Raw genomic sequence first — 72,089 nt, forward strand, 5'->3', positions numbered from 1 at the left:
AAACTAGGGAAATGTGGTCTAGATGAAATTACCATAAGGTGGGTGCATAACTGGTTGAAAGACCATACTCAAACAGTAGTTGCCAATGGTTCACTGTCAAAGTGGGAAGGTGTATCTTGTGGGGCCCTTCGGGGTCAGTCCTGAATTAGGTATTATTCAATATTTTCATTAGTGACTTGGATAATAGAGTGAAGAGTATGCTTATAAGATTAGAGGATGATCCCAGGCTGTGAGGTATTGCTAGCACTTTGGAGGACAGAATTAGAATTAAAAGGACCTAGACAAATCAAAGTGGTCTTAAATTAACAAGATGAATTTCAATAAAGACAAATGCAAAGTACTTCACTTAAAAAGGAAAAATCAAATGCACAACTACAAAATGGGAAATAACTGTGTAGGTGTTAGTACTGATGAAAAAGATCTGGGGGTTGTAGTGGATCACAAATTAAATATGAGTCAACAATCTGATGCATTATGAAAAAGCCTAATATCATTCTGGGGTATATTAAAAGGACTGTTGTGTGCAAGACATGGGAGGTAATTGTCCTGCTCTAGTCTACACTGGTAAGGCTTAAGCTGGAGTTCTTTTTCCACTTCTAGGCACCACACTTCACAAAAGATGTGGATAAAATTGACAGAATCCAGAGGAGATCAACAAAAATAATAAAAGTTTTAGAGAACCTGACCTTTGAGGAAAGATTAAAAAAAACTGGACATGTTTAGATTTGAGAAAAAGAAGGCTGAGAGGGACCTGATAACAGTCTTCAAATATGCTAAGGGCTGTTATAAAAAGGACAGCAATCAATAGTTCTCCATGTCTACTGAAGGTAAAAAAAGAAGTAATGGGCTTAATCTGCAGCAAGGAAGATTTAGGATAGTAGAAAAAACTATAAGGGTAGTTAAATTCTGTAATAGGCTTCCAAGGGAGGTTGTGGAATCCCCATCATATGGAAGCTTTTAAGACCAGGTTGGACAAACACCTGACAGGGATGGTCTAGTTTTATTTGGTCTTGCCTCAACACAGGATGTTGGATTTGATGACCTCTTGAGGTCCTTTCTAGCCCTACATTGCTATGCAACTGGGCCACTGAAATCCATTTGAATATGAGTTATTCACAGTAGGAAAGGTTTGCAAGACCTGAAGTTGGGTCATGTTTACAAACAAGGGCCAAGGTCCAAAAGAACCTTGTCTGATTTCTGATAGATTTTTTTGTGGAGAACATGCAACAGTAAACTGTTTTACAGTTCTTCCCCTGAAACCAGGCCAAACTTGCTAGTTCTAGCAACTTTCTTTGAGTTTTGGGGTTCACATGAGCCTCCAAATTCAAAATAAGCTTAGGCGCTGCAGACCCACACAAACAAACTGTCTCGTCTCAGAAACAGAATGCAAAAGTTCACACAGATTCCAGCAAATTGAAATCAATCAGATTCAGACAGCCCTGAATTTGTTCTTATTGTCTCATTGTCAAAGGTCTTTGAGCCTGATTTTCCTCTCATGAACACTAGTGTAAACTGGGAGTAACTCCAAAAAAAACAATTAAATTATGCTGGAGTAAAATTATTGTGTAAGCAGGGTCTGAATGGGCACTCCCCTGCCAAGCTTCTGGGAGGGAGAGAGGGGAACAGGCTTCAGGGCCAGACCGTATTTGCATGAGTTCACCCACCCTGATTAGGTGCTCAGCATGATGGAACTGCTTTGCCCAAATGATCACTTTGTCTGGTGTTAGGTTACAAATCACTTTAGTGTTAACTGCAGGGATAATGAAATGTTGTTCTCCTTTGTGTATGAGTAAAGGGCAACAGAACTGTGCTTAGTCTTCTTCTGATTGAGGGGGTCATCCTCATCTGAACTGCACTTGGTAAGCAGGATGCAGACCACTGTGAAAGAGGGAGAGGTTGGGGACAGGCATCCTTGCTAGGAGGTGTGGGCTTTGCTTAAGAGCTCCAGATGTGGTTTGACCTGCCCCTCCTTAATGTTCGAAGATAGAGCTAATTAAGGCGCCATTAGGAATTCTTTTGTTTTGTTAAGTGCTCACTAGCGCTGAAATCACTTGCTGTAGGACAGCGTTACTGCTTCAGTAGCAAAGTTCCCCCCGTAAAAACTGAAAATCACTAAGAGCTGGCAGTGGAAGGGGATGGTATGCATTGGTACAGCTAGCAGAGCAACTTGAAGAGTGGCCAGCAGAACAGCAAGTGGCCAGCGCAGCGGACAGAGGAACAAGAAAGATGCCTTCTCTCTCACTCCCCCCAACCAGGGTATGAGGTGATCTCTGCAGCTTCACCTCAAACTCTGGGTCTGCCCTGACTAAGGACAAGGCCTATGAGTGGGGTGCTGTGAAGGGAGAGGCTTGTTAAAGGAATGGCTTGTTGCTGGACTAAGAACCTGAGGCAAAAGGAAACTGCCCAATGTACTCTGGGGTGGGTGTTTTGTTCATGGTTTTATGCACATGAATCCTGCTTGCGGCGTTTTCCCAAGTTAATGCCTGATTATTTTTCCCCTTTTTATTAAAAGTCTCTTTTCTACACTCTGGCCTTGTCTACACTGTAAAGTTTTGTTGACGCAAGTTACAATGATGATCAAAAAGCACTGTAATTACAATGCTTGTGCCTGTCCACACAGCACTCACTGTGTCACCGAAGCGCATCCACACTTGACGCTCTATCTGTGACAGTGAGAGCAGTGCACTGTGGGCAAGTATCCCACTGTGCAACTTGCCACCTTGTGCTGGTAGGGGTTGTGAGAGGGCAGAGAGGATCACAGTGCATCATGGGTGCAGGCTTAAAGTCCCATGATGCAGTGATTTCCGTCCCGTCATTCCATGGGTTTCCGACTGTGTTTCACAGCATTTTTCAGCAGCCTGTTTCCTGAGCGCCCGCCATCTCTATCTGAAAGAATGGATCCTGCACTGCTCTCCACTGCTGTTGTCAGTGTTCTAAACACATTGCAGCTGGTCATGCAGTATATCACGAGCTCACAATCTGAACTGAAATCCGAGGCGCATGACCTGCTGTATGCCATACAAACAAACAATGTTGGATTACTATTTGTATTCATGGAGCATCTGCATATGATGAACCGCCACTTTTGGGCGCATGAAACAAGCACTGAGTGTTGGGATTGCAAAGTTATGCAGGTCTGGGATGATGAACCGTGGCTGCAGAACTTTTGAATGCAGAAAGCCACTTTCATGAAACTCTGTGTGGAGTTTGCTCCTGACTTGTGGCACAAGGACATCAGAATGAGAGCTGCCCTCTTGTTGGAGAAGCACATGACAATCACCATGTGGCAGATGGCAACTCCAGACTGCTACTGGTCACTCACTTATCAGTTTGGAGTTGGGAAGTCCACCATTGGAGCTATGTTATCGCAAGTGTGCAGGGCCATTAATCACATTCTGCTACGAACGACTGTGAGTCTTGGAAATGTGCATGAAACAGTGGATGACTTCACAGAGATGGGATTCCCTAACTATAGCAGGGCAATAGATGGTACGCATATCCCAGTTTTGAACCCAGGCCACCTTGCAATGGAGTACATCAATAGAAAGGGGTACTTCTCTATGGTACTGCAGGCATTTGTGGATCACTGTGAATATTTCACTAACACCAGCATGAGTTGGTAAGGGAAGGTGCATGACACATGCATCTTCAGGAACACTGGCCTGTACAGAAAGCTGCAAGCAGGGACTTTCTTTGCAGACCAAAAGATTCCAATGGGGAATGTTGAAATGCCCATAGCGATCCTGGAAGACCCAGTCCACCCCTTACTGCTAGGGCCTATGAAGCCTTCTACAGGCAACCTGAATAGCAGCAAGGAGCGCTTCAATAACAGGTTGAGCAGGTGCTGAATGACCGTTGAATGTGCGTTTGTCAGATTAAAAGCTTGCTGGCGATGCCTTTATGTCCAGTTAGACAAAATGAGGACAATATTCCCATGGCTATAGCCACCTGCTGTGTGCTTTAGAATATTTGTGAAGTCAAGAATGAAAAGATTCCCCCAGTGTGGAGAAAAGGAGCGGATCACCTTGCGGCTGATTATGAACCACTAGATGTCAGGGCTATTAGAGGGGCACATCAAGGGGTCATTGGAATCAGGGAGGCCTTGAGGAACTATTTCGACAATGAACACCAACAAAGTGTCTTTGTAAATATCACTGTGCCATTTTATGACTGCTATCCAGCTTGCACTGTATAACAATGCGAGGTGCAACCACCATGTGCAAGAGACAAATAAAGATTGCTTATTCTTCACAGACTATGTCTTTATTAAATAATAATTATTCATAACACATGCAAAAAAGTGGGCCAGAGGGGAGAAAGCAGGGAGGGACATTGTGAGCTATGATAGCTGGATGTAAGTCCAGCCATTGTTCTGGAAGTTGTATGAAGGGATGGAGTATACGGGGTACTGAAATGGGCCAGGAGTTTGGTAGGAATGTGTGTGGGGCTTGAGGAGGGCATGGAAAACAGTTCTGTATTGGCTACAATGGGGGGCAAGCACACATGCATTCAGTCTGTAGCATTATGAGTGACTTTAGCAGCTCTGTTTGCTCCTCCATGGCTTTGATCATGCACTCGCGAAACTGCTATCAGTCGCTTCTGGTTTTCTCTCCTCTCTTGCCTATCAATTTTCTGATTTTTGGACACTGTGTCTCCATGTCCTTTTATCTTTATTTTTTTCCCGCTTCAGAGGACTGGAGGAATTCTTGGAACATCTTCTCTTTGCTCCTCCATGGTCATTTTCTTATCAGCCGCAGACGCTCAGCAGGAGTGGAGGTTTTTTCCATCAAGGGCACATCTGTAGAAGCACAATAAACAATGAACAGAAGCATTATTGTGAGTGCAATAACAGCACTGATGCATTACTGTAAAATACGCCTCTTTCTCACACAGCAAGCACACAACTCAACAATCAAACAGGGCATGGTGAGCTGTATCCGGGAGGAGGGGGAACTCAAGCTGGGGAAAAAGTTATGTATGGGTAGTTGTTTGGGGTATTGACACAGGTAGATGGGGACAAAATTTCAAATTGTGCCACCATTTTTCACAGGTGGGGGCCATAAAAGCCGATATCTCACTCCTGAGAATAAGCAGAGATGCTAGGGTGCATCTCCTCCATGTGAGCAGCTTCAAACTGGGACCTTGTGCTGCTCACCTGTGTGTTGCTTTGGTCCCTGCACAAGTGATTGCTATTTGTCATAGGAAAATTTCCTACGATAGGGAAAGAAACAAAGGAGCTTGGCCAAGGAATCTCTGGAAAAGGATTGGCAAGTACCTCCAGGAAAGTTTCCTAGAAATTTCTCTGGAGGATTCCTATGAAATCATGGTGAGCATTAACATACTTCGCCACCACACTGCCTAGCTGAACAGGGGAATGGGAAGCACATGCAAACACAGCTACTCTTGTGCATTTCTCTCTCTTCAACCAGCTGTATAATGTAACAATGCAAAAGACAGCTATACCTCATGTAACCGAGCAGAATCAGCTCAAAAAAGTCAAGCTTACCAGAGCTTCTCTCACCTGCATTCTGCATGCCAGAGCTGGAGGGCTGGAACTGGCTCAAACCCTGTAGGGTGGAGAAGTAGTCCTGCTTCCCCATGTCAGAAAACAACCCAGTTCCCTGCTCCGCAACATTCTCCAACTCAACCACCTCGTCCACGACTTCTTCGTCGGGGCTGAGTCCAGAGTCCGCTGCCTCTGGCCTGTGGAGGTATCCACAGGTCTCTTGGTGGTGAAGGTGGGTCACAGCTGAGGATAGCTTCCTGCTCCTTATAGAAGCAGCAGGTCTTTGGCTCTGTATCCCTGCCACAGCGCCTTGATTTTCATGTGGCACTGCAGTGTGTCCCATTCATAGCCCTTCTCTGCCATTAAATGAGAAATTTGAGCATACATATCGAAGTTCCTTCAGCTGGAATGAAGATGGGTCTGCACAGCCTCCTCTCTCCAAATGCCAATCAGATCCAGAAGCTCCGATGTGCTCCAAGTGGGAGAGCATTTGATGTGTGGAAGCGCCATGGTCAGCTTGGAAAATAAGATGTGAGCTCCCCGTGCTGATCAAGCAGGAAGTGGAATTTCAAAAATTCCCAGGACTTTAAAGTTTTTCCCATGGTTTTGGCGCAAAAAACTGACTTTTGGTTGACAAAAGTCTCTAGCGTAGACCAGGTCTCAGTCTGTGCTTGCAAGAGGGGAAGTATTGCCTCTAGAGATGCCTAAGGGGGGGATGTGTAATTATCCCAAGTGACTGGGTGGGAGCTCAAGCTGGTTTTGTGTTTTGTTGTTGAAAGGAACCCCTAGATATTGAACCAGGCCTTTGTGGCTGCCAACTCCACTGGCAGAAGGGTTACAATTGTAAATCAGGGTAATCAGATTCACCTTTATGTCTGGTAAGAGGTTGTATAGTCCAAATGTGATTTCTCTTGTAAAGTAGAGGAGGTCTACTGTTGAAAGATGGTCAATAGGATTCCCTTTCAGAACATTTCCAGAAATTGCATGTTTTGACAGAGACATAATTATTCAGCTCCTCACAAAATAAAAGTAGTGGCTGCTAAAAACACAGCACCAAATCGTGCCTTCAGTGGCCTGAATTGTCCTTTTTTAGAGATAGTGGTAGTGAGAAGCAGGGCAGGATCCGAATCTAGCACTCAAGGGGACATAGACTGCTGCTATTCTGGATATTCATGTTGCTTCTTTACAAAAGAGCATCAGGATGGCTCTGACTTTTCACTAATACAGAGCTGGTTCTGCTCGGCTCTTCTCCCTCCTTCCTTCCCCAGTGTGGTTCCTATGAGTAAGGGCAGGATTTTACCAAAGTCACAAAAATTGGTACTTTATCATCACAGTAATATGTGAGCAATCTTGTAAACCATGGTTCAGCAAAGTACTTAATCATGTGTCCTAATTTTAAACTTGTGCATAGTCCCATTGACTTCAGTGGGACATGGTCTTAAAGCTAGGCACATGCTTAAGTGACTTGCTGAATTGTGACCTCACTGCACAAGAGTCCACTTGCACAATAACCACAAAGTAACAGGTGATTTTTTTACACTAAAAAGAAATGGGGAGAAATCAGAAGCAGGAAGTTCTGCTAAACAATCAGTGGGGCCACTAGACGACAGTGGTGCTGACGGGGCACTGAAGAAAGACAAAGCCATTGCAGAAAAGCTAAATGAACTCTTTGCATCGGCATTCACTGCAGAGGATGTGAGGGAGATTCCCATACCTGAGCCATTCTTTTTAGGTCTGAGCAACTGTCCCAGACTGACGTGTCAGTATAGGAGGTTTTGGAACAAATGTATAAATTAAACAGTAATAAGTCACCAGGACCAGAAAGGATTCACCCAAGGTTCTGAAGGAACTCATATATGAAATTGCAGAACTACCAAAATGTGGTATGTGACCTGACACTCAAATGAGCCTCTGTACTAGATGACTGGAGGATAACTAATGTATCGCCAATTTTTTAATTATTTTTTTTAAGTCTCCAGAGGCAATCCTAGCAATTATAGGCCAGTAAGCCTAACTTCAGTACCAGGCAAATTAGTTGAAACTATAGTAAAGGACATATTTATCAAATACATAGATGAACACAATATGTTGGGAAAGAGTCAACATGGCTTATGTAAAGGGAAATCATGCCTTAGCAATCTATTCAAATTCTTTGAGGGTGTCAACAAGCATCTGGACATGGGTGATGCACTGGATATAGTGTATTTGGACTTTCAGAAAGCCTTTGACCATGTCCCTCTCCAAAAAAAATCTTAAGCAAAGTAAGCAGTCATGGAATAAGAGGGAAGTTCTTCTCATGGATCAGTAACTGGTTAAAAGATAAGAAACGATGGGGAGGAATAAATGGTCAGTTTTCACAGTGGTGACAAATAAATAGCAAGGTGACCCAAGGATCTATACAGGGACCTGTGCTGTTCAACATATTCATAAATGGTGTGGGATAAAGGAGTAAACAGTGATGTGGCAAAATTTGCAGATGACACAAAATTACTCAAGATGGTTAAGTCCAAAGCTACCTGTGAAGAATTACAAAGGGATCTCACAAAACTGGGTTACTGGCAACAAAATGGCAGATGAAATTCAATGTTGATAAGTGCAAAGTAATGCACACAGGAAAACATAATCCCAACTATATGTACAAAATGACGGGGTCTAAATCTGTTACCACTCAAGAAAGAGATCTCGGAGTCACTGTGAATAATTCTTTGAAAACATCTACTCAATGTGCAGCAGCAGTCAAAAAAACTAACAGAATATTAGGAACCATGAGGAAATAAGACAGAAAATATCATAATGCCACAATTATTCCATGGTATGCCCACACGTTGAATACTGTGTGCAATTCTGGTCACCCAATCTCAAAAAAGATATATTAGAATAGGAAAAAGTACAGAGAAGGACAACAAAAATAATTACGGGTAAGAACAGCTTCTATATGATGAGAGATTAAAAAGACTGGGACTGTTGAGATTAGAAAAGAGATAGTCTAGGGTGGATATGATAGAAATCTATAAAATCATGAATCATGTGGAGAAAGTGACTTAGGCTATGTCTACATTGACGGTGGCAAAGTCGCCGTCGTCAGATCGACTTATCTGGATCGACTGAGTGGTCAGTGAAGACCTGCTCAGTCGATCCAGAAGTTGACGCTATTAATCCACCCCCGCAAGTGGCGTAGTGCTGCATCGTCAGGAACGTGGTTCCCGTCGGTACAGTGCAGTGAAGACAATGCGCAGAAGAGAAGCACAGCAGTTGACGGGAGTTACGCAAGTTTTCTGCATAGTTTGCATAACACCTGTCGACTGCTGCCAAATCGCTGGGGTAAGTGTAGACCACTCCCAAGGAAGTATTATTTACCCCCTCACATAACATAAGAACCAGGGGTCACCCAATGAAGATAATAGACTGCAGGTTTAAAAAAAGATAAGGAAGTACTTCTTCACACAATGCATAGTCAACCTGGGGAATTTGTTGCCAGAGGATGGCCAAAAGTATGAATGGGTTAAAAAAAAGAATTAGATAAGTTCATGAAGGATAGATCTATCAATGACTATTAGATAAGATGGTCAGGGATGCAGTCCCATGCTATGGGTGTCCCTAAGTCTCCAATTGCCAGAAGCGAGGACTAGACAACCAGGGATGTATCACTCGATAATTGTCCTGTTCATTTCATTCCCTCTAAAGCACCTGGCACAGGCCACTGTGAGAAGACAGGATGCTGAGCTAGATATTGGTCTGACCCAATACGGCCATTCTTATGTTCTTAAATAGAGTCAAGCCTGTTTTTTTAACGTACTTGATAATCAACATGTACATAAATGCAATGTCCTGTGAGGTTCAGATTTACAGATGTTGACAAGTCTCAGCTAAAAATATATGTAAAATAGTTTTCCTTTTATTAGTGCTTAATTATTGAAGCTCATACGAAAGCATAACATTGTAACAGGTTCTAACTAACACACACATATACATGCATATCTTTATTTTCTAGAATTTATCCAATGTCATATTTCAGCAATAATGGAAAGGCACTGCTGTTTAGTTATGAAAATTGAGGAATCTGACACTGATTAACTGCGTGACACTAGTCAATACACAAGCTTATTCCATTTCAATCAGTGCAAAACTCCCATTTACTACAATTGCGGTAGAACTGGGTCCTTAACTTTATCTGATTTTGTCCATCTGTAAAATGGGCATAATAATTTCCTGCCTCAGAGAGCTGCTATGACAACTAATCATTTATATGCCAGTTCTGCACTCCTTATTTGTGTGAAGGCCCAGTTCTGTGCACCCTCCACTTCCAACCAGTATTAAGGACTGGGTCTTTAATATTTAATTAAGGTAATGAATGTTTAAAGCACTTAAAGATAATCTGTTGAAAGGCAATGAGTGACTGCAATGTATTGTTATCATTAGTCCCAATAATTACACCATTGTTAAAAAGTGAATGTTGATTTTTAAAATCGTTCTTCAGTGATTCCTATAAATGAAAGTTTTCACTATATTTATGCTCTGTACATACGAAGTACATTATATTTGTTTTGACATTTGTGGGCATAACCTTTTGCTAGATCTATGGATTGATAGGGCAGATCCGCAGCTGGTGTAAAGAACCGTAGGTCCACTGACATCAGTGAAGCTACATTGATTTACCCCAGCTGAAGATCGTAGATTTTAAGGCCAGAAGGGACCGCTATGTTAATCTAGTCTGACCTCTGGCCATAGAATTTCACCCAGTAATTCCTGCAGTGAAGAGATTTCTTCCCCCCTACTTTGTAAGTAAACACTGTCAAACCCAATAGTTTCAGTATCAGTAGAATAACATTTATCCTGCAGCCTACCTATATGTACAGGATGCTTACAATAAATTAGGCTGACCCCAATTATCTTTGAAAATTCAAGTATGACAAAATATAGCAACAAATAAAAGCATTCATATCTCACCACACATGGGTGGGAGATGGTGCAGTGCAACATGTGGTGCCAGTATTAGGGTTTCTCATGTCATACAGCAAATCAATTTCTAAATTAAAAAAAAAAAAAAAAAAAAAAAAAGTAATGTCAGGTTTTAAAAAATCTGATAAGAATTCTCCATCTGCCATGTGCCACAGTTGACAGCTGCTTCCTTTTACATAGCTAAGATCAACCTGACCTTAGCCAATCAGTCTGTGTGGGATGTATGTTGATTGTTGAACATAGTAGAGAAGTATTTAAGCTTGGCAGAATTTTCTGTTCTGTTCCTTCTGTCTTTTGCACTGATTAATACCTATCCCCTCTATACTGTTCCTGTCTGTCTCATATTTCTTCCCCATGGTAGATGCCTTTTAAATGTAGCTTGATTCTGGCTGTAGTTGACCTTTTATGGGGTAGTGCTGATTCACATCAAGCTTTTATAGGCCTGTTAGTTTCTGCACATGTGCAGACCAGGACTACTCTCTGACCTACAGAGGAGTTTTTCTGAAACAACAGTATTTTTTTTTTAAATCCATGTTTAGGAAAAGAGAAAATGTTATGCAAATCCAAGCATGGCAAATAAATGTTTATACTTACATTTTGTCATTTGTATTAGGAGTGTTTGTTGAAAAGAATCTAAACAGACAAATGCTTTCTGTTGGAAGGGAAATGGGAAAACTTTTGCTGTCTTGTGAAAAAAAAAAAGAAAGAAAGAAAGGGAGAAAAAAAAAAAAAAAGAAAATCAGATTTGGCACAGCCTCATATGCCAAACCTAAACATAAACACTATCTCCCATTCCCTGCCCTTCTCTCCCTCTTTAATCCCTTGATCTCTCCTCATCTCTCCTCTCTCCATTCCTTATTCTGTCATCCCCATTCCTTTATTTCACCCCTCACCATCTGTTTCTTTCTTTCTTTCTTCCCCTTGGCACTGGGATCAGTTTGTTAAGATCTTAGTTCACCTCTTCGCCTCTCTGGTTCTACTTATTCCACTCCACCCCTTCCTCTCTTGTTTTTCCTGCTTCATTTCATCCTTTTTCCTTTCCTAGTTCCACTTTCTTAAACTCTTATTTTCTATACCATTTTACTTCTCCATGCACACAAGCTTCTTCCCACCACACTTTACACACATAGATGTGGTCTTCTGATCATTACCACCTTTCTGCCCAGGCCTCTATTCAATTAGGCTCTCCCAACTACAGTGGGGATGAGACATATCTTATGCTTGGCCACATCAGCAGCCCCTTTGCTGATTCTACTTCTCCATTGTCTAGAACTAAATTTGGGACACATGCTGTGGGGATTGTCTTCATTTACCATTTGGGACATATTTGCCTGAGTTTGCCATCACAGTGCTAGCACAAATGTACTGATCAAGCTTATGAAACACGTCTTTTCTTTTTGTGCCACTCTGTAGACCAGCAGTTCTTCTTGTTATGGGGATAACAATTCACTCTGGATAACATACAATGCACTATGAAATCAGTTCCAAAAAGAAAGATAGTTAAATTAGCACATTGACCCAAATCTGCAATTCAGACATATGATAAATTATCTTATTAACATACAAACAGAATATAGTTATACAGCTTCCTGATATGCAAAACAATATAATCCCATAAAATAGTTCATGCATAAAGTTTCTTCAGAGAAGGAGTTCACCCTGTAAATGTTTGTTGATATGGGAAAACAGAAGCTGTATGCAATTGGAATTGATAAATCACAATATATGTATGCAAATTACCATACATGTACAAATGTACATCACATACAGACAGAGAACAAATGATGATAGGCAGCTTAAGATCTTGCTGCACTTATCTATGATACCTTTATTTCCATGAGGTGGGGCTGAGCACAGAATTCAGAGCAGCACAAAGAAACATAGCCACAAGTGGCTCTACTAATGGTTATACACTCCACATTAACGTTATAAATGTGCAACATATGTATCAGCTGTATCTATTGCACTAATGTACATTCTCTTTTTATATATATACGCCTCTGTATAGAACACAATATGGTGATATGATATACCTTCCATCTTCATAAGTAAGGGATGGCATACGTCCCACTAGTGGGGAAAAATGCTAAGCCATAAGTATGTTGTGCATGGCTATTTCTAATGTATGATTTATGATTTATTGAAGGATTTTATTTGCCGCTGTTTAGAACAGAGACCACAGAATGGTGGACAGTACATAAAACTACACTTTTTATTTTCATGAATCAGAGATGGTTGCATGAGGAGCCATTGTTCATCCCTGATCATAAAGAAAACATGTTGATTACACGTCTTACTCTCAGGATTCTTCTTTACCTCTTCATTTTGTGTTTAGCTACTATAACAAGTGTATGTTTTCCATATGTTCAGGTTAAAAGCTTGTAATGCGGGCATTATGCAATTTTGTCTTCTCTTCAGAATATAATAAATTTATGTTATGCTGGTGTGTGTGTGTATATATATATATATATATATATATATATATATATATATACATACACACACACACCCTCTCGTGTGCAATATTTGTGTAGGTTAGACACAAACAAGCTTTAACTGTTCCAACTCCAAACCTTATCTCCCTTAAGATTCTCACTAACACTTATTTGGTCACTGATTTTGCAAGATTTATGTTTCAAGCTGTAAGTCAACGGTAGCCAATTTAAAGGGGCAACATTTTATGATTTTTATACATATTTTTATTGCATGAACTCAACTAATTATTTTAACCTGTCTGTCTAACCTGTGTGTGGATAAATGTGTGTGTGTTTGAAATAGGTAAATCAAATAATTGAATAAGATTTAGAAGGCTAGAGGTGCTAATTTTATTTTAATTTTTATGCAATATAGTCTACCTATAAAAGGACCAAATCCCAGTGGCATATGCTATGTAAGGTTTAAGGCAATATAACAGATCAACACCTGTCAATCAAAGTTCCCATAGCCAATTATCAAACTATTTTTCTTGATTCATATACAGATATATTCCTTTACTTATTATGTCTTTTCTGCCTTTTTATTTCCCTAGTTTTAAAACGTATTAAGGAAAGACAACCAACACATGGAATAGGAGAATGATCATTTCGAACACAAAACTGAGAGTGCTGCTTTCAATAGTATGATTTTAGGGAAGATTTTGGAAGCTCCAAAAATCGGTGTCTAATTGCTTAAAGTAGAAGTATCATTTGATTAACTAAAGAAGCGCTTTGCAACGTAACTGGCATACATATGAATGAAACAGTTTATACTCTTAAAAATACACTTTCCAGTTTGGTAAAATCAGAAACTACCTCGCGTTTCCATCAGAAAAGTCTCTTATGTGGGATGTGGAAATGATAAGTATTAATAAGGTAAAACATTTAGCTTTTAAATTCCCACCCCTGTAAGTTATGGCTCATTGTCTAAGAACTAAGATATTTTCCTATCAGCTTCACCCCTGATCTTCTGTGCACTCTCCTTAAAGCACCCCAACTCTCTCCCTCCCCACCACGTTCCCCATATACATGGCTGTGCAGTGACTTATTCCACACCACGCTGGACAAAGTATACACCCATGTTCCAAGTTGCAATATGCTGTTAACTTGGCAGGGCTTCTTAAATCTGGCTTTCCCGAGCCTATGATCATGCTTGTTTCTCAGAAAGCAGGGATCATTATTTAGCAAATATATAAAGACGTGTTTATATAGTACGTGTTTACCTTTAAAATGTAAAGATTATATTTTACCTTAAAAGAACGAGTTACTTTTCTTTTATTAATTGACTGATTTAAGGCCGCTTTTTGAACGTTGTTTCGCTCCTTGCCTATTCGTTGTCGACAAAGATCCCAATTAGCAGGAAGACCTTTCCATCAAAACAAACTTCTTTGGCCATCTACTCAGCGACAGTGGGTCGGGATCTCGAATTCAACTTTTGCACCCAAGCCATTCTCAAGTGCATGAGTCTTCGCTGTTTTCAAGGTAGGAGAGAGATGGCTCATGTACTTGAAAAAGTGACCATTTTATAAACAGCACTTAGCAAGGCAATGGGCGTGGGGCTGTTATGATGAAGCATGTTTCAAATATAACTGTACATGTTTACAGACCCCTTTCCACCCCCAGGAAAATGGATGAGACCAGCTTTTCGCGTTTTGATCCCTGTTCCTTAATAGCTTCTCCCTACCTATCGGTACAGCCGTCGTTTAACAAACAGAGATGTGGTATCAAAGTATAATGTTTTCCCTAGTTAGTAAGCAAAGAGTTCATCGCTTCTAGCTGATGTATGTCTTTGTGCCAGGGACTAAGATCACAAATCTCTCTCTCTCGCACAGTTAAACCACAAAAGGGCCCGATCCCGCAGTTCTTAGTCAATGGGAGTCTTGCCTGAGTAAGGACTGAAAAATCAGACGCTAACATTTCACACACACACAGTCGTTCCACGATTTTTTTCGACAAGGTCCCCGATTTATTTCCTTTACCCGTACACTTCCCGACATGGGGAAAGATAACAAAGGGGAAAGTTTAAAGCAATAAATAGCAAAGCTATGTCTCTCTCCCCCTATTTTTGGCTACAGCCTGGGTGCTAAGTATAACTAATACTTAACTGACCCAATCTTTGTATTCAAACATTTCCATGAGATTATCTCATTTTAAAGCATTCGTTCTGAACCAATCTCATCCCTGTAAAGATACATTCTTAGATGAGGGCTTGCTGAATTTTGCAAGATGTTGCTTTCCTCCATGTATTTTTGTTTATAGATTTCCCGTTTCTTTCTGGGTTAAAGCTAGAGACATTTTAGCTGCCCTGTTTAGTGATAGATTTAACGCTGTCAGATACGGTAGGGAAGGGATGTTACTTCTTTAAGTGGCTGGGCGATTTAATAAACCGTATTGTATTATTAACTCGAGAAGGCGGCTTCCAGAAAGCCACTGACAGTTTTTCTTGTGTTCTGATAGATTTAGTGCTGATATGGTACATTTCTTCTGAACATGCAGCAGCCAGGGCTTGAAGATTAAAGATCGCACACCTCTGGAAAATCAAGCCCTATTCTCCGGAGAATCTAATAAATTTCATGATTGATTTCTCTGCTGCATTGTTTTGTATTTCAATATTACAAAGAAAGCCTTCCTCAGCACATTTCATTGGCACAAATCTGATTCCCATCCCATGCCGGATTCCGTGATGCAATTAAAATAAATTTGAACCTTCAGGAGTTCAAATCCGCTCGACAGATTCAATCCGCTCTATTTCAGAGTCATCTGTCTGGTCCAAAGCGTGAAAGAAAAGTTTTAAACTGACCTTAGTTCACGCTCTAAATTCTGAAGGCTTGAATAAACTGTCGGATAACTCTCTCTGCGTGTGGAGTTTACGGTAATGTTGCACTGGAACACAAATGTGCCCCGCCGGAAACTAATCTATAGCGAGGGATCAAACATTGTCTGCGCGGAGACTTTGTTGTATGAATACAATAGAATGTCTACATCTAGGTAAACTTCAGTCTCGCAGATTTACGCCGAAAGACTATATTAGATCTGACGATTGCTCTAGCATTTAAAAGGCAATTCTTATTTATTGGAAATATAACAAGGATGCAACGCGCTGTCTGCACAATTCAAGTTCATGCTCCAAGTCCGGCTGTGAACTAAATTGCCACATCCCCTTTACTGAAATCAAAATGACTTGGCTGCCCTTCCCTTCGTGGAAATTATCTTTATTTATACATATCAACAGTGGTTTTGTCTTCCTCCCCAGACAGTGCGTAATTATTTTGTTCAGTGGCTGACTCTTTTGCAGTTTTACCGCTATCAAATACATACATGTGCCTTTGTACGTATGAACAGAGACATATTCTTCATGGAATGTAAAGGGTTAATCACTGCTTCTTTTAAATGCACATAATCTCAACGGAGCCTCTGACCGTGGTGAAAGCTATTGATTTCTGGTATTGCCATACACTTGTTAGAAGACGACCCCTCCCTCCCCACTCCCCCCCCCCCGAAAAAAAAAAAAAAGAAAATAAATAAGGAAATAAAAGTACAAGGAACAAACAGAAATAACAGGTTTTTCGGAAGTGTTTAAAATACGTACAAATCCCGTTTTATGTCTTCCCAATCACGTGTATATTGATATCATAAAAGAGAAATCCTTCGGCAGGCTTTTTCTCTAAATACCTTACTCATTGAAACTGGCAGTTCCACTCATTATTCCACTCCCTTAAACCTGATTCTGATGCCGGATAAATATAGAGCTTTGCCTTCACAGGAAAGCGAATCGAATACACAGTAAGCAAATCAGTACCACGGGAAGGGGGGGCGGGGAGCTTGATCAAAGCCACAGAGCCCTCCTTTCCTTCCCAATCCTGGTTTGTTGGGGCGGAGACAGGTTTCTCGCTTATTGCACATCATTTACAAAGATCCAGTTTAAAATTCAATCACCTCTGCCAGAAGTATTTTTTTTTAAAGAAGAAGTGGGGGTGAGGGGGGAAAAGGAGGGAGGTAATAGAATTAAAACCAGATTGAGTTATTTCCAAACAATGGTGTTCCACGGGAAAACAGAGGCAGTCTTTCACAAACGGACTCCGGATTGTAATCCTCCTCGTGTGAAGGCAAATGGAAAAGAATACTGCCCATCTCTGGGAAAAGAACACATGGGCCTGGCACAGCAAAAGACCCTCTATCTGAAAGTCGTTTACAAACCCCCGTCCATGTTTATAATTAAGATCGGGCACATTTTTAAAGTTACACGTATTTCTGTGTTTGTGGTCCATCAAGGTCTTCCATTCATTTGCTCGCGGAGTGGGTTCATTAGTCTGCCACGTTCAATAAGGAATTATTCTTGACCCGACGTAGAAATTCACGAAAGGTCAGAAAATGAGCCTGTGCTCGTGACATTAGGGGGATGAATTCCTCTCTTGAACACAAGAGGTCGCTGCTGCGATCGTGTATTAAAAATATTGTCTAAACTGCTAATCACCGCTTGATTTATTCTGCAACAACCGCAGTTTAAAGTGTGTGAATGGGTTTTCTTGGTTTGTTTGTTTTTGTCTCTTTGTTCATAGATGGTGGTATAAATGGTATAAAGGATGGAGAAAGAGTCAGGTCTGAAAAGGAGACTAAATTAGTGATGAGACATAATTGGAGCGTAAAGGTTATCACATGAAAGTGTTAGTATTTTTATTGCGATATTTCCATGCTATACTTATTATTTTATGATCACTAACTGTGCAATGGCCTGATGATATCTCCCCAAGAGAATCTCAGACAAAACTCACAAACAATCAGCAATGGAACTGGCTCTCCCCACCCTGAATTGACCTTAGGTTTGACGTATATATTTAATATCAATTATGGAATGTCTCCTACCAGATCGTATAGCCGATGATTAGGAAATCTTTGTTTGCAATAGATGTGTGAATTGTTTACAATACATGCGTTTTAGTCTATTAATGTGAAATTGCTCATTACTAAAAGTTTACCCCAGCCACATGCCAGCTTGTCTGTTTGGAATTGCTATAATCAGCAATAATTCTTGGTAATTGCTTATTGGTTTACAGAGCTAAAACACCGCAATGTGGGGTGATTAAAAAAAAACTCGCAGGTTTCAAGAAGTATAAATGGTCACCTAGTTGCAACTCCCACTGTTCATTTAAATGTTAAATATGTAAGATGTGTGTGTTTACCACAATATCTTTGCCTTCTGACATCTTGAAATCATTGCAAGACAGTCAATTTAGTATCTTTACAGGAACCTTCGATTCCTTTTTATTAGATGTATTTATACCCTGCTACTGCACATTGCAAATGAAAACATCTTTCAGACTGAGTTAGGATTCCTACGAGATCTTTTGTTTAGTAGTAGCATCATAATCATCAAATTTCAATGTAATAACTTTCTGACCATTTCATCGCAAACCAATTTCCACGAGTGTATCTATTCTAGTTACACTGGGTTTTTCCCCCCTTTTATCCAAACGCTTGTCTTGTTAGTTTCCTTTAAAATAAAAGGATGTTGAAAAAACATCTTCCTGATAAATACTGTTTAGAAGCTTCCAGCTGGAAGGCGCTTAGATACTAAGGTGATGAAGGCGATATAAGACCCTATATACAACAACACAGAGACACGGCTTCTAAACAAACTCTAGGAGGATTATTTAAGTTATTGTTTCATTTTCGATAGTGGAGTTATAACAGTATGAGGGGGATAAAACTGCACATATTTAATAACTACGAGATCATATTATGGTCCTAGTATGATCAAGCCTGAATTTTGAAACTATATAAAGAAATAGGTGCCTTAAACTATAAAATATACATATATTTTACTAGATTTGAAAGCTTTAAAAATTGAGAGTCAAATTATTAAGCCAGCAGCCCCTTATGAGGTCACTTAAATTTTCTGTAAAAGGTTTCATGGCCCTAAAGTTTCAGGCACTCTAGTTTTAGGAGCACCTGTGTACCGATGTGCATAACTGAGAAATCACAAACTATATTATTGGAGACCAGTACACTATATTCCTTATATTCTAGTTCCCTTCGGTAAATGTATAAAATTTCTCAAAGAAGAGGTACATGTAAAGACGTATATTACCTCTAGAATTCGTACTGCTGTAAATCCAAACAAAATATGGTGAAAAGAGACTAGAATCGCGGGGTTCTTTCATAAATTAGAACGTTTGTCATGGAGAAAGACAGACTTTCTCAGCTTTACTGTACGTGTATCCAACCGAGGAGAGTGGATAGAACTAAACATCGGTTTACACTAAAGGAGACCTAAAAGGCATTAGAAAAAAGGGTGGGGAAAATAGAATGGAGAGATTTTGAGGGGCAATGTAAGGTAAATATTTGTATCATCTTCCATCTTGTGTTTAACAGAAATCCGGGAAGCAGCTATTGACAAGGAAAAAAGGAGAATGGGAAAGACAAACAGTTAAATCTTCTATCTGTTGCTCAGTACAACGAGGATTTCTTTTTGTCCCAGGACAAAATTAGGTTAGCCCCTAATCAAACTGGGGCTAATTTGTGCTGCCTCGCCAAGACAGATAGCAAGGAAGAAAATAACTGGAGCCCTCCCCTCCCCACACACAATGTGGAATTATAAATACGGAAATGTAAATAGACAGAACCCCACCCCCAAAAGTTCAATGGGGTGGCGGGGAGGGGGTGTCTGACAAGCATCAGCCAGAGATAGAGCAAAGCCAGTGAAATGAACGGTGCCATGGGCGCACAGAAGGCGCCCTGAAGGAAAGTGACAAGAGTTAAAGTGCAGAGGGAAACACAGATGAGGAGTGAGAAAGTTGCCCCTGAATCTCTGAGCTGCTGCAGCCGCCCTGCAAGGCTACAGCGACTGAAATATGATAATCAGAACAGCTGCTCTGCGCTCCCTTCCACCAATCCGCGCGGCACAGGCTTGACGTCCCCGCGCCTTACGTCAGGCCAATGGAGATCTAGCCGAGTTGGAGCAGAGAAGTTTGAGTAAGAGATAAGCAAGAGACTAGTGCCCGATCAGCGCTGAGTCCGGCTCCGCAGCGCCTCTTCCAGTCCCACCACACGGGCCAAACTGGACTGCCCAGCGGCGCGGGAGAGGGCAGCGCCGCCCAGCCAGCAGCGCCTCGGGCCCGGGGGCAAGCCTGCCAATCTCTCACCCTTTTTTTTGTTTGTTTGTTTTAGCAACAGCTTTAAAACCTACTCTGGGGTCTTAAAAAGAAAGCGCACAGCACCATTCCACTGTGGACAATACCCCCTCTTACAGATATGGGAGACATGGGAGACCCACCAAAAAGTAAGGAGGCTTTTTTTTATACCGTTGTTGGAATCGATGTGCTGTCTGTTGTAAACCGTGTCAGGCAGGGAGCTAGCTGCTCTGAGCTGCTCCTCTGAACTTCCCCGGGCATGGTAGCGAAGGTGCCTTTGTTGCCATGCCTGCCTGCATGCTGTGTTTTAACCTCTTCTCCTTGCATTTCCATAGCCTCGCGTCCCGCTGGCTTTCAAGTTTGGGGCGCAGGCAGGGTTTTAATGCTGTCTCCAAACCTGGAGACTTAGCTGTCTTCGCATTGGACTCCATCGGGTCTGCCCGAATATACAGCGCCTAGCCCGTTTAGGTGCATTAGCATGAGGGGTGCGAAGGAGAGCAAGTGACAACTGTAATGATGCTGTCTAATCTTGCTCACAATACCGAGCGAGCCCTGTATTATACGGGAGAGGGGTTAACGGGAAGTACAAACATCCCCGCGTGCAGCTTCCAACGCTTCCAGCCAAAGCCTTTTTTAACACATTATATAGATGTATAAAATGATTTTCCCTGGAGCGAAAAAAAAAAGCAAAACGAGGGAGTTTGGGTCGCGTGCAAGGCTTGCAAAATTAGAAGCTTCACACCGAAGGCTGTTCAAAGCTGCGTTTCAACACACGTTCCGCCTCCTTTCTAAATGAGGCAAGGTTTTGATGGCACACTTCAATTACCATCCAAAAGTGCAATACTCTTTTTAAAAAAAATCTAAACCTCCCAGAGCACGCCCTATAAGGGATCGACACTAAAAGTGTGTTTATCTCTGTAGGAGAGTAAACGGTTAGTCAATCATGTATTTATTTTCATTCCAGAAAAACGTCTGATTTCCCTATGTGTTGGTTGCGGCAATCAAATTCACGATCAGTATATTCTGAGGGTTTCTCCGGATTTGGAATGGCATGCAGCGTGTTTGAAGTGTGCGGAGTGTAATCAGTATTTGGACGAGACCTGTACGTGCTTTGTTAGGGATGGCAAAACCTACTGTAAAAGAGATTATATCAGGTACGCCATTTACACTGTTTGATTATTTGGTTAGATTTTACTCTATGGAGACAGACAGACGGAGAGGGATTTTTTTTTTAAAGTTAATTCTCCAAAGGTACAAGGGGAAAAGTTCTAGTCAAGTTTATTCTATACATTAAAATGAAAAATATAAAACTGAAATTCAGAAATAGCCAGGGCTTGTAAGACCTCTCCTGTTAAAGCACGATTTCCCGCAGTGTGCCGGGATCCTAACAAAGCGGGATAGCATCTAAATATATTTCAAATAATATAGATATTCAGGAGCGGTACGGAGCTGGTCGCTTTTAAACACATACATGAAAAAATGCATCTCGGTGTGCTTTTGTACGTGTTCCAGGAAGGCAAAATGATATACAGAATAAAGACAATTCAAACATGTATGCAGTAAAAAAAAAAGGAACTGACAAATAAACCTAGTTAAAGCAGGGTCTATTAAAAAAAATAAAGTGAAGTTTACCGTTCAGTTCTGAAAGAAGATCCTTTTATTGTAAGGTTAAAAGATAGACTACCGTGTTTCTTTGCTAAAATAACTGGCATGTAATCTTTTTAAATATTAACCCGTTGGAGTTATTTGACTGCTTTTTCTTTCTTATCTTATCTGTGCTGATGAATTAGACAGAGCAGATCAAATTGCCCATCATCTGTTCGCGAACAATTGGGTATATTTAGATAATGGAACTGCTTCCTTCCTCACATTAAAATCTAGTCACTGATAAAATGTGAGAGTTGCCATTCCTAACACTATAGCGAAACCAAAGCAGAACTTTGGGGTGTTTATTATTTTTGCTCTTGGGTCATGTTTATCTATTGCTAGCCTTTAGTATCATCTGCTTGTGTTTGTGTTGTATATTAGCTATGTTGTATGGCCAAAACATTGTCACAGAAAAAGTTTCAGGGGTAAATATGACCCATTTAAGATACCTTTCTAGGTTCATCTTAATTCCGAATTAGAATAAACCACTTGAGTTCCTCCAATGCACAGATTATCAATAGTTGTTTTCTTAAAGCCACGTTGTGAAATTATCCTCAAAGTTTTGCAATGATGAGATCAATCCACTCCTTTCTTAGCTTTACTTTTAAACGTACCTGAGAGCGGTGGTTTTTTGGGGTTTTTTGTTTGTTTGTTTGGGGGTTTTTTTGTATTTTTTTTCTTAAACATTCTGCTTTGACTCTTCCCCAGTTTCAAAAGAGAAAATGTTTGGGAGTATGATCTGGTCATTTCGTTCCTGTGTGAATTTAATTGAGTAGGGGAAATTAACAAAGAATTGCAACTTTGAAAAGTTTCTGCAAAACAAATTTCATTTATTCAATGATTTTATTATTTAAAATAAAAGATGTACAATATGTGCTAGGCGACCTTGAATTAGACTCTGACCAAATACATAATTGTCAGACGTATGGGCAAAAATAACTTGTGTGTCTTTATAAGCTATAATATTTGGCGATCGAGCAGTTCTTTCGTTGTTATTTTTCATGAAATCTTATAATTCAGGAGTTTGTAGATCTGAATATAAATTGAATACACTGTGTGACACACACTCTGCTATACATACACACACAAATAAGGTATGATTATATGTGTGTGTATAGACACACATAGACAACACAGAGATTGTGTGTATTATAGAGGGTATTTGTGTGGGAGAGCTTATGTGTGTAGGTATATTCTAAACTATTGAGGAGTGTGTGAATACGGATATAAATGTGTGTGCATATATCTTCAGTACTATTCCAACTTGTCTTTTTAATCAAAGAAGTTAGCTAAATAATATTCAGTGTGAGCCGAGAACCGTGGAGCTGTGAAATATGACTCAGGACTACAGCTAATAGAAATATATCTCTGTCTATATAGATAGATATTGCTACCTGAAATGTCCCCCTCTTTCCATATCGAAGAGGAATCAAGCTACAACACAGTAGTTATTAAAGATGTATAAAACAAAGAGGCGAATTATTTGCTCGGTTGAAATACCAGTAAGGAAGTTTTCCTTTCATTTGTGTTTGAAGGTTTTGAAGGTTTAGCGCTCAGTTTAAGGCGGTGCTGGGGGGGGGGGGGGGGGGGGCCGGTTGATGGGGGGGAGTGGTAAAATGGAATTAGGAGAAGCGCTGGAACGCCACATCATTTAACACGTACTTTAATAGAAAAGTTACGCGACAAAAATAAGGCGGAAGGTAGAAAGAATCTAGAGAGCCGTAGTGCCTAGAAAAATCCCTGAACCCGGGAAGCTCCAGCAATTGGAAACCCTAGTGTGCAGGAGGCGGTAGAACTCCTGAAGGTTTCCTTCAACAACAACAACAACAACAACAAAGAAGTGAGGCTAATAGGTTTGTGTTTGTGCAATGGGTGTCACTCTCTGTCATCCTAGCCAGCCGTTCTTTTACCTATTGCGCACAAGCGGAGCTCTGGACTCCTGGACCAGTCTGGGGCAGCCGGCGCGCCTTTAGCCCAGTGTGGGTGCCCAGTGCCCCCCCGCCCTCTTTGCAGGGCAGGCTGGGCTCGGGGGCAGGAGAGGGGTTAGGACAATCCTCGCTGAGTTTTTTTGTTTCCCCCCCCCCCCCCCCCCCCCATGGTGCTTACGGCGGGGGCGGGGTGGGGGGGAAGGGTGGAGGTCTCTGAGCTCTGCTGCTTTCTACAGCAGCGGGATCCGGGCACCGGCGGTAACTGAATCCGTTTTATTCCTTTCGCCTTCTAGCTTCTGTATGGTAGAGGTTGTTTAACTCGCGTGCTGCGTGTGGAGCGGGGCCAGGGACTGCACACGAATGGGGGTGAAACCTCTTCTCTCCTTCTTGTCTCCGGGCCGGGCCCCGCTCAGGTTATACGGCATCAAGTGCGCCAAGTGCAGCATCGGCTTCAGCAAGAACGACTTCGTGATGCGAGCCCGCTCCAAGGTGTATCACATCGAGTGTTTCCGCTGCGTGGCCTGCAGCCGCCAGCTCATCCCAGGGGACGAATTCGCGCTGCGGGAGGACGGCCTCTTCTGCCGAGCCGACCACGACGTGGTGGAGAGGGCCAGCCTGGGAGCCGGGGACCCGCTCAGCCCCCTTCATCCCGCCAGACCGCTGCAGATGGCAGGTACTCCTCCAGCCCCGAGAGAGAGGGGGAGAGAGAACCGCTGCGACTGCAGGCCACAGCCGCTCTGTGCATCCATCGGCTGCCGCAGCAAGAGCGGCCAGGGCTTTGTTCCTGTCCTTCATTCATTCCGCTGCCTCCCTCTTGGGTGTACTGTACAGCCGTGTAGACATATATGTGTATGCATGCATATGGAGTGGGCTATAGAAGACCTGTGTGCTGTGGTGACCAGGCCCAGCTGTAGATCTCTCTCTAAAGGGATGTGTTCCTATAGAAACATACATTCTAGAACCGCACACAAACTCTCACTATGCATATATACACATCTGGATGGCAATACAAGGCTCAGATGACAATAGAATGGCTATACACACACCTGTCTATGTATGTGTGTGTATATATACACACACACACACACCCGCAGGCAGACACATTTTAGCTATAGCTATCTCTAAAACATTTTAGGTGTGTATGTATTTGTATAAACGCTACATATAGAGAGCTTATATAAATACTTGAGTACACACATATATATATATAGGTCAGTATTAAAACCATGAAAGCTAGTGGTTTCATTGGAAGTACATAGCTCAGGTATTGTACGTGCGTTTCTCTAATGAGAGACCTGGGAGTACCAGTGGACCCTTTTGGACATAAATTTCCTCCTTTGAAAGTGGGACAAGAGAGAGAGAGACTCTAATGTGTATTTAGCACTTCAGTATTAAGGCATAAAATCCTTTTCATTAATTCCCCTCTACCCCTCCAAAACATTTGGAACAGCTTGTTTTAGAACCTAGGTAGAAAAGGGGGTCCGAAAAGACATAGACTACTGGCGAGCACTTGGGCTGTAATTTAAAACTGTCAACAAGCTAATCTTCACTAATTGCCTTTTAAAGTGATTCTGCCTCCTTGAAACGTTTTATGTGATTTGATGAGAATTTCATCTCAAACTCTGCCTTGTAACTTTAGCCTCGACCCAACATCCAGGTTTACTTACACTTTTAGTTGTCCACATGGACATTAGATATTTATAGAAGCTAAGCTTTAGGAAGGGGAACATCTTTCACAGACAAATAAGGTTAAACAAGGCAAGGTTGGCATGGAGAACTGCTGGTCAGGTAACTAACGCTAAGGGATATTTACAAACCCAGCCATGTGCGTATTTGCCTCTTCTGAACAGTTTTCAAGTGACCTATGTGTCTATTGCAGAGGAACATACAGCTTCCAGAATTTCGGACAGATTATGCACAAACCTTCAAGCATATTTGTGCATGTCTTATAAGGAATATTATGTCTGCAGATACAAAATTACCAGCATTGGGGGAATCTTATTCTGTCTTCATCGAATAGTATCTTTACTGTTTTGTTGTGACAACAGGAGAAATAGAAACCCGATTTTACAGTACAAAACTGAACACTCGTTGGCCAAATTTGTAGTATGTTTTCCCCCTTTATTTTTGGTCAAATGACATTTAGGATATTCTGATAAAGTTCATTTCTGAAGAAGAGCGTATGTGCAGTAAAAGTAAAACGCTGCATACTCCTGATATGACAATGTTCATTTGGTTGTATTTCCTGACGGTTTCCATGAAAACAAGCAACTGCCATGCTTCCCTCTCCCCTTTTCTGATTTTGCAATGTGTCTGGATTTTTAAGGGACAAAGTGACATAACTTCACGTTGAAGGTCCATTCTCCCCAACAGCCCCTCCTTTGGGCTCTCAGGATGTGTCTTTCACATACAAGGGTTTCCCCGCAATGTACACGATGAAATCCGTTTTTGGGTTGCCCGGAGGAGTGCTGTAAAACCGGCGGTAGGCTGGGGCATGTAACTGTGCTCAAGGTGTCAGGCCATGTTGTGGCAGAGCCTACGTGCAGGAAGCAGCCACACAAATTATGCAAAGTGCTCCCGATTTTAACTTTTAAGCTAAATAGCTGCTTTTGTGGTTTCTCCATAAATAAATAAATAAATACTCCCTCCTATGCCTATTCTGAAGCAGAATATCCCTTGTCTGTCAAAGACAATAAATACAGGGTTGATCTTCAGTTCTGTTTTGTTTTGTTTTGTTCCCCCCCCCCAAAAAAAATTATGTGTCTGTACAGTAGGAAATGCCAATTGTGGTGTGATTCCACCAGCTCGCAGGGAAGAGATGACGGCAGGAACTCAGAGCTGAATGCCTTAATGGCCTTTTCAGTAAGGATCTGCCCCTTAGAGTCTCTACAGATTCTCTGTCTCTTACTTATGGGGATCCTGTTCGTTCCTCCCCCCTTCCCTTACAGCAGAACCTATCTCTGCCAGGCAGCCAGCTCTTCGACCCCACGTCCACAAGCAGCCCGAGAAGACCACCCGAGTCCGGACTGTGCTTAATGAGAAACAGCTTCACACCTTGAGGACCTGCTACGCTGCCAACCCCAGACCCGACGCGCTCATGAAGGAGCAACTGGTGGAAATGACTGGCCTCAGCCCGAGGGTCATCAGGGTCTGGTTTCAAAACAAGCGATGCAAAGACAAAAAAAGGAGCATCATGATGAAGCAGCTTCAGCAACAGCAGCCCAATGACAAAACTGTAAGTGGGCTGCAGCCTGTGATCCTAATGGAACGTTCCTTCCTGCAGTCCTTTGATCTTTACATTGTGCCGAGACCACCTCGGACCGTACAGCTTTGGGGTTTGGTTTCGTCTGGGCAGATAAATGCCGCTGATGATGTGAGAGCGCCAGTGTAAGAAAGTACAGAGGTGGCACAAGCTGGTTTGCCTTCAGATTACTGTGAATATCATTCCTGCATCCCGTTGTCCATGCAATTAAAATAGACCGTAGAGAGCAGATTACATAGCCTGCTCAAGCGGTCACGTCTTTTTGTGGGGCTCAGGATTCAGGGTGGATTAGAGTAACTTCCCTGCAGTGTGAGTTGTGACCCGTAGAGTGCAAGGGATGTAATAAGAAGAGCATTGTGTAATATTTATTTTGTAAATGCAACGGACTCAACGGAGAGACGCATTCCTCCTCTTCAATGGGTTTACATGGGAGTCAAAACCACAAATCCGATGCCTTTTCTTAGCACTTTCTATATTATAATGTGCACAGTGGAATAGGTGAGCAACTGTTCCTACTGTAGCAAAAGTCAATGCAAAGGGAAGATTTTGATTTGTCATCCTAGTCCCAGTATTTTCAACATTATATATAGTTACATATGTGTGCATACGCACACATGATGAAAACAAGCTGTCTGGCATTTAAATAGCAAGTTTTTAGCAAAAACAAGTTGCCTTTCTCCATTTTACAACCTTTTTTTCCTGCTAGACCCTTTCAAGAAGAGACAAGGTGGGCGAGGTAATATCTTTTATTGGACCAACTTCTGTTGGTGAGAGACACGAGCGGCTACTATTATTCAGTGTATTGACTGACCTGAAAACGACTATTAATTCATAAGGCTGCCTAGTGACGTGGAATTTAAGGAGTTTCATTTTACCGTGTTAGAATGCAATAAAACACAATGTTATCAGCACAATATTCGACAAGGCTCCGAGTCATTTTGTACACAACAGCGTAGCATTTAGAATACACAAAGGTTTTCAAAAGCTACTCAGGCACCCGAGGTTGGTAGCATAGAGGTTATACAAGCTGGTTAAGGTCAGACAGAAAACCAGCCTGGATGCAAAATACAAACCCAGGCTTGTTAACAGTTTCTTGTTCCATACCATGCATCGCCAGGCAGTGATATTTGGCGCAAGGGTTTAATAACCTTTTAGGCAACCGGGCGAGAAGAAATACAAAGATTAAGGAGAAAGAAAATAAGCATCCAGTGTGATAAATGCAGAAATAGGCTGACCTATAGTAGAATAGAGTAAGACATTCACAGATTAACTAAGTAAATAAAGGCGACTGTATAGATAAGATAGAAAAGCAGTTTATTGACTCAGCGCTTATATACAATAAAGTTAACAAAGCTCATTAACATCTTTTGGTCGCTTGTTTACAGAATATTCAAGGGATGACAGGAACTCCTATGGTGGCTGCTAGTCCTGAGAGACATGATGGGGGTTTACAGGCTAACCCGGTGGAAGTGCAGAGTTACCAGCCTCCTTGGAAAGTACTGAGTGACTTCGCATTGCAGAGTGACATAGATCAACCTGCTTTTCAGCAGCTAGTAAGTGTTAGTTCCCAGAAGGAATATGCTATTGTGTACACGGGGCAGTATATTGGGTGTTCGCTAAACTTGGTGTATATGTGTTGTGTGCATTTCAGTGAGATGCCAACCCCAGACTAATCCTGATATTTGCATTGTTGCAATATGTCAATACATAGAATAAAACTGATTTTATCGGCTTGATCCAAAGCCCACTGAAGTCAACAGAAAGGCTCCTATTGATTTCAATGGGCTTTGGATCAGGCCTATAAACCAGGTCTGAAATAGTAATTAAGATAATTTTAGTAATAAAAATTAAAAGGAAATCTATGGAGGAGACTAGGAGCATTCAAATTACAAGCAATTCATCATTTTACTCTTTGTAAACTTAGAACAGCAATTACTAACATTAGGCCCACATTTTTCATTTTGCCTATGTAGTACTGAATTGACTTCAACTGCATGAATATAATGTCAGTCAGACAGATGAGATTGTTAAATCGGGGGTGGGAGGGAAGTGCAATGTAGCTAAATTGCCTAAATCTTTAAGTATGTACCTCTAGGCAGATATTTATATCTACCCCTCTGAAATTATATCTTATACTTTATAAAGGGAACTGTTATTGCATATTCATATGCCAAAGCCAAACAATATTAATGGACTGCCTTAAACCAACAAGAAGACAGAAATTTAAGAATAAATTCTGTTCTTAACTCACTTCCTTATGCCTACGTCATTTGGCAGCTCATATGGGACCATATCATCTGCAATACTTAGGCCCAACAAGGTGAATTAAGGACAGAAGTTCAACCTTAACTCAATTTCCTGGCCTAAGTGTGTTTAAACCAGATCTTTAAAATAATAAGGTATGTTATGTATGGTTTTTCAATGATTCACAGTGATAATACATAATAATGAAATATCATAGATGTTTTTGATTGGTTGGGCAATTTCTCAAAATGATCCCTTGGAAAATAAAAATAAAAGTTGGTAGTACCAATGTATATTTCCAGACCTTTCACTCTAGTGACACCCACTCATCTTGATGATGTTTTTTCTCCTATTCTGATGTTGAAAAATGAATTTGTTCCATTTGGAATGCTATGTCCATTTGGAATGCCTGTAATTTCGCAGCTGTTCTGACTGGATGCTTTGATACAGATCATCTTGGTTCTAGAGCAGCTTCTAGTCTCCCTGCTTAAATTAAGCCATCAGGTGTGTGGAAAAACATCCAAAGAAACAACAACAACAAAAACCAAACCAAAACATGTCATGCTTTGTCTACTTTAGTTGTTATGGGTTAATGGCACAAAAGATCTTTAAGCCCTGGGGTGACTGGCCTTTGGTGGGGACTAGGTCTAGCAACAGAGTTCAATATCTTGGGATGTAATCAGAAGGCAAAATTTTGCACTATATTTTTTATGTCAGCTTGACCAAATATAGAGTATATAGAAAAATAGTTAAATAAGGAGTGTTTTGGAGCATGGACCTGATGTAGTGGCTGGTGAAAATCTCTGAATTATAGGAAGGGCCTTAATCATAGAATCTTCTAACCGAGAGGGTGCAAACTGAATTGTGGGTGTATTAGAAAGGCTAAGCTCTCCAAATTATGGACGTTGTAAGGCTAAGATCTGATCAACTAACAGTGGCTTTGGTACCCTTTTTGCCTAACTGACTCATTTAAAACAGTCCCCTGGAGTTCCCATCACCTTCATGGAAGAAGATGGCTTGTTAAAAAAGAAAACTCTTTATGCTCATAGAGCTTTGTGCCAGTTTTTATTGTATTATGTACCATAAAGAAGAACAGGAAGGAGACTTGCAGCTTGATGCTAGAAAACACATAAAGTTCTTAAATAATTAACTGCAACATACTGTTGGGAATTCCCCCACAATTAGATCTTCTGAAAGACTTGAGAAAAGAGTCCTCATTATTAACAATTTCGGATTTCCCCCCTATTTTGTTTTTAGAAAACAAACTTTGTTTAGTGAATTGACTTAGGGGCTGATTCAAAGTCAAATTCAAAAACCCCATTGATTTCATTCAGATTTAGATGATACCCTTAGTAGGACATGTTGTTTATGTATTTGTATTTCTTTTTCTTTTCCTGCTGCCTTTAATTGTCAAGTATGATAACTACATTTGTAACCTCCCCTCCCACACTTTTTTTTTTCTTTTGGGCAGGTTAATTTTTCAGAAGGAGGACCAGGTTCCAATTCCACCGGAAGTGAAGTAGCATCAATGTCCTCTCAGCTCCCAGATACACCTAACAGCATGGTAGCCAGTCCTATTGAGGCATGAGGAACAATTCATTCAGATTTTTTTAATTATTATTTTCCCCCCTGCTGGAGAGAGTGGGGAAGTTATCACGCTGGGACTCTGAAACTTAAAAGTATTTAACAAACCTGTAATGAACCTAGCAAAGAACGCTCCATGAAATGCACGGAGTCCTGTTATAAATGACAAGGTGATATGGTAGCAACACTGTGAAGACAATCATGGGATCTTACTAGAATAATAATAATTTAAAAGAGTAAATAAACACACATGATATCCAGTGATCACAGGAGCATCGAAAAGACGTTTTTTTAAAACGTAGAGGATTTGTATTCGTGGATCTCAGAAAAAAAAGAGAAGCATCTTTTCATTTGACTGAACATATTAGAAAGAAACCAAGATAGAGAGACTATCTATCTAGTCCATCTTAATCCGAATGGTGCTGTTTCTTATTGGTCATTACCTTGCCAAAAAGGAGCTCCAATAAGTTTCACAACATCAGGAAAAGACAATCTAGCCCCGTGGTTGAAAGATTCATTGCAGGAAGCTGGAGCTGCATTGATTTGCAATGTTTTTTTTAGTTGACTCTTAAGGGGTTGTTTCCTGGGTCTCTTATAGCATGTACTGTAGCTGGGGTTTTGGTTTTGGTTTTGCTGAGATCCATCCTCTATCGAGAAGTCTGAAGCGACTTTAAAAATAGGTTTTTGAATTCCTATTTAAAAACCAACTTATAAAGCATTGCAACAAGGTATACCTCTATTTTGCCACAAAGCGTCTCGGGATTGTGTTTGAATCGTGTCCGTCCAAGAACTTTTTCCCCCCAAAGATGTGTATAGTTATTGGTTAAAACGACTGTTTCTCTCTCTCTCTCTCTCTGGAAATAAATAGGAGGAAGAAAAAAAAGAAAGAAAAAAATTTTGTTTGCTCTTGCATTGCAAAAATTATAAAGTAATTTATTATTTATTATCGGAAGACTTGCCACTTTTCATGTCATTTGACTCTATTTTTTGTTTTTGTTTGCTGAAGTAAAAAAAAAAAAAAAGAAAAGAAAAAAGAAGAAAAAGGTTGTACCGTGGTCTTTGAATTATATGTCTAATTCTATGTGGTTTTGTCTTTTTTTCTTAAATATTATGTGAAATAAAAGCGCCATATGTAGAATTATTATATCTTCAGGACTATTTCACTAAATAAGCGTTTGGAATAGAGAAAATAATGAGAAAATTTCCCTCTTTTCTATATTTACAAGTTCGCAGCTAAATACCTGAAATAAAATATTGCATGCAAAGCCGATCGTTACTGAAATACTGTGAGTGTGATATTTTATTGCAAGTATTAACGACCAGCTTGTAAATTTCAGTTTCAACAATTGGATCAGGACTAGTTTGATGCCTTAGCATTCAATTGATAACATTACAAGCTTTCCCTTCCCCCTCCTCTCCTACCCTTTAAAAGTGATACTTCTCTAGGAATGACCAGACATAATGTTAAGACACCTAAAGAACTGACATAGCCAATGGAGCTCAGCTTTTCTGAGTTCTATTATTTAAAAAAATAATAAGAAAGTGCTGTATACCAAAGCCTCGTTGTTAAGATTGCTGAAGTGACCTGTATTTAAAGTGTAAGCTCCTGATAAAAGGGACACCTTTTGCCTAGTAAGTCAAGTATGACTATTATTTATCAGTGTCTGCTGTCAGAAGGATTGAAAAATGCTGCAGGAGGAATAGATTTGAGGGGTTGTTGCTGTGAAATCTCACGATTGGTGTTTCTTATTTTCTTTCGACTTCCTTTCCCCGCTGCCCCCACCTTTTCTTCCTTTTTTTTTTTTTTTTTTTAAATTTGAGGGGGAGGAGATGGAAGGTGGTGGTGAAAGCTAGAAAAGTGGGCGATTTCTTGGGTGGGAAAGCAGAAAACCACAGGAAAGGGTCGCTTTTTGCTTGTTTTCAAGTATTCCCTCGTGCTCACAGCCATTACAGGACAAAGGCTCGCTTTAAAAAAAAAGATCCTTAACAACTGGAATACACAGAGATTTTTAGTCTGATAAAGACAAGTTGGTTTGCATGACGGTTTCTCCAAAGCTTCATGTTTTCTTAACATAATCTTATTTTCTCTCAGCCTCCCTCCGCCCCCCCCCCCCGCCCCATCAACCCAGCCCACCCTGAGCTAGTGAAGTTATAGACAAACCATTTCGACGCGGGGTGGGGGAGGAGTTAAAAGTCTAATACAAGGATTTCAATCATCCTGATTAGAAACTGGATTCATTTTGTATGCTCAAGTGTAATACATTTTTGAATACTTGATAAATATTTAAAATAAATATGAAATCTACCTTAAACTGTGTGAGGAGTAACACTTGTATTTTCATACAGGATCGCAGGGTTGGTAAAAAAAATTTTTTTGGGGGGGTAGGGGGGAGAGAAGAGGTGAGGATGTCATTATGCCATTTGGTCCAATGCACGTTTAAATTGCTTCTACTGTTGAAAAGAGGGAATTTCGTACTCAGCTCCCAGTTACAGGGGAGCATCTCTCTCCGACCTTAAAGTGTGGTTAAACTGGGCCCTTACATTTGTCTTTTCTTTCGCCCTTTTCTGCCAAACCGGGCTACACAGACTCACAATGTGGACAAAGGAAACAAAATAACTTCTCACTGCAAACGTGGGGAGTAGGATTGCACTAGACTTGCTTGTTGATTGATATGTTTAATTTGTGGCAAACGCTCCAGCTCAGCCCTCCTTGCGCAAGAAAATCTCCCACTTAAATCAAAGTTGGGCCAAACCGATCACGATTAGTCATAACATTGCTGAGAGTTAGAATACTCCGGACTAATAGTTTCTGGACAATAAAAAAATCGCAAATCTCTTATTGTTCTGGATTACAAGGCTTTGTTTTGAATTTCACTGTTACTTATACACGATTCATGTTTGAATTTTACATTTCTAAGTAGCCACGTGTCTCTAAGTCATGTGTGCAATAGTTCATTCCAGTTTGCAAAGCTTCCGAGTATTTGTGGCAATTTGACTCTTTGATGTGAAGTTAAAATGTGTAATTATTTTTCCTTGCGAAAAAATAATCCCGGACTTTTAATATTTTTTATGGAATACTTTAAAAGGAGTCTTCTGGAGTTGAAATGAAATTTGTCAATTTGGGGATTTTTAGCTAATGCATTTGGGAACTCGTATATTGACCTTTTTAATACCTCATTACAGTTATCTTGATTATTTTATCCTAACTGCCAAAGAGATGCCAATATATACATTTGCATTTGTGTGTGGGGTGGGGGGAGGAGGGAAGAGGTGTATGTGGGTATTGAATCCACAGTATGAATGTATGTCACCTTCTCTGCCGTTTGGAAATGTTTCACATAGAATTTATCGGACTACAATGAAATAGACTGAACGGTGTCATTCTACTTGGTTGTTTTTTTTTGTTTTTTGTAAAAATACCAACAGCTTCTTATTTATGTTCATAGTTCAGCACATTTTCTGAGCTCTTTAGTCAAGTCTAGTACCTGATTTTTAAGTTTTACCGTTTCGTTTCAATAATAGGACTTCAATTTCCCTCTCGGGAGAGTATCTAAATCTCTCTTCGAATCATATCCCTTTAGATGTCCAATGTTATTCTTGAGCCTTCGCGATCTCATTGCTCTGAATTCTTCTTTCCGGATAATATAATTAATTTTCTGCAACATTGCTAAAAAAGACAGAGCTCTTTTCCCGACAAAAATGTCTCTCTTTACATGTTTCATCCCAACTGTTCCCCCCATGATGAAAATTATACTTCAGGTAGACTCAGTTTTACACCCTGCCAGACATGTCTGGATACATCCTAGCACTTTAGACTTTTTTTTTGGAGGGTGGAGGTAAGGGTAAAGGTAATTAGTTATATTAAGAAGTGCTGATTTTTTTTTAATGACGCTATAGATAATTTCCAACAAGTCTCGTGTTATCTGAAGATTCCTGCACTCCTGTATTTTTCTGTGTGTCCCTCCTTCGTCTGGGGTGTTGGTAGTACGTTTACACCTCAGTCGCCTGAGAGACATATACTGCAGGACAAATTCTGCCCATACAAATGTATGTGAGTAGTTCACTCCGAGTGACTTCACTGAGAATACACAGGTGAGCTAGGGCAGCAGGATTTATGGGAGAGACACAATCATTGTTTGGGTGCATTCATTTGTGCCATTCCATTCGCTACTTTTCCCATGTTCTTTAAGAAACGGATGGTAATGAACAAAACCAGCAGCTAGGACTCCTTCTCCTGCTATTGTCTGTCGTAATAACGAACAGCATGTACTATAAAGGTGTAACTTCAAAGTGTTTTGTTCACATGAACATCCTGATTTGGTTTGATTAAATAATTATTTAAGTTCCCTCTGAATTTTGTCTGCACGAAAGCCGTATTGAAAACTCTTCTCATTTCAATTTTTTTCTAGGAAAATGCATCTCTGAACATCCCAAGCCAACGTTTGAATGAAACGCAGACGCCCTGGAGTCTGAATTTCAATTTTAAGACAAGTCAAATATCTCAACAGTAAGTACTTGAATTATATATATATATATGTATATATGTATTTGTAAATTTCAGTTTGTGTCACTTAATTGACAAAAAGAAAGAAAACAGAGTGACTTTTAAGCGCCATCTATGTGTGGAGGGGCTCCTCATTAACACCCTTTTGCAAGATTTCCTTCTGATCAGTTTAAGTGGAATAACGCAAGGAACAGTACAAAATAGAGTTCATGGGGAAGTAATCCAAGATTGGTTTACCAATGAAGGTCACGTTGCAGCAATTTCAACGTGTTTAAAATCCTTAAAATGTTTTACAATATGAAGTCTCACTTCTGGGAGATGTGTGTTTGTCAGCTGAGCTGTGAGTAGTTAATAAAGGGTGCAGGAAAGAGATCCTGTTTACTGATTGTTTCTGATTGTTGTTTTCTTGATAACAGAGCAAGCCACTGAATGACTGTTTGAGCTCAGGCGCCACAAATATAAACTTAACTGCTAACAATGTCCAGTCCGTGATGGAGGATCTACCCACTCCTCCCAGAGACTCCTGAAGTGTAGACAGAGCAGCTAGTTCATAAGGAGTAAGAAAGAAAGAAAGGCTAGGGTGGGGGTGGGGTGAGAGCGTAGACTTGTGATATGACTGACCACTATGCAGTAGCTTTGTATATTTCATTGACTGCACTGTCAATTTACGAGGGAAGCTTATGCAAAGTTCATCTGCGTGTGTTCAGAAACCTGTGTATTTGGGAGGACTTGTATGATTTATTTTGCAGACAGCTAGCCTTTCTGGCCTGATTTGTGCATGACGTTATATTTGTATGTAGTTTTTCCTTCTTTTTAGTTTCATTGTATCGTAACCAGATTAAAAAAGAAGAAGAAAATCAAGCTCTAACGTGACATTCAGCAATTTGGGCTCGATCCTATTCCTATGGAAACTAAAATGAGTTGTTGCTTTTATTGACGCCAGGGCGAGCCGGATCGGGTCCCCTAAGTTATAAACCAGCAGCACCGCTGTATGTCTTTGCTGTTGCAATTGAATTGATTCCCGGTAGCTATGGAGCTCTACGAAGGGATTTGCAAAGCTGGGGTTTCAGGAGTACGTTTATTTATTTTCCCCCCTCCCCTCCCGGCAGACTGGGACAAAGCAAGGCAAGGAGCCGTGAGAGAAAGAGAGAGAGAAAGGAAGGTGGGGGTGGGGGAGGTGTTGGGAAATAGAGACACTGGCCAAACCAGATCTCATCTCCTATCCATGGGGGCAGACCCTGAGAAGCAATAGGAAGAGGAAAATAGGGTGTTACTGTGTCTTTTCTTTCGGAGGCTGTTCAGGTTGGTAGATCTCCAAGGCTAATCCAAACAACTAGCTTGACTTGTGAGGTCCGAAGTCTAGACAGAGCTGGTGGCTCGGCGGCTCCTTATCTGTCTTTGGAATCAGCCAAAAGAGACTTTCTTAATGTCCACAGCAGCTCTAGGATCTGCCAGGCCAGGAGCCACTGCACCTCGCAGACAGGACAACAAATACACCACCTGGAGGCTTTACAGCTCGCTTTATTGTTCTAATGGTGAATGTTTCAAAACATTCAGCTGTCTGTCTCTCCCTCTCCACCTCGCTTCCTCTCCCCTCCCACAGGCGAAGGGTGTAAACAAGATCGCAGGAGGAATTTACTAAATAGTCGGTTTCTTTTAAAAGCCTCTGCATTGTACTATTAATTTGGGGGTGAGCCCAGAACGGGGAAGACGCTAATGGAGACTCGAATCGTGTCATGAGAGCCAGGGTCAGAAATCGTGTTCAGATTGTGTTGTTTAAATTCAAGTTTTGGGGGAGGAGGGGAGAAGAGGGAGGAGAATACCTAAATTCACTCTTATGCCTCATCATTAGGGAGCGATCGAACCAATCCCATTAAAGGAGAGGAAGTCAGCTCAGATACAAGATCTTCTTTGGGAACTGGAAATTACATTTGTGTATTAACCTCTTTATGCTAAGTTTGTAGATACTGCAGGCGGTTACGGTGGTTTGATGCAGCTGAGATCAATGAAAAGCATTTAACTCAATAGTAAGCAGCGTTTGGGCAAGCAGGGAGAAGGAGATCCTTTGGTTCTATGTCACCCCGACTTTTTCATCTTTCAAATATTCTTGATGTCCTCTCGTTTCTCTGGGCGATTTGTAAATTTACGGGGTTCCTAGATTTCCTTCCTGTATAGTGAATGGCTGATAAGAACTCTAGTACTATCTATCCACTGCATTACAGCACAGACAGGAGACGATTCGGATCGCTGCAGTTTCAGTGGTGTAAATCCGGAGTATCCCCTTTGACGCCTCTGATGTTTCTCGGGGTTTACACCGGGGTAATTGAGATCAGAGCCATAATCATGCTAGTCTATATTGAGAGAAGGAAGTTGATTGCTATAACCATAGAGCATTGCATACTATTTTCAGTAGATATTGTAATTGAGCATACTAACCTGAAATTACGAAATTTGTCTGTGGCCAGCACTCAATTCCTATACAATTTGGAATGCTGCAGTTTGTGGATGATTAGTGTTTCTATGTTTAGACTTAACAGTTGTAAACAGGTTTGTAATTTTTCTGCTCCAAAAACAATTGATAACTTTCCTAATAATTTCCCATGGAAGATATTTAAACCTATTCAAACAAAATAGAATTATCCCTAATGTTTCAGGAAATTCAGGACTATAATAGTTACATTTTCCCCAGAAAAGGATTCTTAACAGTAATCCTGGCACTACTTTCTTTTTTTCTCATGGGTAAAACTTGCTGTTTATTTTGATCTGTCACAAATACAAGGTGTTGTTTGAAATGTGTTAAACTTAGCAGGTATATAGAGATAATGTTAGCCGGGTCACTGGGCATGATGAAGTAAAATATGGTGGGAATTAACTTGAAAAGTTTATGGAAGTTTTTACTACAGTCCATAAGTTATCCTTCCTATAGAAATGTGATGCTATGTATAAGATCTTACAATTAATGTGATGCTTTTAAAATAAACCAAGGTTTGGAGTCCAAATATTTTATGCCAACATTAATATCAGGACACAAACTATGGTTCCAATCCTGAAAATGCACAGTGGAATTCTCCTTATTGATGTACCTAGTCCCATGTAATTCATTGCACTACTCCTGGGAGTAAGGATATGCAGAATCAGACCCTTTATATTAGTTCATATATGGCCTTCTCCGGCTTCTGTTACTGGAAGTCACTGGAAGATGGATCATTTACTTGTATTCAGACTTCAGAGCATAGCTCCTAAATTAAATAATCATCTATGGGCATAATCCTACTCCCATTGAGTTCAGTAGCAAAAAACCCATGGACTTCAATGGGTGGGAAATCTGTGCCTAAGTATGTAGCTGAAAATACCAATTTTTCCAATTATTTTTTCTCTACTTCGCATTAAATAGATATTTTACCATATATAGTCACACAGTGTTTACCATTCAAAACTATTAACCCATCAATGCATCACTAAAAGCATCTTGTTTGGTATAATAATTAGAAACCAGAGCCAATCTGCTTACAGAGCCAGAGAGGCAAAATGTTGTGGAACCAAACAGCACCTCTCTTACTCATTATAATTGTAGCTCCCCAGCAGATACAACTATAGGAATTCCTATTTCATGGAACATGGAAGGACCATATATTTTATGTAAATTGCCTACACATTATTTTACAGGAAATCATTCTTAGCAAAACTAACTAAACAAAACAAACAATCCAACAAACAAACCAACAAACTAAGTTAACAGCCTAAATATTTCTGAAGTTCTAATTTCAATGCACTACCCCACTCTAATTTGAAGTAGGTAAGGTTTTGCAGGATTGGTCCCTAGCTGTTTAAGTTTAAGAGTTTTTATAGAGAGAACCATCCAGAATTTCTTATACATCCATTAAAGCCAATGACAGTTTGGGGTATACAAAGAATCCAGGATTCAGTCCAAAAAAGTGACCTGAAAAGCTTATAATAACTCCCTGCAGGAGTCAAAATCACTATCACTGAAGTAGGAGAGTGATTTTATTCACCAGAATAAGGGCTTTCACAGGATCAGACCCTTCTTGTTTTGCCCATCTCCACTGAAGCCAATTAGGTTTTGCTAAGGAATTCAGTGGGAGCAGGATTGAGCCCTTAATGGCTTGTGAGTTCACCTAGTTGTATCAATTTTGTTCAAAGACGGTTTCAGTTCAGTTTTCATTTTGGGTCTTCTTGCCTTGCTGTTTAATATTACTACGGGGGGAACAAAACAATATTTATAAGGAAGTTTTATATTAAAGTTAGTTAGATAATTATACTTCACCATTTTGGAAACAGCAGTTTTGTAAATTTTATTTATGGACTTAATAAATTGCAGTTCATTGAACTGGTAAATCTTCAGTGCCAGTTTTGTCTATAATGTAAATATATGCACTGATGTATTTTAGAACATAGGCTGTACGCCCCAACCTTCAAGCCCTCCATGAGTTGAACACATATTGACTTCCATGGAGATGTGCCTCTTTACCTAAATTTGGCCCATTGACTTTCATCACTTTTCAAAGTCAAATATCTCTGCCAATTAAGCTTAGGGTAATGCCAAAAACAATTAGGCTATATCATGGACTGATCACATGTCAAATTTCTTTTTATATACTGTATTAATACCATTTTGGGGTACTGGAAGTTGACAAATTAGCCATTAAAATTGTCCTAGAAGGAAACATGTCACATAAGTTCTCAGCTCAGCAGTTTGTAGTTTTTTTAAGTTTGATTATGTCATTTGGAAATGTATGAGTTTGACCTCTCCAGCTAACTCCTCAACTTATAGATCCTGAAACACATGAGAAAATGAAGAGACAAAAGAAAATCTATTAACATTTTAACTACAGTGCATATTAGTTTTATAACTATTACGTTATTAATTTTAAATTTTTATATAACAACATTTTTCTAGTAAATATTTTGTCTCCTAATTTTTTTGTTTTGTTTTGTTTGAATCATCAGCTCATTTATTTAGAGATTTATTTTACTATTCTTTACTGGTACTCTGTCTTTGTGCAGTGCTTGGTTAAACCTTAGTCACTATCATAATAAACATGACCAATAATCATAATGATTAGAAGCATAAAAAGGCCTACTTGGTGACTTTAGCACATGAAGACAGTAATAATTTGCCTTTATTGATACAGAGCCCACTCTTTCCCAGGAAAAATGGAAAATAAGACTGAAAGGCATGACAAAAAGCAGTTTAGTCACTGATAGTACATTTATTTTATGCTGCAAAAAGTGAGGCTTTCTAAAACAAAAGGCAGGATCAAATGTTTAGCTGATGAATAGGTTCATAAAAACAATACATTTATTTTGTAGGTTTTTTCACCCTAATTATTTTGTCACAATTCAGGAATAAGTTGTGTGTTATGCATTTATATAATTTATTTTTAAATCTTGCTTTAGGATCAGAGGTAGACATTGTGCCAAATAGAGTGTGTACCATTCAAAGCAACTGTTAAACAATTCAGAAGACAAAAATCTATCAAAAGTTAATAGTATGATCTGCTGTTTCACCTGTGTTTTAATGGCATCTTGCATGTGGTTGGTTTGAGTTTCTTTGTATTGCAAGATCTTTCTTTTTTTGTTTGGCGGTAAAATGAGTGAAATCAGGCTGAGCTACATGCTTCTGTGGATATGGGACAGGATCTGGAGAGGACAAGTGCTAAGTCTTGTCTTGCAGAGTTCAGGCCAATGATGCTTGCAGAGGATTGTAGAGATGGCGGGAGCCCTTCATTCTACAACCTGCTTCAGAGACGTATCCTAATGTCCTAATGAAGGCCATTAGGGAAGAATGGGGTCAACTGCTGCTGGAGCAAGTCAGTGTTTCTCTTAGGGAGGGAGGGCATATTGCTGGCTTCACTTATGGACGCTGTGCTGCAGCCTTTACTGAAGCAATCATCAATTGATAATGACAGCCCGGTACTGTTTAATCTACTGTGTGCCTTTCATACAGCTGAGGTGAGGTATTTGGTGACTGGTCTGTGAACCCTACTGGGAGTAGACAGGTCTGTAATTCAGTGGGGCTTTTGGAGGGTAGTTCTGGGCAATTGTTCTTCTACCCCAAGAGTTCTGTCATGGGGAGCTCGGTAGGTCTCATTCCCTTGCCCCCCCACTCCCCTCTTGTTCAATGTGCATATGGGTCTATAGGTATTGCTAGTGAGAAGACATAATCTATGGTGTTTACAGTATGCTAATGGCAGCCAGCATAATGGGTCCAAATTCTCTCCTGTACAGGAGATCGAGCCAGCTTCTGTCCTCTTAGTAATTCTAGAGCAGTGTGGAGGGGACAGACCAAGGGAGAATCTGGTTCTCTAGATGTCTGTCTCATGTGACTCACTCATTGCTGTCAAGTGCCACACTCACTGTCTGGGTGAGATTGAGGAATAGATGAGAACCAGCTGGATGAATGCAATCTGGATAAGACTTGAGGCTAAGCTACTAGACTGAGGGAAGCTGCCAACAGATATAGCAAAGATTGTATCTGCCCTTCCTCCTCAGAGTGTGTTTCTGTCAGTTCACAATCTGGGGGCATTACTGAATTCTTAGCTATTAGTTGCTCATATTGCAGCAGGTTGAAGGATAGCCTTATCCCCATCATTTTCTGGCCAGAAGGTTATCATTGCTTCTTTTGGATGTAGATCTTATTCTTCTGATCCTGGCCCCTGCCACTTAGACTGCTGCAATGCAGTCTATATTGCATCAGATAAATCACTCTGAAACTGAAGCTTGTGCAGAATGTTGCAGCTGCTCATTAAGTTGTGTATCTTGCTGGGAGCACAGGGCACCAGTGCTCCTGGATCTACCCTGGCTGGCTATTCGTTTCCAGGTGGAGTTTAAAATGTTATTTTTGACCTACAAAACTCTAAGTGGTCTGTGACCTGCCTACTTGAGAGAATGATTCTTTCCCCATGTGATATGGCCACAGCTGCAGTCAGTGGGAGGTGCTGAAGTTGAAATCCCTTCAGTATAAAAGAAAGGCAGCTGCCAGCAATGTGTTTTCTGTAAGGGTTCTTCTCCTTTTGAACCTTCCCTTTCCCCTTTGGTCTGCAATAGCTTGAATATGTTGACCTTCAAGGCATACTTCAAGGTCTGTCTATTCACCTAGACTTTTGGGGGGAGGGAAGGGCGCAAGAAAGTTTGATATTTGTGCTGAAAGGGGATATCAGTTAGGGCTTTGAGTCTTTCTCTAGACAGTTATTTTCTGGTTTAGGGAGGAGGATTAGCTGCTTAATTTTTTTCTGTCTGATTTTATTTTTAATTTATGGCAAAGGTGCCTTATGCCTCAACTTCAATTCTGGCCCCTTCCATGCAAGGAAGGGGAAATCCATCTACACAGAGGCCACTTCACACACATTTGGGGAGAACAATTCCTCTCAGGCAATGGAATTTCAAAAGACGACTATCTGCTTTCTAGAGTTTGTCTGAACTATCCTGTAGGATTCAATAGGAGGGATATAATTCTGTACTGAATTCTATTGGATGGTCCAAACAACCTATACAAAGGGTATCATTTTCTATTACATTCTATAGAACTTGTCCAAAACAGTTCAGTAAATAACACTAGGGACAATAGATTTAAATCAGAGATAATTTTGGCTTGAGTATCAGAAAAAAGCATCTTCCCAGTGAGATACTGGGATAGAGAGTTGAAGAATCTCCCCAGGGAAAGAAATGGAAACACTGTTGTTTGGGTCATTTAAAATTAGACTAGACAAAAGTAAATGGCCAATAGGAATAATACTATACTGGAAGGGAAATATTTTATCATAATCATTATTTATTCAAAGATAAAATGGTGCTGGGTATTTTACAGACAAGTAAATTAGACATAATCCCAGCCCCAAAAGGCTTAAGATCTAATGGTAGACAGGATACAAGTGAAAGCAACAATAAAATGGGAACAATGGGGTAAGAACACAACAATAATGATGGATGATTTCTCACAACTTAATTCTGGTTCTGAATGTTGCCTACAGTATCTAGCAAAACCAGATTGATAAAATAACTTATGTGCTATCTAAAACAGATTTAATGATCAATTAATCACTTCATGGACAGCATGGTTACAAGTGAAAAACTATGGATATAATTTTATTGCTGACTCTGTGGAATGATTATATTTCAGACTGTATACAACATTCTAAAACTGCAGGCCATATGTTCAAAAGGTGAGCCTCTCTTTTGGGGATGCAAATCTGGGCATCTGAGTCACAAAATACCTAAATATATATTCCTGTGTCATTATCCTTAATAGTATAAAGAATGTGGTAAAACAAAACAAACAAAAGGAGTAAAGATATTCGAAGTAGGAACTTAGATCATTAGGTCTAGCAGAATTTTGGTGTGGGAGGCTTGGGCACGGATAACGATGTCTTTAAATCACCTTTGTGCTCCTTTGATTCTGGAGCCAGTCAGGTGCCCTTTCAACCCCAGGTACAAATTAGGGTAGCCTCAGGGCTGCTCTAATTTATGCCGGCTGGTAGTAGCTCCCTCGAGGTCATTGTACAGCTGAGGACCACTGGAGCATAGAAGTATCTGTCCGCACGTCATTCTATCCCAAATGTATCCCCCTTCCACTCCTGATACACCCTATGTGCAGGTGGATTGAGAGGGGTTTGGCATAGAGTCCTATTTCTGACCCTTTTGTCCCACTTCCACAACACAGTGGGGCCAGAGCATGCATTGAGAATCTGACCCAGGATGTTTAAAAATGCCATATGTCTACTGAATAAGCTAATCCTCCCCAAAGATGTTTTGAAAGAATTTGTTTTATACTTCTTCACAAAAACGTTCAGTCTGTTTGCCCCTGAAGAGTTTCAAGGTCATAATGAAAAAGTTAGGGATTTTCCCACAGCAAGGCTCAGTCTCTGTGTGAGGATTGGAGATTCTGCTTGGTCCAGCCTTTTATAACAAAGTACAGGGGCAATGTGTTGCCACTTTTGGGATGGACTGAAAACCACCCAACCTCCCCGTCTGTTGGCTTAGCTATGTTTTACCTACTCTAATATTCAATAAAGTTGTGGCCTTTTCTTCTTCCAACCAAAGTGTATGTGTATCTTCATTTGAGTGTGCTCTTTGCAACCTCGATTCTTTGTTTCTCTTCCTAAAATATTTACGCCTTCTGTATCATTTTGTCTCTGTCCTGACGCTATTAAATACCCTGTTATGATGTGTTAGAATCTAAATTGAATCAAATATGCAAAAGTAATGTGACATGATATTTTAAACAGAACTATACAAGTAGGTAAATTGCACTTTCTCAATATCTGGTAATGTACACATGCAAATTGTCACATTCTGCATCAATTTATATACTGGTCAAGTTCCAAAGACTTGAGGGCAGTTTCATGGGGAATAGGTCAGGACAGAATTTGACCCTTAAAGTTTTATTTCATTGTGTGATGAAATCATATTTTTAAAGTCATACATTTTAAAAGTCAGAAAAAACATACAAGGGTCAATTTGGAAATCTTTATTGTTTCACTAGGAAAAAAGTACATGTTTGTTTTGGTGCACATGACATATTATATTGTTTTATATACATTCATTAAATGTTGTGCCCATCAACAGTTTTATTCCTCTACCATTGTGCAGAGCAGGAAGTGATGCTAATACATAATGCTTCAGCTATCCAGGAACATGAGAAAAAATCCTATTGTTCTTTCAAAAGTCTGCTCCTGTTGAGTTACTCAGCTGCATATCTTGGTGTGGGAAGGATGTGAAACTCCACGGGGGCTGAGGGCTACTGCATATGAGAGTGGCCACTGCCACAGCATGTGCTACAAAATCAACCAATTACCTTCGTCCCTGTCTCTGCAGGCAACTTGGAACTGAGCCTTCCACAAACTGCAGCCATTAGCAACAGAATTGTGTACAGATTTGTTAAGATCTGAACTATCCACACCTGAGTCCCCAGAGTGGTGGAGACTCAAACTGCTGCCAACCCCCATGAATGGCTATGATCAATAATAGGCTGAAGCGGTGTGTCACGGGAAACTGGACCCAGTCGATGCCCTGGAGAAAAACAACTATGAAACCCCGCCCCCCCCTCTACTTTTGTGGCTTGGCATAGCGCCCAAGGAAACGGCTGCACTCTTGGGCCAGAGCTGTCACTGACCATGGCTGTCAAAAGTATATACATGCCTATAGATGTTGGACTGGTCAGGCCAGCTATGCTTCTCTGCAGCATACTGAGGTGATTCTGTAAGGGTGTATACGTTAACCACTGATTTTTGTTTGTCCCTTGACTGGTTGTTTAAAGTAGGTTCATTGTAATAGCTGTCATAGTTCCTGGGCAAGCTGTACCTCTGCCCCCTTTCTGGGCTCAAAACTTGTGCCTGTTCCTCTCCTGGGGTGAAATTTCACAATTTTCCTGTTCTTAGAGCAGGCCCCGGGCGACAATGCTCTGTGTATCAACCTTGCTTATCCAGCAGGTCTGACCTGTGGTTCTTCTCGCTGGGAGTCTGTGACCATTGGTGTATATGGTTAGAGCTGGTGAAATAATTTTTGTGGACACAATTTTTTGTCAAAAAATGCCAGTTTGATTAAATGGAATTTTTTCACAAAATTCTATCTGTTTTGACGCAATTTCACTGAGGGAAAAAAAAGGAAAAATCTGTTTTGAAAATGTTGAAATGTTCCATTTCATGATTTTTGGGATGGAAAATGTTGATTTTTCATTTTGAAATACCTTTTGGTTTTGAAATTTACTGAATTTTATATAAAAATAGTAGAAATTAGAACAAAATGTGTTGAATTTATTGAAACAAAATATTTTGATTGACCTGAAATAAATTATTTTTGAATTTTATTTAGCAAAATAGTTTCAGAATTTTGACTTTTCATCCCAATTTGGAACATTTTTTTGTTTTAAATCTCAATTTTTTTTTGTGGGAAAGAATATCCTTTCCCTAACCAGCTCTGATGCAGCCTACTTAAACCAAATTATTATTTATTTTGCAAAATGAACAAAGCATAAGAAAAAAAGGGTTTTAAAACAACAAATAGTCCACACACATATATCTTACATAAAGGCTTACCATCCTCTGATGATAACCGAGGCAGGCCTAACTTCTTTAGACACCCTTGTGGTGTGCCATGTGTCTCAATCTGATTCCCCTGAACAGCTCTCCACTCTCTTGAATGTTCCTTTTTAAAGTGCTATTGTCCTTTTGTTCTTCTGTGATCTCAGATTTGGCTCTTCTGGACAAAACCAGTTCTGCAGGTTGGCAGTAAAATAGTCAAAGCTGATAGTTCAGACATTGTCCTTTAAAAGGCCTCAAGTGTTTGGTGTGAGGGATGGATTACCTTAGGTCATTCTTTCCTTTCCTGTTAGTTTTTCCTTAAAGCCTCCTATTAAACTAAACTAATCCATTAATACACTAAATATCCTAATAATCGGATAGGCACAGTATCATACATTACTACAGAAAAACTCCGATTCCATCACCATAGCCTATATAAAATCAAAGCCACAAGGCCAAATTCTGAACCGGCAAGGATTCCAATAGGAGTGACGTGCACATTGAAGGAGAGAATTTAGCCCAAAATATGAATCTGGCCTGAAGACATAAACCCCATTTATAGTAGAAATGATCTCTCCTTGAATCTTCTTTCCCCTTCTCCATTGCAGAGTATTTTCCCCTCAGTCTTCCCATTTTTATTTTTCTGAAGGGAGTAGAGTCTTTTCTTTTTTTGTCTATTGTCCTGAATAGATGAGAATTCTCACAAACCATAGCAGTGTCCTAAGGAAACAAAAGGAACGTGCCTTAGATTTCTGTCAGGAAACAATTTGATTAAAGTTATGCTTTATTTGGAAATCATTGTAGAGAATGCCCCATCATTGCCTTGTGCTATGGCAAAAATAGGTTCCCAACAAGGCAGTATGGATGAAATGGCTTGATCCTGAAAGGTGTTACACACTCTTATCTCTCACTTACTTCAGTGGGAATTGAGAATATTCAGCTCCTCACACAAGCAGCACTGAACCTTTCAGGGTTTGGCCCTCAGAGCCTCAACCTATTCTCATGTAAATCAGTGACAAAACTCTCATTGACTTCCATGGTGCACGGATCAGGGCCTAAGTGAGCAGAACTGAAGAAAGAGAGCTTAAAGGTATATCATGAACATCACACTTTATTGATCAGTAATGTTTATAAGTCAGCCTTGAAAATTTTTACTCACCTAGTTGCCTTGGGCTAGTTTTGTTTTGTTTTGTTTAGTCCCGGATAGTAAAATATCATTAGTTTTTTTCATTATTAAACATCATGGTAAAGGGCAGGCAGGTATAGTGAATTTTAATGACAGCCATACAAGGCTGAGTTAATATTAGAGCTAGTCAAATAATATTTGCAAATGATGTATTTGATGATTTATCTCCTGACATTTCATGAATACATTAGTTGTGAATACATTTTTCCATTTTTCATCTAGCTCTATAGACAATATTATTCATATACACTGTCCATGCTATTTTCCCCCCTATCAGATTGGTTATTCACTAATAATTTTGATTTGTTATTCAGTCAGCACTAATTGATGTACTAGCCTTTCACTTCTGGAGAATGGAATTCAAATTAATCTCAGGCCACAGTTAAAATGAATTTCCCATGTGGAGCAGCAGTTTAAGGAGACTCTAGCATGCACCCAGTAGCAGCAGCTGCCAACACTATGACCAGTTTAGAGAGGGCTAGCTGAGTGCCTCTGTTTTCCCCTGTAGAGCTACATGGAGGTCCACGATCTCAGAAATCCTTCCTGCTAGGTCATTTAGGCTGGGGCCTTTCATAGATTTTCCCAGAGGGAGTTAACCTTTAACAAGGCTCTAGCATCCTCCAGGAAGAAGGGAGACTTAGCACCAGCAATAGGAAGCTGGGAGAGAGGGATAGATGAAGCCTCTCCCCTCATCCAAAGTCAGAACTTTGGGGTCACGTGGTCCCAGAAGAACATCTTCCCCTCTCAGCAGCACTAAGAGGCAGTGTCCCTACAGCTTGAGACGCCCCAAATATGTCAGCAGTTCCAGACTCTGAGCTTTGAAGGGTAGAGAGATTCACAGAAGAATGTAGAAAAGCAGGGTAACTGAATAGGAAGGTTAGGTAATGGGCAGGTCCTGGCAGCACAATCACAGGTCTGGAACACAGGGGGATCACAATGTACGCCGCATAACTGATCAATGGACCTTCAGCCTCCTTGCATCAGATGCCCGCTAAAGGACTCACCCTGGCCCCCCTGGACAGCAGCTGCAGGAGCTCAGTGATTTCCCTTCTCCTCAAGGAATGGGGAGCTCGTGTGGAGGGAGCAGCACATCCTTTGAGGGAAAAGCTTATAATTAAATGACTTACAAAAAACTAAATTAAAAGAACATTGTTAAGGTTGCAAAGTCAAGCACGCAAAAATTAGAAAATGCCAGAATGAAGGTTGTGGGGAAAACCTTATTTCACTCCCCTTGTATGCATGCATTATGATACAGACTTTAATTCCATGATGACATATGATTTTTTCCACAGAACCACCATCTCAATGCACAGGGATCACCAAATGAGCAGCTATTCAATATTTCAATATCTCTTTATTGTTCAGTGGGTAGCCCCATGCTTTATTTACTGCAGACTCTTCAAAAACTGCTCTGAGTTCTGTGGAACTCATCATTATAGCATCTGAATGCTTCACAAATAGTGGATGGGGGAAGCAGTAGATGTGATAGATCTTGATTTTAGAAGGCTTTTGACACAATCCCACATGACATTCTCATAAGCAAATAAGGGAAATGTGATCTACATGAAGTTACTATGAGGTGGATGCATCACAGGTTGAAAGACTCTATTGAATGAGTAGTTATCAATGGTTCACTGTCAAATGGGGAAGGCATATCTAAAGGGGACCACCAGGGGCCAGCCCTGGGTCCAATATTATTCGATAATTTAATTAATGACTTGGATAATGAAGTGGAGAGTATGCTTATAAAATTTTTGGATGACACCAAGCTGGGAGGGGTTATAAGCACTCTAGAGGACAGGACTAGAATTCAAAATGACTGTGACAAATTAAAGAATTGGTCTGAACTCAACAAGATGAAATTTAAATAAAGACAAGTACACAGTACTACACTGAGGAAGGAAAAATCAAATGCACAACTACAAAATGGAAAATAACTGGCTAGGCAGTAGTACTGCAGAAAAAGATCTGGGGGTTATAGTAGAACACAAATTAGAATATGAGCCAACAATGTGATGCAGTTGCAAAAAAGGCTAATATTCTGAGGTTCATTAAGAGGTGTGTCTGTAAGACACAGGAGCTAATTGTTTTGCTGTATTCAGTACTGATGAGGCTTCCACTGAGTATTGTGTTCAGTTCAGGGTGCCACATTTTAAGAAAGATATGGACAAATTGGAAAGTGTCTGGTAGAATGCAACAAAAATGATAAAAGTTTGACATAATCTGACCTATGAGGAAAGGTTAAAAAAACGGGGCATGTTTAGTTCTCCATGTCCACTGAAGGTAGGAGAAGAAGTAATTGACTTAAACTGAAGCAAGTGAGATTTAAGTTGGTTAGAAAGTTTTTCCTAATATCTAAGTTCGATACTAGTGTGAGTATGTGTATATGAACAGAGGAATCACACCCCTAGCTGGTAGAGTAGACTTTGGCTATAAGGATAATTAAGCTCTGGAATTGACTTCCAAGGGTGGTTGTGAAATACCCATCATTGGAGGTTTTTAAGAACAGGTCAGACAAACACCTGTCAAGGATGGTGCAGGTTTACTTGGTCCTGCCTCAGATCAGGGGACTGGACTTGGTGATCTCCTGAGGTCCCTTCCAGTCCTACATTCCTATGATTTTATATTAATGAATTTGTTTTCACAATGCTCCTGTGAGATGAAGAGGTGGTATTTTCCCCATTTTGCAGATGGTGAATTGAGGCACAGAGAGAGTAAGATCAAAAGGGTCCATTAATTGTGGGTGCCCAATTTTAAACACCTATGACCTGATTTTTCAGAGAATGTAGCCTTATATAGCACTTAACATGTTCAAAGTACAGCTCCCATTGACTTCAGCTGCACCCTTTGAGTATTCAGCACTTCTGCAAATCAGTCCCCAGGGTCTCAAGTCAGGCATCCAGACAATGAAGAACACACAATTAATGACCATCTGTGAAAAGTTTGGTTTCATCGACTTTCCTAGCATCACACAAGAATTCTCTGGCAGATGCAGGGGTAGAAATCAGTTATCCAGGGCAGCATTCAACTGTTTTCTTAACCATGAGACCCTCCTTTCTCTTCCTGCAACCTCTGCCTACACTACACACCTTCCATCTTCTGCAACAAATGAAGCAGAGGTCCTACAGGCAGGGATCATGTGGAAAAAATAGTATGTGATCATATGACTGAAGACTATCAAAATGCATCTGCACAAGGGGGAGAGGCAAGAAATTAAGGTTGTACAGGCAACCTTAATTCTGGCATTTCCTAACTTTGCAACCCTAGTAATGTTCTTTTCATGTAATTTCTCATTATGTACTAGATTCGTGGGTCTCAACCAGGGGTTTGTGTACTCCTGTGGGTACACAGAGGTCTTCCAGGGGGTACATTAACTCTCATAGATATTTGCGTAGTTTCACAACAGGCTACATAAAAGGCACTAGCCAAGTCAGTACAAACTAAAATTTTGTACAGATAATGACTTGTTTATACTATTCTATATATTATACACTACATATAAGTACAATATTTATATTCCAATTGATTTATTTTATATTTATATGGTAAAAATGAGAAAGTAAACAATTTTTCAATAGTAATGTATTGTGACACTTTTTATATCTGATTTTAAGTAACTTGGGGCTACATAAGACAAATCAGACTCCTGAAAGAATTACAGTAGTCTGGAAAAGTTGAGAGCCACTGTGCTAGATAAATCAATTGATTGATAGGTATATATTAGTGGTAGGTAGAGGATGGTCAATATGGAAGGGAAATAATGAGCAAATAGATAAATTGGATAGAACAATAAAAGGCAGTGAGCCTAGGGTCACATTTTCTTGGGGAGGGGAAGGAGGTGAAGAAAGGTCAAATGTTAATGAGGCGCAGGGGGTATAGTCTGAAAGGGATTTTTAAAATGTTAATACTTCCGCCACACACCATATAAATAATTGGAAACCCTCTAGCTGTGCATGTTGTTAGCCCATGGAACGTCACAGTGCTTATTCCTGTTACTGGCCACTAACGATAGGAGAGAATGGAGGAGGGTGACTGTCGACCGCTAGGTTTATACATTGCCCAGCATAGTGGGGCCCCAAACATGACTCATGTCTGTGGACACTACTGTATACAAATGTATATATATTTATGTATATAATTTTGTGGGTAACATTTTCAAATGCTTAAATGATTTAGGAGCCCAAGTACCTTTTTCAAAAGTGGTTTAGACAGTTAGGTGTCTAAAGCACTTAGGTGCTTTTGAAAATTTTACCCCATCTACCTACAGTTTGTTTACATCTTCTGATTGTTTAAGAATTTGACACATGTTGGCTCTCTAATCCACAAGTGGCTTACACTCTCCTAGAATACACATGACCTGAGGCCTTATTCTTGGTTTCCAGTTCCCAGCTGATCATCTCATGCTGTGGCACCAGAGCCTGGATGTGAAGCTTCCTCTGAAACAAAGCAGCAAAATCAGTCTACTAAGGTCTACACACATTGTGATTGGTTAACGGGATTCTTGTCTGTATTATGCAATAACTGTAAATATAGGTTGACAGATTATCTACATTTACACTTTTCATTTAGACCCGATCCCTCCTTTATTGATAGAGTAACTTTTAAAAATTAAAGTGCACAATAGGTGGAAACACTACTTATGAGCGAGGGAGCAGGCTACTCTCCATCTCGGGTCTTCGGCGTTCCTGAATGCAGAACCAAAGATCCAGGTTCTCAGATAAAAGGCATCTATACCACTGATCACGTGCTTCTTCCAAGAAGCACTGTGTGCACAGTTGTACAACAACAGCTATAGAGAGAGAAACTGTGCACGTTCTGTTATGGTATCTATCAAATCAGTAGAGCTGGTCCTAGAAGGAACACAAGTTGACAGATATTCCATCCATCCATCTGCTTTTCTACTGTACTTTCACATGAGATTGCATCATAGTCACCCATGAGACATTTATTAGCACTCTGATAAATTGCTGAGGTGAATGACTATATCATGAGGCAATGTATCTGTGCTACACTCTCTCTACACTATCCTCACACAAACACTGGCATCACTAATATTTACTGCAAAATCCATATTGTCTACTTTGCATGAGAAAAGGCATCATAATATTGTCTATACTGAAAGGCACATTTAGTTTTCCTTTATTATAAGAATCTTCTGTATTTAAATGTCTTACTTAAGATTGCTAGTGTAATAAAACTGTAATGATGGCATAAAGGCATAGATAATAAGGTCAGCTCTCTAACCCCTAAGGAAAAAAGGTGGGACACTGGCCTTTAATATATGTGTAAAGGTTAAAATCAAAGGACATAAAATAGTGGAGGAGAAAGCCTGACACTGCTCAGATACTATTGCAGACAAATATTTAGATGAGTAGATAGATGCAGAGTTCACTAAGAGTGTTTCCAGAATCTCAATTTCACTTTTCAGTGTCCCTCATATTTGTGGTTTTATCGTATTTTACAATAATTATAGGGAGGTGAAAGTAGGTCCATGTGGGATAAAGGTATATTTGAATAAATTACAGTGGCTGCCCCTCTCATTTGCAAGGTGTTGTTGCTATCCACGATAGAGTGGCTGTTTAAAAGTGATAGAGTAGAGCTACTCCACACTTGAGTTTTTCACATCTGCACCTTTTAACAATGAAGAGAGTGGGATACACTCTGCTCTCAGTTACACCTGAGTATCCCCATTGAAGTCATTGTGGCGGCAGCATGTGTGTAATTGAGAGTAGAGTTTGGCCCACTGTATTGAAGTTGCTCCTTTGAAAGCTGTTCCGCCCCTTTTGGCTTAATCCATGCCCCTTTAGTGGAATGTAATCTCACTCTTGTGTAAGTGTAATGTGACTCGAGTTGCAGCTGATAACTAGATGGAGGCACACAAAGTTTGCATAGCTTAAGTGCAAAGCCTCACTATATGTCTCTCTTGTGTAAATCACGTGAACAGTTGAGTCAGATAAAGAGCACATTCTCCTGTCATTTAGCTTGCACATATCTCATGGACAATTATGTGAGTTCAGCAAATGGACTGACAGACAAATATGTGTCATGCCATACACACCACTTTCTTTTATCATATTATTTTCTTGTTTTAATAATGCTTTTTATGTGCTTTTTCTGCAATAGAACATTTTGTACAGCACCATTCACAAAAATATTTGGGGTGTTTTATGATTCAAACCCAATTGAAAACCAGTATCAAGTACCTTATCGATTTAGCATGTTTCTTTCAAAATACTGAAAGTCATGAAAAATGATATGTCTGGATAGTGTTTTTATGTATTCATATATTTTTAAGGATTCAGATTACAAAATTGGGCAAAAAGTCATGGAGAGTTTGTTTTTAGGTTCCAAACTATTTTTAGAATTACAACTTTCAGACTTTCAGTAAAGGTTGAAGCAGAGTATTTCATCAATGAACTGAAAAAAATGAAACTGTTTTTCACTCAAATGTGTTAACTTGCAGTGTCAGTTACATTGCAATGCACATTCCCTTACACATGATGAAGGCTCTTCCCTTACACATGATGCTGTTATGTGTTGTGCATAAATGGAACCACGAAGCACTCCTTTCAGTATCAGGACCTCAGAGTCTACAGTTACTTTTATATTCCAATCTATTGTTCAGTGTAGAGGTTGAGGGTTTACTGGAGATGGTCAGTGTTTCTAGCAGCTTACTTGGTGATAATTTTTGCTGGGTGGCAGCTCTTGGTGCTTTCAATGGTCAGTTGAAAACCTTTGATTTGTAAACAGACTAACAGCAAGGGATGAAAATCTGAGCCTCTGATCTGACTGGCCTCTGATCACAGCAACTTGTCCAGGTAAGATGGTATCTGGAACAATATGGGAACTTTATTTCCCCTCTCCTCCAGATTTTTTTCTAATTTGGAAAGTTGAATTTGCTGAGGTAATTAACCTCCTTCTCCTGTCCAACCCACATTAAAGTAATGTTATTATTGATGACTAATGGCTAATGTCTTGCAGTGGAACTTAGGGGTGACCAGAGAGACTGCAGGACTAACTGGATGTGAACTCTCAGATATTCACGTAAATGGGATGCTTCAGGATATGAAAATCATTTCGATTGCTCTAGATTTTTCACATGAAGAGGTGACTTTCCTATCCACACACTTCACGCAGAGTCAAAAATCATCCCTCTTAGGGTTTGATTTGACAAAAAAAATATGGTCAGTAAATCAATATAACACCAGTGCAAGTCTTTTCATAGTGTTCCTACCTCAGGGCTATTCTTGCAGTGTAGCCCAGTAGAGAAGGTACTGAGCTGAGTGTCATGGAACTTGGACTCTGTTTGCAGCTTTCCTACTGACCTGCTGTGGGAAGTCACTGCAGGAGTTTGGTACCCAGGTGCTTTTGAAAATCCTGCTAAACACGCATCCATATATTTAGGCTCCTAAATAGCTTTAGAAATTTGGCCCTTTACTACTATGTGCCTCTGTTTTCCCTCTCACCTTTTGTCTGTTTTTTCTATTTAGAATGTAATTTGTTTGTGGCAGGGACTGTTTGTTGCTGTGTACGTAAAACACCTAACTGATTTGAGGCACTGACTAGATGTTATAATATAATAAATAATAATGCTGTGTCTTAAACCCGAGGGATCTAGAAATTATTTACTTTCTGGCAAATGTTGATGGGTAACATTTCTCCCCTCCCTTCCCCCATTTTCATTGAAAAGTTTATTTTAAAATATTTGGGTTTTCATTAAGAAACTGAAAACACAGAAACCCAAAACGTTTCAGTTTTTGGCAACTGAACACCAAAAATGTTTGGTTTAAGACAAATGTTCAGTTTTTCAATGAAAACCCAAACTTTTTTTTTTTTTTTTTTTTTTTAATAAAAAGGACATTTTTCATGAAAATTTCCAGTGTTGTCAAAAAAACCCTGTTTTCACACCCACACACACACACACACACACACACACACACACACTAATCCCCCAAAGGAACTCACTAGGTATTTATTCTGGCATGCAGACTGTCTAAAATAATAACACCATGTATATATATTTAGACTAATGTTAGTTATTCTGAGGATTGAAAACTCTTTTCAAGTGAAAATAATTACTGGGATTTAGGATTGAGAGCACTGAGGAGCCCACAAATTAAATAATCTTACATCAGTGCATCCATTTCTGAAATAGCTGATACTGGAGAAGCAGAGAACTTCAGATCCTGCTTTTCTCAGTCTCCTTTCCCTTCATTTCTATGATGAATTGAAAAAAAATGTGAGAACTGTTAAGGAACCAACACTTTTATAAAAACATGTCAAGATTAATTGCTGTTTTCATTCATGAGTGGTAGAATGTTTTTGAAGATTCTTATCTTATTAGATTCAGTATTTCATATTCACTTGTTTTTTCATTGTTCATATCCCCATCACTAATGTGCATAATGATGGGGTTTTGATGACAATATTTATCTCACTAAGAAAATCAAACTAGAAAAGTATGGCAGTCTCAGTGTTTGAAGAAATTAAAATGATTTTTTCCCTTTGGTTTCTGCCTTTTTCAAGAAAATGAACTTATTGATGCATGTTAGAGTGATATTTTTTATGGATGGATTTATCTCTGTGCAAGGGGCACACACAAGATTTGAAATTTACCCCTCTGCATATGGCCAACAGCTGACCTCTATGTACAACATAAGTCCTCGAAATGGGCTTATACGGTTTGCAATACACAGGCCTCTTGCTGGCCCTCTGTCCTAAAAAGAATTTCACCCAAGGCCATTAACATGTATCCTACATCATGTCCTTGATGTTCTTTCAGCCTCTTTGAGCAATGAGTGAATTTCACCCTATGTTAATAAGCTATGCACCAGAATGTTCACCATTACATAATAAGCTAAAATTATTAACAGTCAAATTTTAGTAGAAAGTGTTATCAATTCATGACAACAAATCATCACAACTAAAGTTATGGAATTTTTAGGAACGCCAGCAGTATTGCCAATTCTAGTGATTTCATCTCAAGTCTTGCAGTATTTGATGTTTTTCTTAAAGCCCCAGATGCTTCCACCAGGTTATCATCTGAGAATCTCAGTTTTCATTGAAAAAATAAGTGTCTAGCACTCATGGTTGCAGAGAAAAGCTTACAAATGTGAAGTGAGTGCAACCTAAAGCATCTGAAACCAGAAGGCGAATCTAAAGAAAACAAACTGTATTCATCTTATAAATACTCATGATTTGTAAGCCAATCTCATGATTTCTGGGATCAGACACAGGATTTTTGAACTTGGAGTTGGAAATACTGACAGATGTATGGATTAGCTTAAAATGTTATATCCTGGATGAAGCTTTAGACAAATGGAACAGCTGATCTATATAACTTGATGTTTTGTGTGTCTTAGTTCTTGGGAAGTGCTATACATAGGTTTAAAACCCTACTATTATGTAGTGAACTTTCAACAGGCTGTACCTGTTTTATATACCTCCTTGAAATAACCTACACATACATGCACTGCCTTGGTGGTGGTGTTTTTTCTTCCATTTTTTACCTCTGTTCTATATACAGAACTCCCATTGATATAAATAAGAATTTTGTGCAAAATATTTTCCATTACTTAAACAAAAGCATTCCAATTTAAAATGGTCATCTTGAATACAGTGGGACTACTTGCATGCTTAATTTTAAGGATGTGCATATTCTTTGCTGAGTTGGGGCCTTAAGCTGGAGTATCTATCTCACTACTTCAAAGAACAGAATAGTAAGTAATTTAACCATCCCAGGATCAGAGCAGCACATATGAACCAAAGTAAAAGATAGTTGCATGACATTTTAAAAAGGTCTGGTGAGGTCATAAAATATCAGAGGGGAAAACTAAAATAAAGAGCCTCTGACAGAAAGATTTTTCTTTCCTTTTTTTCTGAGAAGGCAAACAGCATTCTAGCTTCTGATTGCTTTGCTAGAGACAGTCTTTAGAGTATTAATTGTCTCTTACTGTTCACATGTATGTACTGAACAGTAGGATACTCACTCATTTCCAATGCACATTACAGTAAAAAGACGATTTTGTTCCATTTCTGTATTCTCATGCTCATAATTTATTTCTGCTATGATTTGAAAAATGTCTAAGCAAATGTTGGCAGAGGGACATTAGTTTTTGTAGTGCAGACAAAAAGAAAGCAGTTTAAATGGAAATCATTCTGTCTCTTCAGATCACTTCCCTACTATCATGAACCATAAAATTAGGAAAAATCTTCAAAAATGAGCCTGCACAAAATAACTAAATGGAGACTAAGAGCTGTGTGAACCATATCATCATGCCTTATGCTCTGGATCACCAAATTTTCATTTGTTATATATGAATCATCAGTAGGGCAAGTGAAACAAACAAGCTAGATGTTGCTAAGTGGTGATGGGCAGCAAACAGGATACCAAACCAATTTAAGAAAAAGGGGTGAATTCTATGTTTAATTGTGGTCTGTGGAGCAGGGTATAAATTCAGAGCCATACACTTCCCGGAGTGCCCAGGGGGATACCGACTAAGAGATATGCACAGAGATCAAGGGCTGAATACCCAGCCTTGACGTAGTAACAGAACATATATATTTATTCAGTGTCTTAATGACACATTCATAATTTGATGAAATCTGCTCCATTTTAGGCCCACCACTATTCCAGCCTTTTGCTTCTCTTTCTTCCCCAGCCTTCTTTCTGTTTCTCTCTCATCTCCTCAGTTCTTTTCTTTGCATTTCCTTCCCCGAAGTAACTTCCAATTCCCAAACCAGCAGGCTTCATTCCCTTCCTATTCCATCTTCTAGAGTGATTCAAGGACACTGGAGTGAAATTGCTGGGCTTTAAAAATGACACTACATCAGATTAACGGAGGACAAAGGATTTCATACCCCTGAGTCATTGTTTCAGACTGTCTGCAGACTCAGAAAGACAACACAGCATTGGTTACAATCTGTTCATATTTGGAAGGTTATTTCTACAGTTAGAAGGACTAGAAGAAATATTTTTCTTTAAATGAAAGTTTAGATTCTGTGGAATCTCACTATGTCAAGCAGGCTACATAAATACAGCGGGTCAGATCCAGCCTACGGGCTACCATATTTTACATCCCTTCCTTAAAGGGGTTAGAGGTTTGGTTAGATTTGTGTAAGCATCTGAAAGGTTATAGGTCAGGCTAAACCTGTTAGGTGTAGATTTGATATGGAAATCTGATGAGAACAGGTAATCAAGATTTCCAATTTGTTTTGGTTCTTGGCCGAGAGTAAACTCTGTCATCCTCTTTTGTTACTTTGATTCTTATTTTCAGCTGGGACTAGAAATGCAAGAGGCAAGCTTACAAAAAAAAAATAAAATAAAAAAAAAATGCAACACCAGATTCTTATATGCATAAAGCTTACAATAAGAACATATGGCTTCTAAATGTTTTCTGAATCTGCAGCATTTTAATTTAATTGCAATCACTCAAATTAGGTGAAATGTCTCCATCTGTTAACATGGTGGTGAGAGGCTGTATAGAAAACAGAATAGAAAAACAGACAGGAGGGTGATACTATGCTAACATTGTTTAATACCTAGCTCTTATATAGTACTCTTCATATGATGATTTCAAAGCACTTTACAAGGGAGGAAAGATCCATTACTCTCATTTTACATATAGGGAAACAGAGGCACAGAACAGTAATGGGATTCGCCCAAGGTCACCCAGCATGCTAGAACTGGGAATTGAACCTAGGTCTCCTAAGTCTCAGTCCAGTGTGTTACCCATTCACCTTGCCTTCCTATTAGATAGTAGCATAATGAGATACAATTTAATAATGAAGTGAGTTTCAGTGAAATACTTTGAACAAATTACCATGTAATTAAAAACAAAGGAGAAATAGGGGGCATCTGCCATAGATGAAAACTTTCCTAAATTAGCTGTCAAGATGTTTACAACTAACAGATGCTATACATAAGGGAGACTGTAAGGGCCCTGTTACCAGGTTTCTTCCAGAAGCATAAAGAAGCTTGAAAGCCAGCTTTAGGTTCCTTAAAGATTGCCTGTGTAAAAGTAAAAGCTGGTAGTAGCTTTATGCCACTGTGACCTGAGATTCCCTTAATGCCAACTGGCAAGGGGGCTACAGGAATATCCTGATCCTCGTATGTACATTCTGGTTCACCAAAGAATGTCATATGAGATCTTAAATGACAGCCGGGATCACACTTGTTATTAATATCACTGTGAAAATGTACATACAGATACTATGTAAGGAATTATGCATATACACTGAAAATATGAGTCTGTATCAAGTTATTAGTCACCACCAGAGGTGAAAACAGATTTTCTGTTAGATGAGAGATGTTTATTCACCTCACTTTCTGTCGAGATGTGAATTAAGCATTGTAAGCTAACACAACGGATGTACAATCACATACAAAGTCAACAAAGAGATGTGAAATCAACAGGGAAACAGCACGCAGGAAAAACAAACAAACAAAACAAAAAAAGAAGCCACAGGTGGTTATCCTGGAAGTGTTCAAAGACAATGACCTTTGGGGGTAGATCTATGAGCCAAAGAAGACACTTCATCATCCTGTTCCTAGAAGCTAAACAGATCATGCATTTGTATTCATGATCACAGGATCACAACCCATCTTGGTTGAAAATGTGGCAGAAGACTTTGGAGAGATAAAACTTCTTTAGACAGGAGGCTAACTGGTTTGTTAAATTTAATCTCTAGAAAGCATGCTATGATTTTGTTTTCTTTGTAACCATTTGTTTCCTATATCCTTACTCACTGTCACCTGAATCTTGAATAAATGTATTATTGTTGTCACTACAAATATATCTCAGTGCTGTGGTGTTAAGTGAAGTTCTCGTCCTAAGCTGACTCTTACAGGCTGGTGTGTATCCTGTTCCTTTGGGGGTAGAAGATGTAGTACTTCTGTGGGTGTTCAGTGGATAAGAGGCTGGACACTACAGGGGAGTGCTTCAAGAGGGACTAAGGGAGTGAGGTGCACCCATTGTTAACCTGCAAGACAAAGTAAGGTCTGGCATAGCCCAGAAGATAGTGCTTGAGTGGCTAACAGGCTAGTGGTATGAGGGAGATGACACCCAGGTAAGCACAAGCAAGACTCATTCTCGCTGGTGGCAAGATGGTAACAAGGTGACTTACAGTCATGGACACCTCAAGAACTGTCACAGTCACCCCTTGTTTCCCTGGCATAGGAGGTGTCTTAGAAAAAAGGGCTCAGGCCTCCCTATTGCCCAGCATTTGCAGACTGTCAGAAATGACCATTGGAACCATGGGGAGACAGGTATAATTTAGAGCAGCCATTAAGGACTATCCTATTCTCCCTCTGTACCATGATCAGAGGAACATAAAGGGAGCTGAGATTTTCTCCTTAATTGTGCTCAGCATATTTTGGCTGCAGCTGCGGATCTTTCCCTCATACGCAATATAATAAAAGGAGCTACTTTCATATGAGTGTCTAAATATTTTCACATTAGTCCAATATGTAAAGCATAGATGCTAGCTGTGTAGTATTCACCCTGAAATTGCCTGTGCTTTGTTCCATTAGGAGATCCTTGAAAAAGAATACAATCCACACATGAGCGATAGAGTTGGACTGGAATACAAGATCTGAAATCCTCCTTCCTTAAACTTTGGGGAATCCTGATCCAAATTTCCTAGCTCAGGCCTATCTCTGTTGCATGCCTAAACACTAAATCTAATCACCACCAAATTCTGGAGAGGTTTGAATTAAGATCTAACTCCAGATCCAAATTTCATGGCTGAGGCTCTACTGAGTATTTGCCTAGTATACCATCCCTAGTGACACAGAAATTTGGTGCTAATGATTATGAGCTACATGATTCAGCACAAAAAATGAGTTATCTGACTCAGCATAAAAATAACGGGCTCCAGGAAAAAGTGGAGTAGGTTTTAAGAAAGTGAATCTTGGGAAATTAGGAAATCCAGGGAGCAATGGAAGGCAATTTAATATGCAAGACTTCCTAGGTTGGCTTTCCCTACAAGGGTGAGCAGCGTGTAACAAACAGGCAAAAAGACTCAAATTATTGGTATTTGGTACAAAAGACAGCCTTGCAAATAAAAATGGCCTTCCCCTTGCCAGAGTGTAATAATAGCTTCAGTAAAATACCCTACCCATAGCAGTTTCCCCCACCATCTCATTAAAATTTAAGTTCTCCCCTTTTCCTAGCATTCACACTGCCTTCCTAAACACATCTACCCTACCAAACTGCCACTACTTGCTTCCTTCTGCTTTTTTATTAAGCAGCTGACTTTGATAGGTTATTGTGACCAGCTGTATGTGCTTCACACCATTTAACCTTTCTGTATTTCCTTCTGCATCACTGCAGAGCTTCCCAGGTTCAGCCAAACAGGGGCCTCACAAGACCAAGCTTGGTAGGACACTCTATCACAATAGGAAAGATCCTAAAAGATGCCATAATTAATGTACAGCAGACTATAGTTCACATGGACAAGTAACAAGAAATGGTCAGTGCAACTTCACAAGGAACAGCTTGACGATCTAGAGCAGGGGTGGGGAACGTCCGGCCCGTGGGCCGTATAAGGCCCGCAAAATCATTTGGTCTGGCCCTGGCAAGGCAACCGCAGGGGGGAATTTGGTGGCGGCGGGGTTCCGGGGGGGGGGGGAGCAGTGCCCGCCGCCGAAATCCTGCTGCCGTTTGCCCCTTTTCGGTGGCGGGGGGGAATTCGGCAGCGGACACTCAGCCGTCTTCCGCGTACCACCATCAGACTAATTTTTAAGTTGATAATTTTGTATGGCCCGCGAATGATGTTATAAATATCAAAATGGCCCTTGGCAGAAAAAAGGTTCCCCACCCCTGATCTAGAGGGAAAAACAACAGTCTGTACTTGGAATGGAAAACTAAGGCAGGAACCATCAATTTTATATAAAAAAAAACCCTTATTATTATTTACATGTATATGTTTGTATTACAATAACAACTAGAGGCCCCAGCCAAGATCTGAGCTACCTTGGGCTAGGGGCTATGTCAGATATGCTCATTTTCTACTGTTCGGCTCTTTACTCATTAAAAAACAAAAATAAAACAAAAAAAACCCCCAGAGGTTTTTCAACTTTTCTCAAAGCATGGAGCACATTTTAACACAGCTTTATCTTGCAGGCTACTTCCTCTCACATTCATAATCCACAGACCAGTTCTCCACCCATGCAGGATTATATAACATCTTTGTGACCAGAGCTGGGAGAATAACTGATCTGTCGGTTTACTGGTAGTTCTGAAAAATCAACACAAAAATTGGTTCAGCTCAGACTGAATCTGAAAATCCTAAAAAAAAATTGGTGAATCAAAATATTGACAAAAATTTGTTTTGGGTTGAACAAACTGTTTTGTTTTGTTTCTGGGCATTTTTATCATAAAATCAAAGGAAATGAAGGGCTTAATTCACAAAATACCAAGAGGAGGAGCTGCCCACCTTATCACTTTTAGCCCAGTGGTTAGGGCACTCATCTGGGATGTAGCAGACAAATATTTCATTAGCAAAGAGCGAAGCTGAATGCAGGCTAAGTTAAACAAATGGAACTTTATTAAACACTGTGAAATGCTTTGTCCATGGGCTGTGTTACTTCCAACCCAACTCCTCATATTCATTTTTCCTTGTGTTCCCTCAAAAACAGTCCCTCCAGGTAACATAGGCCTTCTGATTCCAGTGTTACTGATCATGATACTCCCAGGTTCGATTCTCCCCTTTCTGATAAAGACATGCAGTCTGAACTCGGGTGTTCCACATTACAGGATAATAACCTAGCCACTGGGTCATCATGGGGTATTCTGGTGTGAGAACTCTCTCAGTCTCTTCTATTGATCTGTTTCATTTTCTATACAAAATTAAATAGGCATTAGAGTAGGGATTGAGTCTCCCATATCTGAAGTGAATGCCCTGAAAATCAGGCTATGCATTAATTCTCACTTGCTCTCTGCCCCAGTGACAATTCAAATATTTAAACAAAATGGAACAGCTTCAGCAGGAGAGATTGAGAAACTGCTACCTTGGGTGACCCTCTAGTGCAGTGGCTAGGATACCTTCAGCATGGGAAACCCCACGTCCAAAACCCTTTTTCACTTGAGGCAGTGGAGGTAATTGAACCTCACTCTCCCACTATGAAGGCTCATGGGCCTTGAACCTGGGCCTTCAGGTAGTGCTTGGATCATGGCTACCACTGAGAAGGAGGTCAGTGAAGCTGTAGTTTGCAAAGGGCCCCATCTATGAAGCTCCTGATTGGCGAAGGTGTCCAGCCTTACCGGTTGGCTAGGACTCACTTCATAAACCAGAAAGAGGTACGGGAAGTTGTGTGAGTACAGTTAGGTGAAGCTCTGGCTGGCTGTTATTAGGGAGCCTGCCTACTTGCCTGATTCCTACCTTCCTCTTCTGTTCCTTGCTTCCTTATCCCAGACCCCCAGCTGTTCCCAGTCCCTGCTTTCCTGCCTCACTTCCAAGTCCTTGCTGCTATGGACTACCCCTGACATTGACTCTAGTTTCAACACCTGGCTTGACTTCTGACTCTGGCTCAGGCTTTGATCTTAGGCATGGCACCTGACTTTGATTCCAGCTGTGGTTTCAGGTGCTTGACTCTAGCCATTAGGCTGACCACCCATGCACCAGTCCCTACACCACATTCCAGGTGAGTGCTGTAGTTACTGGGCTAAAAATAATAAGGTGGGCACCATCACTTCTTCCACTGTCCATTTTGTGAATGACACTTAAGTCCTGAAAAAAACTATTTTGGTAGAAACTATTCAGTGAATTTTTGTCAAATTTGGGTAGGCCAAAACTGCCTTTTTTTTTTTTTTTTTTGCAAATAAACTATTAGTCTGAAACATCTCACCTTGCTTGTCACAACCTCTACAAACATGGAAAAATAATGGAAATAAAATATTTATGTGGTTTTATCTCTATTTAATGCATTCCTATAGGTGCAGCTAGAAATGAGGTGAGTCATATGACCTGCCTGTTCCAAGCAGACCACCATCAAGTACACCAAGGACTACAAATGACCCATGGCTGACAGTTTGGGAGCCCCTGTATTAAAATATTATAGTTTCAATCTTGCTTTTCAGGTAAACTCCAGAAAGTAATGCCTGCTGGCTCTCTGGTAGATATGCCTATTTGGAGGGAAGCTCAGCTTGTCATGGAAGCCAAGTAAAAACAAACACCCCAATGACTGAAACTCGCATGACTAACTAGTAACGAAACATTCTCCTCTTGAGACATAATGGTTCTTAAATTTACTGCTCCCACCTGTGAATGTGTTGGAAACAGGCATCATTTTAGGTCTAGATTCACCATAAGAAAAGGTAGTTAAAATTCTGGCAATTATTAAAATGGACTGGGATTCGGGATCCTTTTACAGTGGTTATCAGGGTGTCTCAGTTCAGTTTTCTGAAGATATTTTATATTAGATTTTTATAGCCCATTTGCACTATAGGGAACTTTAAAAATAGAAAACAATAGTGAGATTTAGGAAACTCAAAAGAAATCCATTAGTTTGGCAGGGAAATTTGACCATGGTTTTTTTTTTCTTTTGCCTTATTAGATTTTAAACATGTATAGCACTATATCTTATTATCAAAAACAGACTAGAGTCAAAAAGAGGCCTCAGTTTTTCAAACCTGTAAAATGTTTATGTAAACTCCACGGGAACTGGGATACTTTACACCACTCTGTTCTTGGCTCCTAAGTTCAATGATTTTTGTATAAACATTTTCAAAATAAAAAGTGTTTGGGTAGTAAAAAAGCCCTGCCTTGGATTTTGTACCCAGTTAAGAATCAAATTGTTTTAAGATTTACTCACTTTATCATTATTTTAGCCTCTTCAGGTTAACATGAATAGACTCTTTTTCCCCTCCTGTGCTAATAAGACATGAACATTATAACTTTTTTTTGCCATTTAATTTAGTAAAGAAAAGATTCTTAGGTAGTTTTAACAAATTTGCTCAATTAAAAAATGTGTTCTGGCCTTCCAAGAGATCCCATGATCTGACAAGATGGCACTTGTGGTGGGGAGTTTTCTGTTGTCTAACTAGCAGCTAATTGCTGGTGGGGTTTTACTGGCTTTGCTGAGCTGTAACTGACAGATTTGAAAATGTCATATCACAGTGATTGGTCATTGTTTGTTTAGGTGGGAGGGGAAGTCCCTTGCTGACCAAATTCTTCTCACCCATTAAAACTTAGGGTTTGACTTGCTGATTCTTGCTTATTTTGTGGGTTCAGGCTGAGCTGAAAAGATATGGGCTGGTAAGGCCACGGTACTAGGTGCACACTGGGATGGGTGGCTGGATGGCCATTCTTGCTTTTAAATATACTGCTAATCTTGCCCCTAGTTTCTGCATACCCCAATAGACCATTGGTTGTTATATTTGAAGTATTATGAAGGTTAACATTAATAAAATGCAGATACTGTTTCAAAATTTGATTCACCCATTCTGACCATCCATCCACTTGGGGGTGAAATGTGGTGGAGAGGCATAAGTCAATAGCCATGAGGCAGAATTGCTCTTGCCAGAAGAGGAAGACTAACTACAGTCTGCAGTCAGATGTGATGTTAGAGGTTATCTGTTGAGCTTGAAGATACGATCAAAGAACAAATGGGCTATCATTTTTGTAGTGAGGATCTAGTAACAGGGCATAAAATGAAACATATTAGGAGATCCACAACTAGTATGGCTGTGTGGTCCTTGGGACTGGGGAAGTCTACAATGAAGTCCATCGATATGGACTTCTAAGGTTGGGTAGCAGTAGGTAGTGGGAGCAAGGCACCCAAATATTTAGTGCAGGGGACCTTTGTCTGTCAGCATACCTCACAAGAGGTACTCCAAGTTTTGTGATCAGGGAACTCCTGACAAGTGCACACCTTCCAGATGATATCATCACTCCTCCAAAAGCAGCCTTGATGGCCAGCAGCTCCTTTTTGTAGATTTCACGGTTTTGTTCTGTGGGTGTTAGCTTCCTGAAGTAAAAGGTGCATGGGTGAACACTAGAGACCCCTGTTTTTGTGATAGTATGGCCCTGATTGTTTGATTGGATGCATCTGCCTGAACAATGGAAAGCTTGGATGGGTCTGGATGCATTAACACAGGTGCTGAAGTGAAGGCATTTTTCATTTGTTCATAAGCCACTTGGGTCATCCAGACAAAGGCAGAATTCTTTCGGAGAAGTTGAGTAAATAGGGATACCACTCTGGAAAACCCTTTGATGAACTGCTGATAGAAATTAGTGAACCCCAGGAAACACTAGATGTTTTGGGTTTTTAGTGTGGCACAGTCCATGGTGGCAGTGACCTTCCATGGTCCGTACTAATTCCTTCAGGAAAGGTGACATAATCCTTCTCATACTTCTCAGGTTTTGCATATGAGCCATTTGCCCTGAGTTGTTCCAGTACATATTGGACGTGATGGTTGTGCAGCACCAGCTTCTCTGAGACAATGAGAATATTGTCCAAGTAGATTATGACAAACTGGTCTAGAACATACTTGAAGATGTTCATGAAATGTTGGAATGTATCCAGGGCATTGGAGAAGCCCAAGGAAATAAAGAGGTATTCATAATGGCTATTCCAGGTATGGAACATTGTCTGCCACTCATTGCCCTTCTGATGCAAACTAAGTTGCATGCACCACACCGTTCAAGCTTGGTAAAAATTTTAGATGTGCCAACCTGTTCCAGAAGTTCATTGATTAATGTGGTTTTTTTTGGATGGCAATGCTATTCAAGACCCAATAGTTGACACGAAAGTGCAGTGTTTTGTCCTTGTTTTTGACAAATAGGATCAGCGTTCCAGCAGGGGACATGGACAGCTGGATGAAGTTCATGGCCAGGTTCTCATAAATATATTTCCAGTAGAAATATGGATTCTAGTAGAAGGTGGATACACCCAAAGTGGATTTTAGATCCTGGTTGGAGATCTATGGGGCAGTTGTAGGACTGGTATTGTGGGAAGCCATTGGCCTTTTTTTTTAAATCAATTAGTTCAGCAAGGTTGCTGTACTTTCCCAGTCTTAGGGGACTAATATTTCCTGATGCTAACATGGTGTAGCATCTGGTGAACTCATTCCTTGGGACCGGCTCTGTCCACTGTGCTGGGTCTGGTTAGATAGCATTGCTGGCAGAACCCAAAATTAAACCATAGCTCCTGTGTTGCCCAGGAAATGATCAAGTCATAGAGGGAAAGCCAAGGCAAGCTCAATATGACCGGGAAATGGGGTGAAAAGATCAGGTCAAATTGCAGGGTCTCTTGGTGGTCCTGGATCTTGACCTGAAGAGGTGCTATCTTATAGAAGATGGGCCTGGAGGGCAGCACACTGCTGTTAATCACCTCCACCCAATTTGGAGCAAGCTTCCTCTATACAAGTAGATGATTAGTTTGGGTGAAGGTCATGTCCATGAAGTTGCTGGATGTCCCAGAGCCAGTTAACATGAGTAAGGTGCAGCTTACTTTGGGTGTGGATGGGGTCTGGAACCTGATTTGCAAATGGGGTTGACAGAGATCTGCCAGTACGGGGGCATGCTTGGGTGGTAGATGAGCTCTGTTTGGGGAATTGGATCACCGTGTTGTGTCTAGCCATGACCCCCTATCATGGTTGGATCAGGTCATTTGTTGGCATCATGGTGGGGCTGAACTCGTGAGAGCACCCTGAAACAAAGTGGCCTCACCTACACGCAGGCAGAGACCATTCCAGTACTGGTGGTCTTTCTGTTGGTCGCAAGGCATCTCCATGTGGCATTGATGTGCATGGGTTCTGGTTCAGGACTGGGCAGAATGAATGCTATGTGGGGTTTCAGGTCTAGGCTGGGGTCTGGTGTAAGTCCTCCCCTTTTCTGAGCATCACTTGAGCAGCCAGTTGTTAGTTTAGCTACAGAGCTTAATGGAGGATGACAACTAAGGGAGGGGCCAACTGAGCCAACTCATTGTTTATGGTGTTGTTTAGCCCTCAGTGAAAGTAGTCATGTTGGTGGCTAGGTGCCGGAACTGGGCTGCATAGGCTGAGATGGATCATGAATCCTGCATGAGGAACTCCAGGGCAGCTTGGTGATGCAGGCCTGGTTTGGGTAATCAAATATAAGACAGAAGGATTGGATGAATCCTTCAAAATGGCCAAGAATTGGGTCTGCGCATTCCACAAGGGGTGATACCTAGTCCAAGGCTTCTCCTGCTAGTTAACTGATGATCAGCCCCACCTTTGCCTGGTTGTTTGGGTACATGGCTGGCTGCACCATGAACAGCAGGTAGCACTCAAAACCTCAAAACCTTTGACCGTCACCATCAAACAGCTCTAGCAAAAGGACTTTCAGACTGTGCTCTGGGGTTGCTGCTGCAACCAGTCCCAGAGGGCCGAGAATGGTCAGGACCTGCAGGGAGAGGGATGCATTTTCATGCTTCAGCTGGGCAACTTGAGTTGGAGACTGGACTAGGGGAGCTGTCTTTGGAGCTGAAGTGTCCAGAAGATCCGTCTAGGACCTGGCACTTGGGGTAATAGTCTGTGCAAACTATCAGGATGTCACTGAGTGACTCCCCAAGGCGAGAGTGGATCCAGTACATGCGGATGCAGGCAGATAATAATGTAGGGCTGGCTGCTGAGAGCAGACTGGATACTTGAGGCAGAAATAAGGGCAGGCAGGGGAGTAGAGGCAGGCTGGAAGCGTGGGCAGTCTGTAATACTGCAAGGCAGAGGAAGAATTCCCAGCTGAGTAGTGACATTGCACAGACTGGCTTGCTGCTCTTCCTCTGGGCTTTAATAGCTGTCTGAGGGTCATTTGACCCAGTCCTTACTCATGGATTGGCTGCCACAGCATGCCTGAGGGATGAGTCATTGCAGGCTCTGGATGAGGGATGAGTCATTGCAAGCGCTAGTTCAGGGCTTATTTCACATATTGTACCAAAATTTGAGATAAGGTTAAGAAACTGGTGCCTGAAAAAGTCAAATCTCATGGGTAGGCCATGCTCCTGTATATGAGTAAAAAGGACCTTTTACACTTGCCTATTACAGAGTGGGCTACATGAGAATTTGTGACATGAGAATTTTGGGGCTCTGTCTCCAGTTGTGTGGTCACTGGGATGTCTGTAGACGTTGAAGGTTTATGTAATGATATGATTACTTGCAGTATGTCATTAAGCCACTAGATGTCTCTCTGTGTTATAGAATTCCAGACAGTTAGGAGTTACTGGTAAACAAAGGAGACAAAGCTGGAATTCAAGCTGTGTAGAGAATAGTTTGTGAGCGTGTGTGTGTTGGGGGGGGGGGGCAGTATAATTGTATTGATTCACAGATGCCTTCTGTTTTTAAAAAGATTATGATTCCATGTTTCAGCTGTAATATGTTATGATAGTGAAAGAGCAAGGATTGAGGGCTGCCACATAACTTTCTGAGTGAATATTTGGCTACAGTGGGAACCATCCAATCCCCACCCACCTGCCCACACACTAAAATTGCTGCCAGAAGCCTTTTCACCATAATACGGTGTTGTTGAATCTCTACTTCTGCACTAGATTGTTGAAGTGCTACATGTGGTCAACACTTCTATATGGATGCGAGAGCTGGACACTTAAAAAGGACACAGATAACTTGGAGGACTTGGGTTTTGATATTTAGTATTAGAATAATGTTAAAAGTTAGCTGGAAAAAGAAAAACTATGAACAGGGAGGTGATTTAAATTTAAAAAGAGCACAACTACTTGACACGCTTGGTCAAAGACACTTCTAGGTGAAAGAAATGAATCTTTATGGAACCACATAGCTCATTGATTGTACAGCGACTCAGTTCCAGCATTCATATTATAATGTAAGATCATAGGCAAACCAGGAAGAGGAATGGAGAGAGCCAGTTATGGAAACATCACCAGAGGGACGAGTATCCAAAGAAGAGAGGAAGTTTTACAACTCTGTTGCAATTGAGAAAGTTGGAAGATGGTGGTTGACAACCTCCCCATTGGAGACTTCGCCTGAAGAGACTGGCTCCAGAAGTTTCATTGCACTGGCCACAGGTTTAAGCAACAAAGCAATAATCTTGTTAATAGAATTGTATTATATGATTCTGTATTTTTCTGAAATTATTCTTATTAAAGAGTAGCAATTTATATAGTGCAGAATTACTCACAGATATTTCAAATGATTGCTTTTAAAAATGCACAAGCTACTAAAATTTTGCTTTCTCTCACTTTTATATAAAATGGTAGAATATGTAGTTTTGCTTTTGAAATATCAACCACTCTTTTTTTCTGCTGTTGGTGGAAAGCCAGAATTTTCAGAAGGGCATCAAATTGGCAATTAGTCTAAATGCCAGTGGGACTACATTGTCTTTACTGGATTTGTATTCTTAAATACTAACTTAAAATCTGTATATAATGATTATTGCAATGATTTTGAAAATATCAGTCAGAAAGGGAGCTAATAATTACTAGCTTGTAATAGAAAGTGAACTAATTAGACTTAACTAGATTTTGTGAGTATGTATGTAATTAATTAAAACACTTTTCAGTGAATTATTTGGCATGAGAAAAGCTGCTTATTTCTCTTAATAAGCTCCTTACAAAAGAAAAAAAAATACCATGAAGCCAAATATTTGTTTATATTTCAAAATATTTTATGTAACTCCATTTTTCTTTATGGACAGAACATTAGTTCAAATGGATGCAACTGTCCTAGGATATAATCCCATTTGCTTTGATGCCAATAGCACAACTCCTATAGAGTTCATTAGGAGAAAGGTCAGATCCCTAATGAATAAAGAATTGTGCATTATAACTGTGTAACACTTGACAACTTTTCTTCAAAGTGGTTCATACTATAAGACATTGAAGTAACTGACCCGAATGGGAACATATAGATACAATGTAGGAAGTGTAAATCATATCTGGTTTCAGTGGGATGCCCAACTGGAGCAGTGAGTTCTTAGAAAAAGAACTGGAAGTCAAACCCTAACTATTTTAGGAGATTCAAAAGCATCCAATATGTCACCAAAAGCTGGTTGTGAGTGATTTACATGTCTTGCAAAGGTTTTTTTTTTTCTTTTGTAAGGAGCTTATTAAGAGAAATAAGCAGCTTTTCTCATGCCAAATAATTCATTGAAAAGTGTTTTAATTAATTACATACATACTCACAAAATCTAGTTAAGTCTAATTAGTTCACTTTCTATATCTTCTCACATAAGATATCTGTGGGATTTCAATGTTTTGGTAATTCTGCCCTTTAGGGGTTTCATATTTATTGTTTGTCAATGATTCTTGTGTTAAAATTTCTCATTTTACAGATCATTTTGTTTCCTAATTGCCAGCCCTAAATATTGAATCTTTGTTCTGAAATTCAAGCTGTCTTTCTTTTCTTTTCTCTCTTTTCTTCTCATACATCATTATCTGTAACATCAATTTTGTAGATCAAATTATGCCCTCAGTTATAACAGTGTTATATCTTATTTTTCAGATTATGCCCATGATAATAACGGTGTAATCCCATGACTTTCAACAGGTTTGTAGTTGACTGCTACTCAGTAAAAATATACCTGCTGATGCAAAATCTGACTAGAATTAGATTAACAAAATGGAATAGGATCCAAGTAATTCATTCTTAACTGTTCCAGAGGGGTAGCCGTGTTAGTCTGTATACGGCAAA

General features: G+C 40.2%; 1 protein-coding gene and 1 long non-coding RNA gene across 2 annotated transcripts; both read left to right on the plus strand.

Annotated features, from left to right (window-relative positions):
• Nucleotides 1-20,121: 20,121 nt before the first annotated feature.
• On the plus strand, nt 20,122-32,490 carry ISL1 (ISL LIM homeobox 1). The gene is made up of 6 exons (XM_067545679.1): nt 20,122-20,218; nt 21,034-21,223; nt 24,058-24,317; nt 26,593-26,879; nt 28,292-28,459; nt 30,622-32,490. The coding sequence occupies exons 1-6, from the start codon at nt 20,191-20,193 to the stop codon at nt 30,736-30,738; spliced, it is 1,050 nt and encodes a 349-aa protein (XP_067401780.1). The 5' UTR covers nt 20,122-20,190; the 3' UTR covers nt 30,739-32,490.
• Nucleotides 32,491-34,930: 2,440 nt separating this feature from the next.
• On the plus strand, nt 34,931-51,939 carry LOC137151329 (uncharacterized). Its single transcript, XR_010919257.1, has 3 exons — nt 34,931-35,011; nt 35,144-35,241; nt 51,846-51,939. It is a non-coding gene; the product is annotated as an uncharacterized lncRNA (long non-coding RNA).
• Nucleotides 51,940-72,089: the final 20,150 nt, after the last annotated feature.

The sequence above is a fragment of the Emydura macquarii genome, unplaced genomic scaffold, assembly GCF_026122565.2.
Source record: "Emydura macquarii macquarii isolate MOO-44397 ecotype Brisbane River unplaced genomic scaffold, CSIRO-AGI_Emac_v2 contig_1045, whole genome shotgun sequence".
NCBI classification, from domain to species: domain Eukaryota; kingdom Metazoa; phylum Chordata; order Testudines; family Chelidae; genus Emydura; species Emydura macquarii.

Bases quoted from the DNA above. Each gene is read 5' to 3' on its own strand.
- ISL1 (XM_067545679.1), top strand. From the start codon at position 20,191: ATGGGAGACATGGGAGACCCACCAAAAA. The intron at 21,224-24,057 runs GTACGCCATTTA...GGCCCCGCTCAG, and splicing joins TGTAAAAGAGATTATATCAG to GTTATACGGCATCAAGTGCG. The intron at 26,880-28,291 runs GTAAGTGGGCTG...GCTTGTTTACAG, and splicing joins AGCAGCCCAATGACAAAACT to AATATTCAAGGGATGACAGG.